General features: G+C 46.7%; 5 protein-coding genes and 1 long non-coding RNA gene across 11 annotated transcripts; 2 read left to right on the top strand and 4 right to left on the bottom strand.

Moving 5' to 3' along the window:
* Positions 1–36,997: 36,997 nt before the first annotated feature.
* Positions 36,998–38,341, top strand: LOC136491563 (acyl transferase 15-like). Its single transcript, XM_066487874.1, has one exon. The coding sequence runs from the start codon at positions 36,998–37,000 to the stop codon at positions 38,339–38,341; it is 1,344 nt and encodes a 447-aa protein (XP_066343971.1).
* Positions 38,342–38,556: 215 nt separating this feature from the next.
* On the bottom strand, positions 38,557–43,174 carry LOC136493560 (AP2-like ethylene-responsive transcription factor ANT). 6 transcript variants are annotated; one of them, XR_010768379.1, is made up of 5 exons: positions 43,025–43,174; positions 40,512–40,737; positions 40,306–40,394; positions 40,144–40,217; positions 38,557–40,037 (listed from the first exon to the last, which is right to left on the bottom strand). XR_010768379.1 is itself a non-coding variant. In XM_066489656.1 (5 exons), exons 1-5 carry the CDS (start codon positions 40,543–40,545, stop codon positions 39,667–39,669), a joined length of 279 nt encoding a protein of 92 aa, XP_066345753.1. In that variant the 5' UTR covers positions 40,546–41,561; the 3' UTR covers positions 38,557–39,666. The 6 variants fall into 6 exon arrangements, 2 of the variants coding, with proteins under 2 accessions (XP_066345753.1, XP_066345754.1); XM_066489656.1 differs by lacking the exon at positions 43,025–43,174 and having other exon boundaries at positions 38,557–39,674; positions 39,822–39,895; positions 40,512–41,561; XM_066489657.1 differs by lacking the exon at positions 43,025–43,174 and having other exon boundaries at positions 38,557–39,671; positions 39,822–39,895; positions 40,512–41,561.
* Positions 43,175–49,335: 6,161 nt separating this feature from the next.
* On the top strand, positions 49,336–50,679 carry LOC136491562 (acyl transferase 15-like). The gene has a single exon (XM_066487873.1). The coding sequence runs from the start codon at positions 49,336–49,338 to the stop codon at positions 50,677–50,679; it is 1,344 nt and encodes a 447-aa protein (XP_066343970.1).
* A 215-nt stretch (positions 50,680–50,894) lies between these two features.
* LOC136494733 (uncharacterized) lies at positions 50,895–52,796 on the bottom strand. The gene is made up of 3 exons (XR_010768687.1): positions 52,644–52,796; positions 52,482–52,555; positions 50,895–52,375 (listed from the first exon to the last, which is right to left on the bottom strand). It is a non-coding gene; the product is annotated as an uncharacterized lncRNA (long non-coding RNA).
* On the bottom strand, positions 52,797–58,298 carry LOC136491561 (uncharacterized). Its single transcript, XM_066487872.1, has 3 exons — positions 57,783–58,298; positions 52,992–53,075; positions 52,797–52,858 (listed from the first exon to the last, which is right to left on the bottom strand). The coding sequence occupies exons 1-3, from the start codon at positions 58,186–58,188 to the stop codon at positions 52,797–52,799; spliced, it is 552 nt and encodes a 183-aa protein (XP_066343969.1). The 5' UTR covers positions 58,189–58,298.
* A 4,244-nt stretch (positions 58,299–62,542) lies between these two features.
* Positions 62,543–64,415, bottom strand: LOC136491560 (uncharacterized). Its single transcript, XM_066487871.1, has 2 exons — positions 64,229–64,415; positions 62,543–62,994 (listed from the first exon to the last, which is right to left on the bottom strand). The coding sequence occupies exons 1-2, from the start codon at positions 64,413–64,415 to the stop codon at positions 62,543–62,545; spliced, it is 639 nt and encodes a 212-aa protein (XP_066343968.1).
* Positions 64,416–70,965: the final 6,550 nt, after the last annotated feature.

The following is a 70,965-nucleotide window of genomic DNA, read 5'->3' as shown; positions in this document are numbered from 1 at the left end:
GTTGAATGACTTGAATGACAAAGGGGAGAACTTTGGGAGAGAGATATGACAAAGTAAAGGGATCAATTAAAATTTGAGCACACAAGTAGGGGGAGAAAGTTCATAAACTTGATTGATGCATTTGAATGTGCATTTCATATGTTTGCTTGCATGGCACAAGTTTTTAAATTAAAATTCCATGCTTGTGTGGTGTATGCTAGTTATAGGTTTGAATGATGAAATGAGAAACTAGCATGCATAGGTGGTAGTTAGATATGCCTTGCTTTGTTTTCACAAGTGGCACTAGAACCTTGCATATAATGTTGATCTCACGAGTGTGGCAGAACCGCCTAATCTAATGCATCCTAGAAGTACTTGTCTTCCATTAGACACTAAGTACCCAAGAGAGGACACTAAACTATGTAGTTCCATCGAGCACACCCCAAGGGAGAACTCAAAAATACACATTTTTCCATCAGGATCATAAATGAGAGAATAAAGCTTACAACATTCTTAAGTCATTTCTTACATCACTTTATTATAGTACCAGAATATTACCTCAATTTATTATAACAGCAGAATATAACAATATTATCAGAGTTATAGAGGAAGCATGATTAACTCAATGACATGGTGGAGCATTAACATAGTGGACATTTTTATAAAAGAGATGCTAGCAGATTTTACATCTTTTCTTATAAACACCTTTCGTGAGGGTTATAAATAAACACTACGGTTGTAGCATGAAAGGAATCCTCTCTGAGCCCACCAGGAGGTTTCCACATACAAGAGTCAACTCTAAGTATCCTCCGATCACCTGCAACAGGGGAATAAAACCCTAAGTACTCGATTGTACTCAGTAAGACTTACCCGACAGGAGGAAAATAAAGACTCCAAGGATACGCAAGGCTATCTGGCTTGTGGGTTATTGCATATGTGGAAGCATTACTAAACGTGTGTCCTTATATTCAATTTTATTAGCAGTCATCATTAGTTCATTAACTAACCATTCTATGTAAGCACCTATGCTATAATTAAGCAGGTGGTAAGCAATCAGAACCATTTTATCACCTTTCAAGTTCTAGTTCTTACTATGGTGCTAGACCATAGCCAAGTCGTACCGTCTCATAGAAATGGCGATTCATGAATCAATCTATCCCAGCTGGGTACCTTGAAACACATGCCCCGCTTGCGCCCCAAGCATAAGCAAGACTAACCCATTCCACTCCTGTCACGAGGTATAGGTCCCCGTCCAAACTTGGACTCCAAGCCCCCACACTTGAGACCCCATCTTAGTATGGTGCTTAGACCTCCACCTTTCCCCGCCTCCAATCAGTCGGTCCGGAAAGAGCCGAAACCCACGACAAGAGCGTAACGAGCCTTCCCGCTCCCGTAAGCAAGTATGTGCTTAGGATAATAAGTCTATGACCTGACTACCATCCACAGCAACAGACGGTCCTCAATCGACATAGGCGGAATAAGTGTAATCCGAGCCTCGCTCGAATGCCTAACCAAGTCTAGATCCAAAGTACCATTCCATCCGGTCTCCAATTATCATCCACATATATATATATTCCATGTGATAGTAATATAATAACAACAATAATATCTTTCCTCTCTCGCGAGTGACAGGTAATCACTCGATTTCTACCTGATCCTACAGCATAGCAATCTACATGATCCTGATATACTAGTAGGACTCATAGGGTGTAACACCTCGGGTGTTTAAATATTAAAATCTGGCATGTCATCATATGCATTGCAAAGCATTTGGCATTTGGTGAAAACTTTGATATGCATACACTAATACAAGTTTATATTTATGTGGTATGTGTTGTAATGCATTGTTTGACTCAAGTTCAATGTTTGTTTGGATTTTGAATTTTTCGAGAAAACCCTGCTTTTCCACATTTAAATCCTACCCTGAAAATCCATTTCAAAATCTAAGCATATTTTGGGGTTGGGCCCAAAAGCAAAAGTGTAGAGCTTGGCAAGTTATACAAAGTTTGTTTTTGGAGTTTTTCAAGTTGTTTAGAAAATTTTTGAGTAAATCAAAAAGGCGTAATTCGGTAAATTTCCCTATTCAAATTCAAAAGTTCATTTCAAAATCTAGACTGAATTAGGAGATGGTTATAAAAGCAAAGTTGTAGAACTTTTTATTTTGAACAACTTTTATTTTTGGAGATTTTTGAGTTGTTATGAAAATTTGGGAGTAATTTGTGAATTTTGGCGAATGGCAAACTTGTAATTTCGATGAACAGTACTCACCGCTCACGCTACACCAGCGGCGACCTTCGGTTTGCTTCCAGGCGCGGTCGTGGCCGTCTTTGGCGTCGCGCTGGTGCGGTGAAGGCCACAGCGCAGCTTCCTTGCGCTTCTGAGCTGCTCTATTTAGCCCAGGCCGTCGTCGTTGGCCCCGTTCTCTTGCTCTGTTTTCCCGACGCCACCGCCATAGCTCCGGCGAGCCCGCACCGTCTCCCTAGTGCCGTGGTCGTCTTGGTAAAGGCCGTTCCAGTTCCGTCTTTCTCTTGCGCATCCACCCAGCCAACTATGGTCGGCTGATTTCGCTGGGAACTCACTGACCACGCCCTTCTTCCTCGCGGCCGGTAGAGTCCCCGTCGAGCGAGCGCCGTCGTGGCCAGTACTGTACGGTGAGCTTCTGATCTCGGGAAGCATTGTTTAAGCTTCTCCGTGATGCCGTGGTGCTTAATATCTTGTTGATTGCTCGTTTTGTCCACCACAGCCACTGGAACACCGCCGTCGCCATTGCTCGCACCGCTGTGATCGCTGTGAACGCCGCCCCGCTTCACCGTTGCTTCTCCGGCCTTAATTCTTGCTTGAACGTGTTCGTGGTGAGCTACTGGACCTTCCCATGCCCTCTGTTTCCCCGTTTTCGGCTTTGTTTCGCCGGCGTAGCACTGCCGTGCCACCGCATCCGCCATGGCCGACGTTGAGCTAGCATAGGACCGTTATCGGATCAAGTAGGGATGTCAATAGATGCGCCTGGTCTTGGTGAACGTTTCGGTACCTTGGCCATCGCCATTGGACTCACCGTCGGCGAGTTATCTCCGGTCAGAGCCGTCGCTGCCGTGGTCAACGTCGGAGGTTGAAGATGACATGTGGGACCCGTTGTCAGTGACTCAGCGTTCAAATGGATTTTTCTATTTTTAGATTTGAATGAATAGTGTCTGTTTTTGTTATTTTTGTGTAGATTTATTTAGAGCTCCAAAAATTATGAAAATTTTTGAGTGACTTCTTTGTGAGGCATAGTATTTAAGAAAAATATGAAATAATGTTTTTTTAGTAATTTTTAAATGTGATAAAAATTGCTCAATTTATTCATAAATGGATTTCCATGGTTTTTCTAGGCTTATTTATTTATCCAAAAATTATGAAATTTGTTTTGCCATTTAGTTAACATGTAATGAACATGTACAAAAATTTTGAGCTCAATCAGAATAAGTTGATTTATTTGATAATTTTGAATTAAATAATTAATTCATAAAAGCAAATAGTAACCTTTAATGATTTAGGTTTTTGTTTGGACTTTTGGATTGAGTGATGACCTCGGATCATTTGTTGTTAATGATCCATGGTAGTTGATATATGTGTTACGAAAAAGATTTAGTTTGTTTGACTTGCAACTGTACCGCGAAGGAAAGTTGTATTCAAATTCTTAATTTTGCATCCATCATCGAGCATCATATTTCGTATTCCGCATCATGTTAAACATGGCATTGTTATTACGTGTGGTGAACGAAGGTGAAAACGTGGTAGTTAATCAAGTTGTTGAGGAGGTTAATCCGTCTGTTGAGGTCGGATCGAATACTTGTGTAACGTCGCAGGAATCGGACTTTTCCGTCAACGAAGGCAAGCCCCGGATGCATACAACCCTACCTTGTATTTTATAAATTAATTTCGCTTTTGCTTTCTGTTACTGCATTAAGTGATTAGGAGTTAAGTAAAAGCCTAATTGGTGCATTACCACCCTTGTTATTCCATATTTACCATATTACCTGTTTTAAACTCGTATATGCCTAGTTTTGCTTAGCTATGCGTAGAACGATGAAAGTCGGGTGACTACCTGCCACCTGCTAGTTTTAAATGGAACATTGGTTAATTATGTTAGCATGTGATATGGGAATGTGGAGTAATAAATCTAGACCGGGCGGACTCGGTGTGTGTGAGCCACAGGACATGGAGGTCTTGTGAGCGGGTTCTTTCCGCCTGTGTCGATTAAGGCATGTCCGTTGTTGAATTGTATGAGGTGAGAATTTGTAGTACTAACCACATACTCCGGTAAGCCTGAACTTGGCAATTCTATTACGAGAATGGCTACTCGCGCACTGGGAGTGGAGAGATGGCGGGAATAGCGTGTACCCACATGGCCATGGGCTGGAATGGTGGAGTACTGTGTTCTCGGGTGGCGTGGACCCGTTCTTGTTTTAGAGGATCCGAGGGTAGGTTGGTATATGGAGGTCAGGGACCTGCATATGTCATGTGGTCTGGAATTCCCAGCTGGGTTTATAATCGGTTCGAATCATCGTTGCTCCTCGGTTATGGAGACTCAACTCACTTTTCATCATCGTAGAATTAATAACCGAAACTTGAATAAGGCTTGTAAAGGGGTTGGATATGAAGTTTCATGATCTCAGTGCGGATCGTGTCAGCTTTGTATATAATTCTTGAGAAGTTTTCTATATAAAGAATGTTGTTAAAAGAGCTTTTACGCAAAAGAACTTTGATCATTGTTAAAGCTATACCTTGAATCCCTGAGCCTGCATTACTGAGTTTATCAGTTAATATTTCGGATAAGTCTTGTTGAGTACTTTCGTACTCAGGGTTCGTTGACCCCTTGTTGCAGGTGAGCCTCATGGGCAGATCTGTTTTGGATCGTGCTGCATGACTATCGTTCATTCTGACGATGAGAAGTAAATGTGTGATCCTTGGGCAGGATGTTTATTTTGTGTGATATGTCTATATTAATTATGCCACTCCACTACTACTATGGTTTGTAATAATTATCGAACTTAGTTTATAAGGTTTGAAACAACTAGTTTGTAAACTATGTTATCGTAAGACTTCCGCTGTTTATACTCTGGTTTTGATATTTGAATAAGTGTTGTAATACTGCAATGACTCTATAACGTGATCCTGCTCGGAAATCGTGGATGATTCAGGGTTCCCCGAGGACACCCGACAGTCTTTTTAAGTTATTGGAAACATATGCATAAATGTCAAAGGTCGTCGGATAGTGACAGGTGCATGTGGGCCCTATAACTTAGGAGGTTCTGCCACAGAATGGTATCAGAGCGATCGTTACAAGGTTTTGTTGTATTGTTTTACAAAAAACTTCAAAATGATTTGGGATGACTAAATTTAACTTGGTAATTTAGTCCAAATTGCTTCTGACTTATCTTATTTCTTTCTCACCATTCCCTATTTGATTAAAAGGTTTTTGTGTGGTGGAGTAGTAATCATACTATGCCCTATATAAAAATAAATGTTGTTTATGTGCATTATAAACTTTGATGTTTTTGTTCGTAAGAACGATTCATGCATCAGGAATAATTCACTCGTTACTTCCTTCACCTCTTAGTCTGGAGTTAAGCAGTGAGTCTGGTTTGAGGAATGTAATCCATCTTAGCTACTTTCTGGATTTTGATCAATGGTCTTACTTGGATTAAATTGGCTACCTACAGTATGGCTCGTGCCAAGATGACGCCCCGTAAGTCCACCGGACCCAAAGGAGTTCCTCGTCACCAACTTGCCCCTAGAAATGATGGTGCTAGCAGTAGCAGTTCTAGGCCTGATCCCCAGGCAGAGATACAGAGGATTTCCGCAGAGTTAGCACAATCTACTAGAGATAGGGCTTTGGATGTTGTACAAATAGGAGAATTACAGGGTCAATTGAGGCAGCTCACCACCGCGCATAGGAACTGCGAAGGTATGTTAGTTCATACGGTGGAGGGAAGAAATGAAGCTTGGCACAGGGAAAATGTAGCTAGAGCTAGAACTCATGAGCTAGAATTCTTTGTAGAAGATTTAGAAGAACATAATACGTATCTACATGAGGAGGTTCATAGGCTTAGCAATCTACTAAATCCGAATCATGAGCCTCAAGCTGATGCCATGGACCCCGGTGTCATCCTTGCCGGTGATGATGAATCGGGAGAGGAAGAAGAAGAAGATCCTGAAGAATTAGTAATGATCGATGAAAGTGATGATGAAGGCGGTAATAATTCCGGAATGGATACCGAGCCTGAAGTTTGAAGAAATTGAGGAAAAGAGTAGAGTTGTATAATAGTAGCTCTAGTTAAGTTAAGTAGTTTTGTTCTTGTACTCGTGGGTTTGTTTGTACATTAGTAAACTCTTTGTAATGTGTCTAGAGTAAGCTTTGGTACAATTCAATAAAGACATGTGAATAAAGTTTGGTTTGTTATGAGCAGATGCGTCGTACGCGGGGTTCGTATATTCCTGGAACTTCACAAGATGAGGATGGTATTCCAGATCCGCCACCAGTTCCAACCAATTTAGCTGATGCTATAACCGCACTTGTCAATGTGACGGCTGAAAATTCTCGTTTGCTTCATGAGATGGCCCAGAGTAATCAGAATCAGATGTACGGAAACCGTGGACGCCACCATAACCGACAAGAGGCTACATATGTTGATTTCACAGACACAAGACCCCCAGTGTTCACCAAGGCAGATGAACCATTGGAGGCTGATGACTGGCTTCGAACCATGGAGCAGAAATTTGACCTTATCCCATGCACGGAGTATCAGAAACCTACGTTCGCCGCCCAACAACTTAGAGGAGCAGCAAGTGCTTGGTGGGCAAACTTAGTGGCTATGCAACCTGCTGGTATTCCAATAACTTGGGCTGAGTTCCGTACTGCCTTCAGAGCCCATTATATCCCTGAAGGAGTGATGGCTATGAAGCTAGATGAATTCCTTGCTTTGAAACAAGGAGATCAAACTGTGATGCAGTATGTGGGAAGATTTAATCATCTGTCCCAATATGCATCCAAACATGTCAATATTGATGCCAAGAAGAAGAGGTGGTTTATGAGAGGCCTGAATACCAAGTTGCAGACTATGATGACCACTTGCACCAATGTTACTTACCATGAGGCAGTAAATATTGCAATTGCTTCAGAATCAAAGTATCGGCAGCATAAGGAGCTCAAAAAGAAAAAGAGTGTGCCGTTTGGATCTTTTGGTGGAAATCAGAAGAGGCAGAGGGTGATTTATCATCCAGTACATCATAATCGTCCTCCTTATCGTCCGCCGCAGTTCCAAGCCGGGCAACAGTCAAATGTCCGTTCTGCTATAACCTATCCGAGTTCACAGTCAACCAATGCTCCTGGTGGCAATGCTCCAACATCCCAGGGTCACAACTATCCGTGTTACAATTGTGGAAGAACTGGTCATTTCTCCAGGGAATGTCCATATCCTAGGCAGGCTAATCAAATTATCAGAAGGCCCCTGCTAATCAACAACAGGGTTAGGCACCAAACAAGAACCCCAATCAGAATGCTCAATAGGGCAAAGATGAGAGGAAGACAGGACGGGTGTTCTATATTCAAGCTGGAGAAATTCCGGAAGGGGAGCCAGTGATGATGGGTATGTTTCCTGTTGCCAATCACCCTGCAGTTATACTTTTTGATTCTGGCGCATCGCATTCATTCATCAATAGAACATTTGTCGTGAAGCATGAAATTTCAATTGGGGCAACAAAGGAAAGTTTCTTTATACAGTCGCCCGGGGGACGTCTATGTACTAAGGAAATGGCATACCAGGTACCCGTAAACCTGGGTGGGCATATTTTTCCCACTACCATGATTATCCTTAAGGATCAGGATATAGATGTAATTTTGGGAATGAATTGGATGTATCAGCATAAGGCTGTTATAGATGTTTTGAATAGGACTTTAAGAGTAAATTTGCCTGATAGTAATTCTCAACTTCTTATCCAACTTCCAATCCTAAGAAGATCAGTGGGCAAGATTTGTGCAACTACTGTCAAAGAGATTAGAGATATTCCGGTAGTGTGTGAATTTCCGGATGTGTTTCCTGAAGATTTACCCGGTCTACCACCTAATAGGGATGTACAGTTTAATATAGAGTTACAACCTGGAATAGCTCTGATTTCTCGGAGAGCTTATAGGATGCCACCTAAGGAATTGGCCGAGTTGAAGACTCAGTTACAAGAATTGATTGAGAAAGGGTTTATCCAACCTAGTTCCTCACCTTGGGGATGTCCGGCAATTTTTGTGAAAAAGAAAGATGAGACTTTGAGGTTGTGTCGACTATCGTCCATTGAATGAAGTGACCATCAAGAATAAGTATCCATTACCTCGGATAGATCTACTTTTTGATCAATTGGCCGGAGCTAAAGTTTTCTCCAAGATAGATTTGAGGTCAGGATATCACCAAATCAAGATAAAGCCTGAAGATATTCCCAAAATGGCATTTACCACAAGATATGGATTATATGAATACTTGGTAATGTCTTTTGGTTTGACAAATGCTCCAGCTCATTTCATGTATCTAATGAACTCAGTATTCATGCCTGAGCTAGACAGGTTTGTAGTGGTGTTTATTGATGACATTTTAGTATATTCCAAGAATAAGAAAGAACATGCGGAACATCTCAGAATTGTTCTGACCCGTTTGAGAGAACATCAACTATATGCCAAGTTCAGCAAGTGTGATTTTTGGCTTAAGGAAGTGCAATTTCTTGGACATGTCTTATCAGCCGAAGGAGTTGCAGTTGATCCAAGCAAAGTGAAGGATGTGCTTGATTGGAAACCGCCAACCACAGTTCATCAAGTTCGGAGTTTTCTGGGTTTGGCGGGGTATTACCGCTGGTTTATTCCAGATTTCTCAAAAATATCAAAGTCCATAACTGAATTGTTGAAGAACCAAGTCAAGTTTGTCTGGTCATCAAATTGTGAGGAGGCTTTCCAGACTTTGAAGAGACTATTAACCACTGCACTAGTATTAGCCCAACCTAACATCGAGAAGCCGTTTGATGTTTATTGTGATGCTTCAGGTATTGGTATTGGATGTGTATTGATGCAAGAAGGTCGAGTCATTGCTTATGCATCCCGGCAACTTAAGCAACATGAAGAACACTATCCGACTCATGATTTGGAGTTAGCAGCTGTGGTTCATGCTCTGAAGATTTGGTGGCATTACCTGCTTGGTAATACATGTCATATGTATACAGACCACAAAAGCCTAAAGTATATCTTTACTCAGTCAGAGTTGAACATGCGACAGAGAAGATGGTTAGAACTGATTAAGGATTATGACTTGGAAGTACATTATCACCCCGGTAAAGCAAATGTAGTTGCAGATGCCCTCAGTCGCAAAGGTTATTGCAATTGTCTGACAGTGAGGACAATGGATTTGAATTTATGTCAAGAAATGGAGAAGTTGAATATAGAAGTAATTCAACAAGGAAGTTTGGCCAACATTGATGAGGACATCGCCACGCTGGACACATCGACGCCATGGTCTTCCCCAAGTTGCAATTCGTTTCCAACTCAGCTGCCACGTCGTCCTCGGATTCAGCAGACACGTCGTCACTGTTTCGGTCATAACTTCCTCATACGACATCGAAACGGGCCGTTCTTGGATGCGTTGGAAAGGGGACGACGACGCCGTCGTTTTGGATCTGGTCCCAGCTCCAGAAGGTCCGTGGATCATTCTGTGTGACCACGGCAAGGTGCTGCGTCACCTATTTGGGCCAACTTGGCCATGTATCGTGTCGGGCCTTAAGCCCAAGTTGTGGGCGCCCAACCCCTGGCCGTCCCCAACCCTAGGTCGAGTCTTAGACTATAAACACAGCCGCCGCCGCTGCTACACAATTGGGTTTTGTTTAGAGTTTAGTTTTCCATCGAGAAACTGAATCGTTCATTGTAACTGTGGTGACAAATCCTTTTGCAGTGATCCAGGGCCCCCGTTCTTGATCTCCTCCACTGTGTCGATTAGTCCTTTGGAACCGAGTTCTTGAACCCTCTATTGATATTCGCGTCATTCATATTTGCAATTTCAGATTGCGTGTTTTACCTTCTTGCTTGTGCTCTTCGATTCGCTTGCAGGAAAAGCCTTCTTGGCGAGGTCAATCAAGTTGTGCTTGGTTGATAACCAACGGAGCAGTGGTGTAACGGTTGCAGGGTTCGAATCGTGTCTGATTTGAAGCCGGATCGCCAACGTCGAGATCTCCACAAATCGAACTTACCGGCTACCTCTCGGAAGATCGGGCCTGTACTCATCAATTGGTATCAGATATTTCAGGTTTACCGCGAGGTATAATCTCGTTTGCCTTAGATTCATATTTGTTCATTACCTAGAGTCCACAAAAAGCCCAAAAATATTTCAATTTCCGCTGTCCTATCGCCCTTTGTGCCTTTGCAATTTCGTTTCAGATTCGTGTTGTTGAGTTTGTGTCCGTGGTCGAGTCTTGTTGCTGGTTTAGGATTGTGTTCGTGGTCGTAGTTCAATCGCCCGTTGCTGTGATTTTGTTTTCTGCCGCTATCCCATCCACCGTTCCCAAACAACAAGTCGAAGCCACCACATTACTCGCCTTGCCCCGCTAGCCGCCTTGTGTAACTTCTCGCCGCCGCGCAAACCCTAGATAGGTTGCTAGCCGCTCTTATTTTGCCTGCATCGCAGCCCTCCTTACATCATCAGGCGAATACCTACTACTGTGATCGGTGTTAGAGTTTAGGGACGTTTTGCCCTAACTGCCGCCGCCGTGTTGTGCCTCACGGAAAACATACCTTGAGATACCTTCGGTAAAACAGGCATAACTTTTCGCTCGTTTATCAGAAAAATCTGAAATTTTTTGTGCAGCTTCTTGACACCATTTGGACCCGACCCAAACTCGGCTTCGCCCTGTTTGGTTTCGTCAAAATTGCCAAAAAAATTCGGGAAAATAAAGAAAAAAAATTGTCAAGGTTTTTGCACGCTTTTCAGAGAACGTGCTGAATTTCTGTAGACCACATCCCACCTCAGTTGTAGGTGCCAATTTTTGTGGTTGCATCTTTTGTGATCCTTGTTCAGAGAAAAGTATAAAAAAAATAGTAAAAAAAAAATTTTTTTGATTCCTACTAGTGCCTTTTGGAAAAATCCGGGGAAAAATTCAGGAAAAAGGCGAAATCCGGGCTATTTGCTTGTTCCGTGAGTTCTTTCGATCGTCCTTTGTTTTCACCTTGTTGCGCTACGTCTCGACACGTCTTAGCCAGCACCTGTGATTTGTACTTTGGATCCAGATTGAACAATCGCTACTCTGCACTCGTTAATTGCTAATCCTTGTTGTCATATTGTGTGCCTACCCATAGCTCCACATATTCTTCTGTCAGCACAGGTTCATCTTGCAACTGTTACCCACGCTCAACAACAGATTGCTTCGCCACTTTGGTTTTGCTCCTGTTTGGCGTTGGTAAGAATACAGGCAAGACGGTGGTAAGCCGCTTGTGATTTTGCATTCCACTTTCACCACCATCACCACCACTTGTTTCCTTTTAGTTGATAGGGATAATACTTTGGTGTTGTCTTTTTCTATCTTCTAACCATGGCAGGAACTCCGACGGACTTCAATGAGTGCGTGTCCAAGGGCGAGCTTGCAACGTTCATGACTGAACAACGCAATCTTATGACCGAGCTGACGCGCAACGTGAATAATCTGGTCACCCGCATTGAACAGCTTGAGCAACGCCCTCCGCCTTATCGTGCTGATGATGAAGATGCGGATGCTTTTGGTGATGAAGATGCGTATGCTGACGGTGGTGCCCGTCGCCGCCTCAACTTCAATCGTCGCGGCATGGGAGGTAATAATCATGGTAATAATGATCCTTTTGCTAAAATTAAATTTAGTCTACCTCCTTTTGCTGGTAATGTTGATCCAGAGGCATATTTAGATTGGGAGCTTGCTGTTCAACAAAAATTTGATTCTCATAATGTTCCTCCTGAGCATAGAGTTAGACTTGCTACTAGTGAGTTTACTAATTTTGCTTTGTTCTGGTGGAGTGATCTTTGCAATGCTAATAATGCTGCTGCTGTGCCTCAAACTTGGAATGTTTTAAAGCAACGTATGAAATCTCGTTTTGTTCCTCCTTATTACCAACGTGATTTACGTTTGAAACTACAAACTTTAAAACAAGGTGATAAAGGAGTAGAAGCATACTATCAACAATTGCTTATTGGTTTAGCACGTTGTGGTATAAATGAAGATGATGATGATGCTAGTGCTAGATTTTTTGGTGGTTTAAACCATGATATACAGAACATACTTGATTACAAAGAATGGCGCAATTTTTCCCAATTGTATCATCTTGCTATTAAGGCCGAACGAGAAGTACAGGGACGCAAACAACACCAGCCTTTCAGGTCTAACAATGGGAGGAATTTTCAGCAGCGTTCCGAGCCGGAGACGCCCAAGCTTCCTGTTGCACCACAGCCATCTACACCTCCATTTTCTTCCGGGGTAAGTAAATTGTCTAATGTGCAGTTTCCACAGCTGAAGAAAGGTGGCACTCCGGGTGCTTCTACTAGCTCCTCCTCGTCCAGCTCTAAAATCATTTGCCACCGATGCAAAGGCATAGGACATGTCATGAAGGAATGCCCCAGTCGTCGCGCTTTCATTGCTACCGAGGATGGATATGTAAGTGCTAGTGATGTTGAAGATGATTTAGCCCTTGCTGCTAACATTGATGCAGATCCCATCGAGGGCGATCAAGACAAGGAGGCCATCACCATTGACTCCGTGGCTGCTGCCGCAGACTACCCTAGCCTTCTTGTGCAGCGTGTGTTGAGTACACATGTGGTACATGAAGAAGAGATGAAGATCCAACGCCACAATTTGTTCCACATGTATCTCATTGTGCAGGGTTGTCGTGTTCTCACTATCATTGATAGCGGGAGTTGCAACAACTTGGTGAGTTCAGATTTGGTTGACAAGCTTGGCTTGACCACACGACAACATTCGTATCCATATAAACTTCAATGGTTCAATAATAGTGCTAAGACTAAGGTATCTAAATCAGCACGCATTAGCTTTTTCACAGGCTCTTATCATGATACTGCTGATTTTGATGTTGTCCCTATGCAAGCTTGTTCTATTTTGTTAGGTCGCCCATGGGAATTTGATAATGATGCTTTACACCATGGTAGAACTAATACATACACTATCATACATAAGGACAAGAAAATTACATTGCTACCTTTGTCTCCTACGGATATTATTAAACATGCTAATGAGATAAAAAATAAACCTCCAACAGACATTGCTAAAAATAATGGGATTAAGTTAAAAGGAGGTGCTTTTCTTGCTACAACTCCTGCTACTGCTGAGTTATGTGATAATCCTGATGCACCATGTTATACTATGTTTTGTCAACCTTTTATGTCTGGTGCATTGCCTGCTGTCACTAACCTTTTGCAGGAGTTCGCTGATGATGGGATGGAGTCGAGGATGACTCCAATTCTACAAGGAGGGGATAATGAGGACATCGCCAAGATGGAGTCGAGGACGACTCCAATTCAAGAAGGGGAGGATGATGAGGACATCGCCACGCTGGACACATCGACGCCATGGTCTTCCCCAAGTTGCAATTCGTTTCCAACTCAGCTGCCACGTCGTCCTCGGATTCAGCAGACACGTCGTCACTGTTTCGGTCATAACTTCCTCATACGACATCGAAACGGGCCGTTCTTGGATGCGTTGGAAAGGGGACGACGACGCCGTCGTTTTGGATCTGGTCCCAGCTCCAGAAGGTCCGTGGATCATTCTGTGTGACCACGGCAAGGTGCTGCGTCACCTATTTGGGCCAACTTGGCCATGTATCGTGTCGGGCCTTAAGCCCAAGTTGTGGGCGCCCAACCCCTGGCCGTCCCCAACCCTAGGTCGAGTCTTAGACTATAAACACAGCCGCCGCCGCTGCTACACAATTGGGTTTTGTTTAGAGTTTAGTTTTCCATCGAGAAACTGAATCGTTCATTGTAACTGTGGTGACAAATCCTTTTGCAGTGATCCAGGGCCCCCGTTCTTGATCTCCTCCACTGTGTCGATTAGTCCTTTGGAACCGAGTTCTTGAACCCTCTATTGATATTCGCGTCATTCATATTTGCAATTTCAGATTGCGTGTTTTACCTTCTTGCTTGTGCTCTTCGATTCGCTTGCAGGAAAAGCCTTCTTGGCGAGGTCAATCAAGTTGTGCTTGGTTGATAACCAACGGAGCAGTGGTGTAACGGTTGCAGGGTTCGAATCGTGTCTGATTTGAAGCCGGATCGCCAACGTCGAGATCTCCACAAATCGAACTTACCGGCTACCTCTCGGAAGATCGGGCCTGTACTCATCAAACATAATTGTTGAAGCCACTATTCGAGATCAAGTTATTGCTGCTCAGAAGGAAAACAAGGGTATAGCCCATATCAAGGAAAGAGTCAAGAATGGAAAAGCGAAATGCTTTAGTATTGATAATGAAGATGTGTTATGGTTCAAGGATCGCCTGGTGGTACCAAACGTTCTTGAGTTGCGGCAGTCAATTCTAGATGAGGCATATACTACTAGGTTATCAATCCATCCGGGAAGCAACAAGATGTACCATGATTTGAAGCAAAGATTCTGGTGGACTAAAATGAAAATAGAAATTGCTAGGTATATAGCAAAGTGTGATACTTGTCAAAAGGTGAAAGCTATACATTTGAGGTCTGCTGGTGAATTACAACCATTGCCTATTCCATCTTGGAAGTGGGAGGACATAAGTATGGATTTTATTGTTGGTCTACCCAAGACATCAAAAGGATTTGACTCAGTATGGGTTATTATAGATCGACTCACTAAGTCAGCACATTTTCTTCCAGTTAAGACAATATATCCTATGATCCAATATGCCAAAATGTACTTAGCAAGAATCATGAGTCTCCATGGAATATCCAAGACTATTGTGTCAGATAGGGGTACACAGTTTGTCTCCAACTTTTGGAAACAATTGCATTCTTCATTGGGTACTAAACTTCTGTATAGTACAGCTTATCATCCATAGACTGATGGACAGACTGAAAGGGTTAATCAAGTACTTGAAGATATGTTAAGGTGTTGTGTCCTTAACTATTCCAATAAGTGGGACGAATGCTTACCTTTGGCCAAGTTCTCATACAACAATAGTTATCAGGAAAGCATTAGAATGGCTCCATTTGAAGCACTCTATGGTCGTAGATGCAGAACATCATTGAGTTGGTCTGAACCTGGAGAAAGAAGATTCTTTGGAGTTGACCTTGTGAAAGAAATAGAAGACAAGGTTAGGCAAATACAGAGTAATTTGAAGATAGCTCAATCCCGACAAAAGAGTTATGCGGATAGAAGACGGAGACCATTGGTATTTACCAAAGGAGATTTTGTATATCTGAAAGTATCACCAATGAAGGGAGTTACCCGTTTTGGTGTTAGAGGAAAGTTGGCACCTCGATACATTGGACCATATCAAATTTTAGAGAGGTATGGAAAAGTGGCATATCGCTTGCAATTACCTGAACATCTCACAGCTGTGCATGATGTGTTCCATGTTTCTCAATTGAAGAAGTGTCTCCGAATGCCTGAATAGAATGTTGAAGTTGAAGGAGTGGAACTAGAACCGGATTTAACTTATTCCGAATATCCTATCCGAGTGTTAGATCAGAAAGATTGTGTTACTCGAAGACGGACAATCAAGTTCTATAAAATACAATGGAATCAACATTCACAAGAGGAAGCTACTTGGGAATCAGAAGACTACTTGTTAGAAAAGTTTCCAGAATTTCTAGCGTCAATATAGAATAGAGTAATGTTAGTTGAGTTCGGTAGTACAAATTGTGTTTTGTAAAGGGACCTCAGCTGTTTTATGGACAGAGTTTGTATGTGTTCTCGCGACACATTTCCTTTTCCATTACTTACCCTATGGCTTTGAATCTCGGGGCGAGATTTCTTTTAGGGGGAAGGATTGTAACACCTCGGGTGTTTAAATATTAAAATCTGGCATGTCATCATATGCATTGCAAAGCATTTGGCATTTGGTGAAAACTTTGATATGCATACACTAATACAAGTTTATATTTATGTGGTATGTGTTGCAATGCATTGTTTGACTCAAGTTCAATGTTTGTTTGGATTTTGAATTTTTCGAGAAAACCCTGCTTTTCCACATTTAAATCCTACCCTGAAAATCCATTTCAAAATCTAAGCATATTTTGGGGTTGGGCAAAAAAAGCAAAAGTGTAGAGCTTGGCAAGTTATACAAAGTTTGTTTTTGGAGTTTTTCAAGTTGTTTAGAAAATTTTTGAGTAAATCAAAAAGGCGTAATTCGGTAAATTTCCCTATTCAAATTCAAAAGTTCATTTCAAAATCTAGACCGAATTAGGAGATGGTTATAAAAGCAAAGTTGTAGAACTTTTGATTTTGAACAACTTTTATTTTTGGAGATTTTTGAGTTGTTATGAAAATTTGGGAGTAATTTGTGAATTTTGGCGAATGACAAACCTGTAATTTCGATGAATAGTACTCACCGCTCACGCTACACCGGCGGCGACCTTCGGTTTGCTTCCAGGCGCGGTCGTGGCCGTCTTTGGCGTCGCGCTGGCGCGGTGAAGGCCACAGCGCAGCTTCCTTGCGCTTCTGAGCTGCTCTATTTAGCCCAGGCCGTCGCCGTTGGCCCCGTTCTCTTGCTCTGTTTTCCCGACGCCACCGCCATAGCTCCGGCGAGCCCGCACCGTCTCCCTAGTGCTGTGGTCGTCTTGGTAAAGGTCGTTCCAGTTCCGTCTTTCTCTTGCGCATCCACCCAGCCAACTGTGGTCAGCTGATTTCGCCGGGAACTCACTGACCACGCTCTTCTTCCTCGTGGCCGGCAGAGTCCCCATCGAGCGAGCGCCGTCGTGGCCAGTACTCTACGGTGAGCTTCTGATCTCGGGAAGCATTGTTTCATCTTCTCCGTGATGCCGTGGTGCTTAATATCTTGTTGATTGCTCCTTTTGTCCACCATAGCCACTGAACACCGCCGTCGCCATTGCTCGCACCGCTGTGATCGCTGTGAACGCCGCCCCGCTTCACCGTTGCTTCTCCGGCCTTAATTCTTGCTTGAACGTGTTCGTGGTGAGCTACTGGACCTTCCCATGCCCTCTGTTTCCCCGTTTTCAGCTTCGTTTCACCAGCGTAGCACTGCCATGCCACCGCATCCGCCATGGCCGACGTTGAGCTAGCATAGGACCGTTATCGGATCAAGTAGGGACGTCAATAGATGCGCCTAGTTTTGGTGAACGTTTTGGTACCTTGGCCATCGCCATTGGACTCACCGTCGGCGAGTTATCTCCGGTCAGAGCCGTCGCTGCCATGGTCAACGTCGGAGGTTGAAGATGACATGTGGGACCCGTTGTCAGTGACTCAGCGTTCAAATGGATTTTTCTATTTTCAGATTTGAATGAATAGTGTCTATTTTTGTTATTTTTGTGTAGATTTATTTATAGCTCCAAAAATTATGAAAATTTTTGAGTGACTTCTTTGTGAGGCATAGTATTTAAGAAAAATATGAAATAATGTTTTTCAGTAATTTTTAAATGTGATAAAAATTGCTCAATTTATTCATAAATGGATTTCCATGATTTTTCTAGGCTTATTTATTTATCCAAAAATTATGAAATTTGTTTTGCCACTTAGTTAACATGTAATGAACATGTACAAAAATTTTGAGCTCAATCAGAATAAGTTGATTTATTTCATAATTTTGAATTAAATAATTAATTCATAAAAGCAAATAGTAACCTTTAATGATTTAGGTTTTTGTTTGGACTTTTGGATTGAGTGATGACCTCGGATCATTTGTTGTTAATGATCCTTGGTAGTTGATATATGTGTTACAAAAAAGATTTAGTTTGTTTGACTTGCAACTGTACCGCGAAGGAAAGTTGTATTCAAATTATTAATTTTGCATCCATCATCGAGCATCATATTTCGTATTCCGCATCATGTTAAACATGGCATTATTATTACATGTAGTTTACGAAGGTGAAAACATGGTAGTTAATCAAGTTGTTGAGGAGGTTAATCCGTCTGTTGAGGTCGGATCGAATACTTGTGTAACGTCGCAGGAATCGGACTTTTCCGTCAACGAAGGCAAGCCCCGGATGCATACAACCCTACCTTGTATTTTATAAATTAATTTCGCTTTTGCTTTCTGTTACTGCATTAAGTGATTAGGAGTTAAGTAAAAGCCTAATTGGTGCATTACCACCCTTGTTATTCCATATTTACCATATTACCTGTTTTAAACTCGTATATGCCTAGTTTTGCTTAGCTATGCGTAGAACGATGAAAGTCGGGTGACTACCTGCCACCTGCTAGTTTTAAATGGAACATTGGTTAATTATGTTAGCATGTGATATGGGAATGTGGAGTAATAAATCTAGACCGGACGGACTCGGTGTGTGTGAGCCATAGGACATGGAGGTCTTGTGAGCAGGTTCTTTCCGCCTGTGTCGATTAAGGCACGTCCGTTGTTGAATTGTATGAGGTGAGAATTTGTAGTACTAACCACATACTCCGGTAAGCCTGAACTTGGCAATTCTATTACGAGAATGGCTACTCGCGCACTGGGAGTGAAGAGATGGCGGGAATAGCGTGTACCCCACGTGGCCATGGGCTGGAATGGTGGAGTACTGTGTTCTCGGGTGGCGCGGACCCGTTCTTGTTTTAGAGGATCCGAGGGTAGGTTGGTATATGGAGGTTAGGGACCTGCATATGTCGTGTGGTCTAGAATTCCCAGCTGGGTTTATAATCGGTTCGAATCGTCGTTGCTCCTCGGTTATGGAGACTCAACTCACTGTTCATCATCGTAGAATTAATAACCGAAACTTGAATAAGGCTTGTAAAGGGGTTGGATATGAAGTTTCATGATCTCAGTGCGGATCGTGTCAGCTTTGTATATAATTCTTGAGAAGTTTTCTATATAAAGAATGTTGTTAAAAGAGCTTTTACGCAAAAGAACTTTGATCATTGTTAAAGCTATACCTTGAATCCCTGAGCCTGCATTATTGAGTTTATCAGTTAATATTTCGGATAAGTCTTGTTGAGTACTTTCGTACTCAGGGTTCGTTGACCCCTTGTTGCAGGTGAGCCTCATGGGCAGATCTGTTTTGGATCGTGCTGCATGACTATCGTTCATTCTGACGATGAGAAGTAAATGTGTGATCCTTGGGCAGGATGTTTATTTTGTGTGATATGTCTATATTAATTATGCCACTCCACTACTACTATGGTTTGTAATAATTATCGAACTTAGTTTATAAGGTTTGAAACAACTGGTTTGTAAACTATGTTATCGTAAGACTTCCGCTGTTTATACTCTGGTTTTGATATTTGAATAAGTGTTGTAATACTGCAATGACTCTGTAACGTGATCCTGCTCGGAAATCATGGATGATTCGGGGTTCCCCGAGGACACCCGACAGTCTTTTTAAGTTATTGGAAACATATGCATAAATGTCAAAGGTCATCGGACAGTGACAGGTGCATGTGAGCCCTATAACTTAGGAGGTTCTGCCACATAGGGTAAGGATGTATATATGCAAGTTGTTTTCATCCAACTCCTTAAAACTTAATGCACAAGCATAAAATAAAGTGTGGAATAATAGATGTTATGCACCGGGGCTTACCTGGGCAAGATGTAATAACCTGGGTTTTTGGAGAAGCCAAAAATATGAACTTTTTAAAAATTTTCATGCAAATGTGTGAAGCATATAGATACTAGGTCAAACAAAGAACAATTTATAAATAAATTGTTGCATACATATAGTGTTGCTTGTAGGAGTTTGTTGGAGTTCCTTAGTTGGTTTAGGGTTTTGTGTTGGAGAGCACAAATCCGTAGCGAATCCTTTTGACTCCTTCTGGAATCTCTCATGAACCCTTGACCTAAATTCTATAATCAACCAACTATCTTTATCAACTCAATGCCCATGAATTGCCAACCCTTGACATGGACCCCCACTACCCCTAGTTGACCTCTAGTGGACCCCACTAGGAGGTGTACAAGTTGGCGTCACATGTATACAATATAGGAGCCTTGGTTTATTTAGAAAATAGGAAAGCCAATCTGGCCCAAGCACATGACCAGCCAGCCCAAGATGCGCGACCGGCCCAACCCTCCTCCTGGCCCCACACGTGCCTTTGGCCCAGACTTTGCACAGCAACCTGCTCGGCCTGCCTCCCCGAGCTGGCCCAGCTCGCACGCCATCCTCTTCTCCTGGCCACGTGGCCCAATTGTTAACTGGACCAGCCCAGCACTTCCTTCCCCTTCTTTCTGCACCGGCCCAGCCAGCGGTAGGAGCCCAACTAAGCCCCCCTCTCCTTGCCCAGCCGGCCCAAGCTGCCCCGAAGAAACCCTAGCAAGCAGCCGCTCCTAGCCACCACCACCAGACCGCGTGCGGGCGCCCGACACCGCCCCGTGTTCCACGCCGCACGATGCATGCCGCGTGCCCCTTCTCTGCACGGAAGCCGAGGATCGCCATCCATAGTGCCTGGAGCCCTAGCCGCTCGCCCTATAAAAACGCTGCAACCGGCCGCCCCTCTTCTTCTTCCTCCAAGCCGCCGCCGTCCCCTTCTTCCTCCTCCAGTGCGCCGCCGCTCTCCACAACCGTCGCCATGCCCACACCGAGTCACCATGGCCACGACCTCGCTCTCCACTGGAGCCACGCACCGCTGCTTTGAGCTCGCTGCGGAGGCACTCAACACGACGCACCGCGCCGCCGACGCCGGGCTCCGTCATCCTCGCTGCCGGTGGCCCCTCGTCGGTCCACTCTGCTACCGGGACTGCTCCACCGCGCGTACGTCTCTTCATCCACAAGCACCTCCAGCCGAGCCGTGTCCACCATGCCCTGCCAAGCCTCGCCTTCGGCCACCAATGATAGCCATAGTCACTCCGTCGACCATCACCGGCCACCGGCTCTCCTCCACCATGTGCTAAGCCAAGAACTGGTGGCCAGGGTCACCATGTCTGGCTGCAGTAGCACCAGCCGCGAGCTCCATCCTTGGCTGCCGCGGTCACCACCTCGCTGAGCACCTCTTCATCCCCGTCGAGAGGCACACCCCTGCGCATGCTCCAAGCCTCCGGACAGCAGCAGCCCTTCCTCGCTATGCACCACCGACCACTTCGCTGATGGACCGCAACATCTTCTCGGTGTTGACCGTCATCATCTTCTATGACCGGCCTTCAAGCCATGTAACTCTATGTGCAGGGAAGAAGCTGGCCCCTTGCGGCGTCTTTCATGAACCATGGCCGAGCTCTATCCAACAGCCACCACTGAGCCCCTCTTTCCAACCCTGACTTTGCTTACCGGCCATGGTGTTCCAACCATGGGACGCATGGACCGAGGCCACCTCCGGCCTTTGGACACAAGCACACACACGTGACTAACCCAAGCCAAATCGAACCACCGGAGTTCCAAGAACGCCGGTGTGGTTGCCGACTACCATTGAAGCATTTTCTAAAGCCATGCCTCATCCACCGTGAACCACGCCCAAATGAGTCAAGCCTTGATCACCGTCTCTGATGTTGCGATGGAGCTCTACTGCTCCTAGACATGCCTGCACTCACTAGCATGAGACCAGACTTAGCCAAACGGATCCATGGCGTAGGAGATGCCAGAAAGGACTTATCGCCTATAAAACCCGTCGTGGCCAAGCCATGCCACGGCGAAGAGTTACCATGACCTCCTCGTGAGCCCCAAAGCCATAATTGGACCATGTGGTATTGATCGCCACATCATGGACTATAGGATTCCCTTTTTGGTTGCCCTGTGCCCATGTTTCACCACTATTCCGGCTACCTCGAGTCACGAGAACATGCCGTCAAGATCTACCGGGACCCGCACTCAAGGCCTTTTAAAGTAGTCACATTGCACAACTCACGACCAAGGCCCTAGTATGCACCGCATGACCTAGCACCGTGCCGTCGTGGTATTGAGTCCGTTCCCGACATTCCAGCTGCCTCGTTAAGCGAGGGCGAGCCGTTGAGAAACCGTGTGATCCCTAGCATCGTACCGATGACAAGTGGAGTCTTTCCGACGTTCCGGTCGCCTTGCCTTGCAAGTGCGTGCCGTTGAGGAGATATCATAACCCCGTCTACTATGAGCTATAACCTATGGACCATGAACCCTAGTCGTATGTCTTATCGAGACCATGGAAAGCCCCATCTCGCATCTTTTTGTTTATGTATATCTACCTTGTTGAGCCCGATTCTTACGACCTATCTATCCATGACTGTCTTACAGGATCTATCCATCACCCAGCTATGGAATGTGCTACTCCACAGTCGTATTGAGTTGTTGCGTCTTTCGGTCATGTTTGGTTCTTATTGCTGGTTGTTGGTGTTGTTGCCTATGTGCCGAGCTTTCGAGCCGGCTAAGGGATCGTACCTCATTCGGACGTTACGATCGTGGGATTTGTCTCGCCATGACCGTGATGCCGAGTGTATCGTGGGATTTGTCTCGCCATGAACGTGATGCCGAGTGTAACTCGACCCCTCGCTTTTTAGTTGACTTCATAGTATCATGAGTGTTAGCTCCTGTCTTCGGCCCTAGAACATGGTCGTGATGGATTTGATGTCGATACTAACATCGATGTGGATATCACCCGCACGCTTTGAGTCCTCCATGACCAAGTCCTATGGGAGATGACCTGGGAGATAACAATCATGGAACGATGGATGCCAACTCGTTGGTGTAGCTTGTGGCTGTGAGTTTGCCTCGCCATGACCATGGAGCTACGCCTCTCTTTCGCTTTTGTTGCTTCTTCGTGCACAAGCCCTTGTATGCTTGTACCCTATTCGACCATCGCGTTTCTTTGATTCTCGTGGTGACAACCGCACCGCTACGAATCTAAGAGATGACTTAGTACCAGTGCACCCAGGTCGGGTACCCTATGAGTGGTTTGCGCACTTGTATCCTTTAGTAAGTCGCTCCTTACAATGCCCTGTCTTTCGTCGTGGTGCAAGTGTTGGAAGAAGTAGACCTCCGTTCTCTGCTGTTATTGCCCTATTAGCCCGCTCTATTCGATCCCTCCTTGTCCATGGCGATTGGATCAAAGACCGGACTATCTCTTTTTAGTTAGCAAAGCAATGGTTTATGTCGTACCTCGGACCCGGGCGTGTCGACCCGATCGGCCGTCTAAAACCATCTTTCCCGAAGATGTGTCTGAGAACATGACATGGATGTGCCTAGCTAACCCCCACTTCATATGTTTTGCTGAGCAACCCTCTTCTCGGCTCCCGACGTTATTGTGTCATGTGGATCAAGGGGAACCATTGATGTCCAATCTCTTTGCGCTACCACTTTCTACCATAGCGGGCGAGCCGAAGTACGTTGGAGCCAAGTCACAATAGTGTTAATCGCTCTTGTATGCTACTCGTGTCCAATTGTGACTTATGAGATAAGGCTATAAGAGCCGAACCCCATTGTTCTTCTTTCTTGGGGCCCGACTTCCAATCCCTATCAATTCAATGACACCGGATCGAAAGATCGTGAGCCATGGTGTTTGCTCTAGATAAGCTCTGGCTTAAACCGTTTATCGTAAAGCCATACTGGCTTGGCCATGACTTAAGCTTGTGCTCAGCATACCACCACTCGTGTTTCTTTGGCCCGAGGGAATCGGACAACCACCAAGAAGGCTAAGACGTGTATCTCTTATTGTCTCGCTAGTGTTATTGGATTTTCCCGCGTCTCGTCGTCTTTTCGAGTGTTGAGTGCTCTCTTGCCTTGCATGTCGCTTCGTGGAGTAGCTGACGATCAGACCAAGAGAACGTGGACAACGACAAGGACTGTGGAATGGAGTCAACGTAGGAGGAGGTGACCCCACTAATGGAACACCAACGAATGGAGAATTGTACCACTACTACCTCTACATCGCAGGTGTCATGGCAGCACCCTCTTTTAGAGAATCCTATTAGACATTGCATAATATCTAGAACTGCTAGCGCTTTATAATTATTCCCTTGCTAGTGCTTTGATGCATGCTACTACCTAAGCCATTATTACCCTGATGCAACCCACTCTACAATGTCACCCTGCTTTGCGCATTCGCTCACTTATATATGCTTACTTGCCTGCTTGCTTGTATATTATACCACTATACTTACTTTTAACTCCACTTCGCATTATATCTGGGATGTGATGCTGGTGGTGAACCCCTAGGAATGGTTTGGCTATGGGTGCCGGACTTGGTGGTGTGTGAGCGTGCTGCATGTGTCTTGGGTGCGTGGAGAGTGAGGGTTGTGTCGACCGAGCTGGAATAACAATGAGCCTGGGGCGAGTCTTGCCATGTGGTGCTACCTGGGCACTTGGATATGGAATACCTGTGGCGGATAAATGGTAATTGGAGGTGGCCTTGGGTGTGAACCTCGGAGAGGTGGAGCCTAGGGTAGAGGTGCTGTGGTGGCACGTAAAATGGAAACCCTGATGAAGACATTCTGGCTTGGTCAATCCCTAAGGACTTACAAGTACTCAGACTCACCGGGAATTCTTTATATCCCACTCGCCCTATATGGTGCAGGACGGTCGGACTACTTGGTAGAACGATGCCACTACTGCTAGGCGAACATGTGCAAGGAGGTACTGGGGCACGGAGGATTTCCCCCACACCCTTCCGAGACTTCATGGAGGCCTGTGGACCCGCTCTTAATCCGGAGCCCTGGCTCTATCTACTCACAGTATCAGCCATCCCAGACTAGACTTGGGATGTACCAGGGCTGAATGGTAGAGTGGCATTATTCTAGGCTAGCAAGCGACCGGAATTATGCCTAGGAGATACATGCTCCGAGGATGGCTAATCTTGTGGGTATGTAAAACCTCTGCAGAGTGTATTGGTTGATCGATCGATACATATGCCGACTTGTCGGCTATGGACCATTCCTGGGTTTCGCTTAAACTAGATAGGAGATGAGTCCTTCTTTCCTCCCTCCAAGGTTTGGGGTATTTTCCGGTCGTGAGCCTTGGGGCTACGGGCCGTTGAGACAAGGCCAAGAGGGAGTTGGCCTGTCGACCTGAGTGTGTGAGATGAGATATGGTGTGGTGGTGTGGAGATGGTTTGGGATAGATGGTTGGTGGATGGATATGGATGGTGTGGTGGTGAATGTGTTAAAAATTGGATATTATTATTATATTACTAATGTTATGTACCTCTCATGCGCTAAGGATGCAAACTACAGCCAAATATTAGGATCGCCAGATCCCTTGTTTATCTTTTCCACTAAAGCTCATCGGTGCTAACCATGGCCTGCACACATCTGGCGGTGTGCAGATTTCCTGCTTTTCAGAGATGCTGACTTTAGAAGGATTAGGAGGTCTCGTGCCTATGCTTAAGTTTGGTTCGGAGATGGAATCTATGCTGCACTACGCCAACTCTGATGATGCCCGTGAAGGAGGAGCCTTCACTCGATAGTCTTCCGCTAGATTAACTCTATAAAAGGTGTGTTCCCCAGTGATGTAATATCTTGTATTCTTGTAATCTTACGATGTATGTCTGTGACATCGACTGAAATATGATAATATGATGGAATCAGTTCTTGGTTTTATCATATTAAAATTCATTCTGTGGATTTTCCCTTCAAGAAAAATTGAGGATGTTTCACAAGATATAACAAGAGATTAGCATTCCATCATAGTGACACGATCATCAAGGCACCATCTTTTCTGCTACTTTGGTCGACTCTATGATCCATCATTGTTCCTATTATGATATACGTGGATACAATACAGAAACACAATTAATCAATGGTAACCACAACTTCTAACGAGCTAACTTTAATGACTAACGTACTAGTCTATATATCCACTTCGTCAAGTAAGGCTTCGCCTCCAGAAAAATGTTTTAGTTCTAAAATCTCAAGGTGTTTCGGCATTCTATTAATTAAACATATATTTTTGAACTAGGGCTGATTGAGCTACCTTAGCAAACTAATTATTATGGAGCTACAAAAATTACACTGAGCACCTAATAATGTTAGGAATTTACTGTGAAAGTTTCAGAGCCAACACTATCACCAATTTATCATAAAAATTCCTACAAGTTATTAATCAAAATAATACTAAGCATCTCAACTATTTTAATGCTCCTTAGCATCCTCACAAATATGTATGAACTAACTATACTCACAGGTAGATGATATTTTTAGGAACCCAACAAAATTAGTTTCACAATTTTTGGACATTTATATCATTTTATATTAATTATCAAAGTTCAGCTCAGAAATAAATATGAAAAGCTATTTCTATTTTCAACGAAAAAATAACCGAATCCGGCCCAACGCGGCCCACGTGAGGCGCAGCCCACGTGAGGATGCGACCCATGGCAAGGAGCCCACGTGCGCACTAACATATTAGCAAAAGCGCCCCTAGACTCTGAACAAAACAGCTAGCAGTCCATGTTACTATTCCTAGAGACAACACCTATGCAAAAAGACCCTTGCACTCACTCCTCTTTACAACGGCATGGTCCCTAGCCTCCCCCGCGCACTCTGGCACGGCGAGCGGTGGCACTGGCGACAGCGCCGACCACCTGGGACCCATGCTAACCTAGCTAAGAGGCCAAATCTCACCAAGGGGGTCGACGCGAGGCGATGGGCGACGGTTGCACGAGCCAAGATGCCGTAGAAGGACCTCTCCATGATGACGAGCACCCTGCGGCAATGGCTATAGTGTTCTGGTGAGCCGCAGCAACAACAAGGTAGTAGGGGTAGCGGGTGTGGAACGACAACTCACCAGTGATGTAACTGAGGTGCCGGCTCGGCCGGAGATGACCCGAGCGAGGCTGGCCACATACGCGCTGCAAGGTGAACGGCGGACCACAAAGGCACGGTCGTGTCAGCGGTGAGGAGGTGGCACTAGAGCTGTGACTAGCGTGCACACAACGCAGAGGGACTCAAGGCGGAGCTATTGGTGCAGCCAATTCAACGCGGGACTAAGTGGGGTGGATTGACCATGGCGCGGGCGGTGATGGGTCTTAACGGTGTGGGGGCAAGGCGAAGCTCCAAAATTGAGGCTTGGTTGAGTTGCAATCAAAGCAGGGTGGGGATGGATGGAGAGGGGACGTGAGGGCGGAGCGGTGGGCGCAGTAAATTAATGGAAGGCGTCCTCTCGCGTCTAGGCGCTCTGACGCGGCATAGCGGCGGCGGCAGCAGAGAGGTGGACAGAGGAGAAGCGAGTGGACAAGAGGTGGTGGGGACTCGGTTAGAGGCTCAGCATATGAGTGTTTGGCAGGACGCGATTGACATGACCAGGGCAGCCCATGGCCAAGCGCTAGCCGACGGTAACGCGTTCGCTGCCGACGTGGCCCGCACGCCGTAGTGCCATAAATGGCAAGATGACGGCAACATGGCATCGTGCGCGTTGCATCAAGGTGGGCCAGTGGCGCAGCGCGGTGCAGCGCGGCGCAGCGCAGCGGTAGGCATGCAGTGTGGCGATGCGATAGTAGCGGCAGTGGTGTCGACACAGCACGGGCGTGGAGGCAGCAGCAGCACCAGCGGTAGCCGCGGTGACAGGGGCGGTAGGGTGCAGAGCGGATCGGCGGCCTAGTGGTGTGGGCAGAGTGGACACGGGCGCGTGCATGGCACAACCGCACGGCGACGCGGGTCGGCCACGCGTGGTGACCACGCGCACGGCCCTAGACAGCACAAAGCTATGACATGCCCGAATTTTAAAGCGCTGATCACGACCAAACCATTGCTCCTAAACCTAAACCGGCTTTACTACACTAAAGATGGCATATGGAACTACCAAATCGAATCATAGCACTACACCACTCCTTAACCCAATCTCCCAAATAAATTGCTAAATATAGCAACGTCTAGCTGTCCACAAGCTTAGAAATTTTCTAAGCGTTTGAGCTAATCTTAATTTCATATTGCATTTCTAAGCTACTGACAATATTACTTAGCAATATTCTTTTTCAATGCCAAGTATTTTATTGTCATCTACAAAGTTTGTACTTCAACCTTTATTTACGCGTCACATATATGTTCTATAGCATTTTTGCTTAATAAAAATTGGTTTTTAAACCTACTTGATACACATGAGCTATTGAATCAACATTCATTTAAAATTTTTATTGGTTATTTTAAGCTACAGGAAATTTATCAACATCTTCTATCACATGCATTATTACATAAACATGATGCTCATGACATGATTTAGTAGTTGGTTTAGGGCGTAACACAGAGGGTGTTACAATGAGGTATCTAGTTCTTGTTTTTGCAAGTGGTATCTAACTAACAATGGTGCTAAGGATGGTATATTTGGTGCACTCCGATTGGTACCACACTTCAAAGGTCCATCTCTTATACCTTAGCATGATTTGGTAGACATTGCCCTCCCACATTTCCAATCCATACATATGTGCAAGCTTCAATCCAAACTCTTAGCACATATGTAGGGGGAGCTAATGCTACCAATTGGCGTTCATGAAACTTGTCCATATCCTTTTACACATGGAAAATATACTTGGGCAAGCAATACGAATTCAATTGAATTTCAATTCATATATTTATGAAAGGGTTGTCATCAATTAGCAAAAAGGGAGAGATTGAAAACTCTAATTTTGTTTTGGTGAATTGATGAAACCCTATGTGCTAACCTATTTGCTCTAGTGATCATGAGGTAGGTAGCACTATTCCAAGTGGTGGAGCAAATGAAGATCATGGTGATGGTGGTGATGGCCATGGTGATCAAGTGCTCGGCTTGGAAAAGAAGAAAGAGAAAAACAAAAAGCTCAAGGCAAAGGTGAAACTTGATAGGAGCTTTTTGGTTTGGTGATCGAGACACTTAGTGAGTGTGATCACATTTAGGATCGATAGCCATACTATTAAGAGGGGTGAAACTCATCGTGAAATGCGGTTATCAAAGTGCCACTAGATGTTCTAACTCATTGCGTATACATTTAGATTCTAGTGAGTGCTAACACCCTTGAAAATGTTTGTGAAAATATGCTAACACACGTGCACATGGTGATACACTTGGTGGTTAGCACATTTGATCAAGGGTGGCGAAGTTGGTGAAGTCGGGGAGCTCACTAGAGTTGACCAGACATAGGACCACACGCTGGACCTGCTCATCGGGTCAGTGTTGAAGAGGTGGTGTTGCTCTCGGCCTATGATCGGACGTAGGAGAGGGCAAGCGATCAGATGCTCAAGGGCTGAGTCGTATCGTTGCGGACGTACACTAACGCAGGGAGTTTAAACTTGGCGCGTAGCAGGAGAATTACCGGACGCTGGGCAGCGTCAGGTCGAGGTAGAGTGGACACATCTGGTCGAGAAAGTGCCACTTTAGATGCTCTCTAGAAGTGACCAAACTCCGCATTGATGGAGCGTTCGGTCATTCCATCTGTGCATTAGGTCGCCCAATTTGCTGGATTGGGCACGCGCGATTGGACTCCCCGCGGGTGCATTAGGTCGAGTGCCACTACTTCCGGTCTCAACTTGAGTGCTGGCACAATAGATTTCGACCGTTGGTGATCTGCAGCTCGTGTTTGATGGAGGGGGCACGTGGCATCATCGGGCGACTGGACGCTGGTGGCGTGTGTCCAGTCACTCTTGACTGGCATGTCCGGTCAACCCACAGTGAGCTGCCCTATGAGCCCAACGGCTCTATTTCATGGGGTCTCATATTTAAGCCCCATGGCCAGCTCAAGCTCACTCCCTTGGTCATTTGCATTGACATAGCAACCTTATGAGCTTAGCCAAAGCCCTCCCACTCATCTCCATTATAGATTCATCTTCTTTGTGAGATTGGGAGTGAATCCAAGTGCATTTCTTGAGTGATTGCATCTAGAGGCACTTGGTGATTGTGTTTCGCTGTGGGATTCACTTGTTTCTCTTGGTGGTTGCCGCCATGTAGATGGCTTGGTGCAGTGAGGATCGTCGACCAGAGGAAGGTGATTGTCTCTAGCTCCAATCGTGGTGATTGAGAGGGGTTCTTGACCTTTCCCCAGCGGAGAGCCAAATGGTGCTCTAGTGAATTGCTCGTGGCTTGTGTGATCCTTATCTTGTGTTGGTTGTGTGGCACCCGATTGCGGGTTAGGCATGTGAACCTGCATGTGAGTGAATTGCCACAACAGGGACTAGCTTGCCGGAAAGCAAGTTAACCTCAGTGAAAAATCATTGTGTCATCATTGTCTCTGAGGATTTCTTGGTATTCATTGTGATTGATTGTCATCTTCTTATGATTGGTTCATTCCTCGACACGTCGGTATAAATCACTATCCTTCACGTGTATTTACTTTTCTAGTGTAGCTAATCTCTTTAGTGTAATTAGTTTTAAGAGCTAGCTTGTGTCAGGTCTAGTGGTTAGTGAGGCTCTTTAGTTAGTCTTTGAGAGCTCACTAACTTAGCATTTCTTAGCATCGCTACAAGGAATATTCATCCCCAGCAATGGCGCAAGAAAGCTTGTTGGTATTTGCTAACGCAAACAGATAAAACCACAAGCGCACGGATACCGTTGTAGCTTTCACCCAGTAGTAATTTATGGTATCGTATTTATCCACAGGAAAGCAATTGTTAAAAAAGTTGATAGTTAACCATCATGTATCTACTAACTAGTATACCGACTAGACTAATGTGGGGGTAAGCCATGAAAGATAGAAGTGGTTGATAAATGACACACACACACGAGAACTCCATGATAAGATAGAAGAGTAGACAAAGCTTAGCTGGAAGGATAACGCGTGAGTTCAAGCTCCTATATACTTCTCTATTACTTACGGTTTCATTCTAGAGTAGACCAGAGGGATAACTAAGCAAAGGTCAAACATAGCGATCACACCAAAACACTTTGGGACATCAGAACACTAGCCACGGACAGGGATGAGAACGGCGCTAGGAAGCTCCGACTGCGGTCCTGCAAACACCAACCTGAACTTGGTGGAATACGTCGGCTGTCAGGGATGTCACCACGTGGGGCTACTACAGCTATCCGTGGGGTTGGGTGCCATCTCAGGTAACCTATAGACTAGACATCATGTCTAAGCTATCGATTACTACTCTAATCATGATTTATACCTAGAGCACTCGACGCGAGCAGAGATCCCATATTAAGGTGTAGAACAACTATATTTACCACACTTAGCTAAACACTAAGGCATGACTAGATAACCTAAGATAGACATTCAAATAATTAGAGAAGATAAATATACTAAATCTCGAGACTTATAAAGGAATGATTTAAAAATATACTAAACCTCTCAAGACCGCTTTGAAACTTGAGCATCTCTCCCTAACTCCCAACTAGCCTATACTACGCTTACATCTTGTAAAAAATAAGGAGAGCCCTTGTGGTGTGTATTGCAAGTGAGGAAGAGAAGTTCTATTTATAGGCTGCTAAGGGTAAAAACTATTTGTCGGTGATCGATATGGTACTAATCAAAAGCCGTCTTGACATGGTGCCCTGCTGATTAACGTGAGCACCTTCTGACCGCCGGCAATAGTTGCTGGGCTGGGGCCCACCTTGTCTCCCATGGAGCACCAGGCCACTGCCAAGCTGTTGGGCTTGCCGGCCTGCTACTTGCTGCTGTGTCCCCTGCGAACAAATGCAGTTTGCTGCTGTGCACATTTGCTTGAGTGCATGCACTGCATGCAAGGCCGATGGTGCATGTGTGGGGCTGCAGCTCGTGTATGCTGTTGTGTGTGTCATGTAATATATACACACATACACGTACTTTATTTCATATTTTCCTGAGATTCAAACAATATATGTCTGTTCATGGAAATCTTGTGTATTGTTATTTCCTCCATAAATTAGGCATGTCCTGCAAAATAATGAGATACACCAAAACTCTGAGAACTTGTTAATATAACCCTATATCTATCTTGGTTTGTTCATTTTAACCTTGTATACATGATAAGTTGACGGTTTATGATTAACGTTAACGACCATCAACATTGGCTTGCATTTTTAGTAGACTAGTGCAAGAATTGATTCGCCTCATAATTGTCTAATCACTTTGTTTAGTGTTATCATAGAAATTTTTATAAGCTATTCACCCCCTGTAGCTATTAGGACCTTTCATTTCCAATGTCAGAGCCTTGCGGGGATTTCTGGGCTTGGTGGGATATTACTGCAAATTTATTCACCATTTTGGCCTCATTGCAAAACCTCCGAATGATTTGCTTCGAAAGGACTCATTGTTCATTTGGACTTGTATTCATGACTCTCCTTTCAATGCTCTTAAGGCAGCCCTCTGCTCGGCCCCTGTGTTCGGTAATCCGAATTTCACTCAACCCTTCACCTTGGAGACAGATGCTTCTGGGACAGGCGTCGGTGCCGTATTACTTCACAATGGACATCCTTTGGCTTTCATCAGCAAATCTTTGGAGCCTAGCACACAAGGATTATCTGTTTACGAGAAGGAATATCTTGCGAATCTTATGGCAGTTGACCAATGGCGACACTACCTATTGCATTCAGAGTTTGTTATCCATACCGATCACAGCAGCTTCATACACCTCAATGAGCAATGCCTCCATACTCCATGGCAATAAAAGATGTTCTCTAAGCTGCTCGGTCTTCACTACAAGGTGTTGTACGTAAGGGCTCTGAGAATCAAGTGGCTGACGCCTTGTCTCGCTGCGATCATCCATTGCAGTTCTACATTGTTTCTTGACCAGTACATTCTTGGCTTCACCAGCTATGGAAGTGGTACCTGCCAAAGCTTTGTTGTCTCAACTGTTGGTAGATGGTACACCACGTCCACCTTTTCAATTGAAGGATGGAATCATATTTTACAAGGATCGCATCTGGTTGGGCAGTAACCATGATCTGAAGCGCAAACAACTAACCGCTCAACATGATAGCCCGATTGGCGGTCACTCCGGAGCTTTGGCACCTTTCCACAAGCTTCGGCCGCTGTTCTATTCGCTCGGAATGCGCACTGATGTGCTCAATCATGTCAAGTCTTATGTTGTTTGCGCTCAGGCCAAGGCGGATCGTGCTGGTTCCGAGTTTGCTACAGCCGCTTTCGGTTCCCTGCCAGTCCTAGGAGGTTGTTTCTCTTGATTTCGTCAAAGAGCTGCCGCTCTCAGGTTCTACTAATACTATCTTGGTTGTGGTTGATGAGTTTTCGAAGTTCGCCCACTTCCTTCCATTGCGGCACCCCTTTTCCGTGGCTTCTATCGCCCGGCTGTTCCTGGACAGTATCTTCAAGCTTCATGGGCTCCGAGTTGCCATTATATCTGACCGAGATCGTGTATTTACAAGCAAACTGGCAGTTGCTCTTCCAGCTCATAGGCACTGAATTGCGCATGGCACCACTTATCACCCGCAAACCGACGAACAGACCAAACGTGTAAAACAGTGCATGGAAACCTACTTGCGTTTCTTCATTCAAGCCTGTCCGCGCCGCTGGTCCCAATGGCTTTCTCTTGCAGAGTTCTGGTATAACACGAGTTCTCATTCAGCTCTGGGCGGACTCCATTGGAGGTACTCTATAGATTTCCCCCGTCATTTGGGTGTGGATCTTTCCGGTGCTGCCCCTGTCCCACAATTATCTGAATGGCTGCACGAGCGGGACTTAATGGATCAGTTGGTTCACCAACACCTTGTACGGGCTCAAGAGTGCATGAAGCGGCAGGCCGATAAGCATTGAGTGGAGCGTTAGTTTGCCGTCGGTGACATGGTTTTTCTGAAGTTACAGCCCTACGTGCAGTCCTCTATGGCTCACCGTGCGCATCATAAGCTGGCGTTCAAGTTTTTTGGTCCCTATCGTATCCTGGAGCATGTGGGCAAGGTGGATTATCGCCTTGAGCTACCTGATTCAACTACAATTCGTCCCGTCTTCATGTATCCCAATTGAAGTTGTCACCGGGCTCTCAATCAGTAAGTACTGTTAATCCTTCGGACCTGTTGGAGTTTCAAGTTCCTGTCTATATACTGCAATGCCGCTGGACCGATGGCGTCGGACCTGTCGAACAAGGGCTTGTCCAGTGGTCACATATGCTGGTGTCCCTTGCGACATGGCAGCTCTGGAGCAGCTCCGTCAACAATTTCCTCGCGGCATCAGGACTACCGCGCCGGCATTAGGTGGTGGTGAGCGGACGCCAACTGATGAAGCTAAACAAGAGGAGGCCCAGGCTGGACCAGCAAGGCCCAAGAGATCACTGAAGCCCAGTGCGCGAGTGTGCGGCCCGGAATGGGTGAACTATATATAAGTATGATGGCGTGACAGAGAGGCATGAACAATTGTAACCCAAAACTCTAAACTCTGAATGAACTCACCCTAGCTACTGCTCGTCTTCTTCCCCTTCTCCTAGCCTCTCTAGCTTTTCTCCCAAATTTCCCTCGGCTGTGGCTAACATACAAGAGCACAAGTCTCACATTCACCGTACCACTTTTCCGCACCATCAATGCCGGTGATCCATTTGAATTCATCTTTTTCCCCTGACCGACGAGGCTGGAATTATTTTGTTTATGACCGATGAGGCCGAACACCTGACTTCATTATGAGACTCGCAAGATGAGGCCAGATACATTTTGCTAGAGACCGACAAGGCTCTGGCACTTCCCCATTTTCATTTGTGCTTATGCATACTTGGCGACGACTCTTATTATATTTGGAGACGACAATGATGACCATCGGCATAGCTTAATTGGAGGTGTTCTTCGGCCCGACTGTGCAGATGTAATTAACTGGAGACCTCTAGAGGCCCCAGGAACCAGAAGCCACACAATTCTCTTATTGTCCGATGAAACTCGATGCAAATATATTAGTGGGAAACTGTACTTTGTTGTTCTTCAATGAATGAATAAAGTGTTATATGAACTGCATGCACCATGTTATGTGCGTTGCATCCAATCCAAACTACTTTGGCAACGGTAATGCTATGTCATGCGTCCGATGGACTGCACAAACATCGGACGACTTTTTCACCCCCGCCGCTTGCTCCCGCACGCATATATATTAAAAAAAACTTATCCCTTCGCTTCCTCCTCCCCATCCTTAACCTTCCACGCTCCTCATCCCCCAGCACAGTACGCCAACGTCAAACGTCCTCCCCTGCCTCAGCGTCCTCACCGAGAGCCCCTAATTCCCATAGATTCGGCGGCCCTCTCCCCCACCCTAGAAAATCCATGGAGCACATCCACTCGCCTCAGGCGAGATCCATGGAGGGTGGCGTGATGGTGTTGTAGGGAAGTGGGCGGCTCTCCGCCACCCCGGTGAGGTGCCCTCCCCACCCGGCGACGCCCTCTATCACCCCGGCAACCGACCTCCCTCCACCCCGGTGGCCATGGCTCTCCTGCCCCCCATCCCCCACCATCGCTGCTGAGCCAAGCCGGTGCCGTTAATGCTGGTGGTGGTGGTGCTTGTGCGCACTGCTAGTCCTGGTGCTGGGTAGTGCTCGCGCGCAGCTGCTCACCGCTGGCTCCCACCCCGTCGGCTAGAATCGACTGGCCTAGGCCTCTCTCCCCCTATGTTGCAAATGTACGTTTCAGTTGTTTTAGATGTTTCAAAGGCATGTTGCAATCATTTCATATGGATGTTGCAAAAGTAGATCAGGGGATGTTGCACATGTTGCATATGTTGCAAGTGTCAGAGGCATGTTGCAAGCATTTTTTAAACTGTTTCATCTGTTTCCAGACATATGTTGCAAGCATTTTGATCTAGATGCTGCATATGTTTTCACACATATGTTGCAATAGTATGTTCTAAAATGTTTCATCTGTTTCAGTCTTCTGTTGCAGCAAGTGTTTTCATGTTGCAAGTTGCAAGTGTTCTATCTAGATGTTGCATATGTTTTCACACATATGTTGCAAGTGTATGTTCCAAATGTTTCATCTGTTTCAGAAGTATGTTGCAAGTGTTTTATCCGGATGTTGCATATATTTCAGTGGTTATACACATATGTTGCAAACGTATGTTTTAATTGTTTGACCTTATTCATTATGTTGCAACAGGTGCTGCTCCCCATGCGCTCTGACTCGTGGGCAAGAACGCGTTGCACTAGGCGCCCTTCACCACCACGCACGCGCGCTGTGCTCCCTCCCTCTTTGTCGCATTAGAGCATGCGCGTTGTGCTCTCTCCCTCATATTGGGGCACGCGCGCTGTGATCCCTCTCTCTCTCCCATGGAGCTAGGGCCTCTCTCACATTAGGGTATGCGCGTTGTGTTCCCTCTATCTCTTTCTCGCATACAGCTGGGCGGGCAGGAGGATGCGTGGGGTGTAGTAGCATGAGGTGTGGGGCACAGCAGCAGGTGGAGGCGTGTGTTTCCAAAAAAAAAATAAAGCAAGAGGAGACGCAGGGCGCATCAGGCGTATCAGCATGCATGGTGTCCGAACACGTAGGTCCGTCCGGAGGTCTGGGCACTAGCATGGCCCCATTCGCAAAGCCACCAGTTTATGCCAGATGTCATGCTTGAGCAGTGAGAGATATCAGGCCACCAGTTTGGATATATAGCAGCTTAATTAAGCATAAAACCACAAGCTCAGACAGCAACTTAATTAAGCAGAAAACCACAAGAGGACAAGTGGAGAACTGGAGGCAACAGCTGCGCTGGGCGCCAACAGTAACCAGCTGGATGTGGATGGGAAGCACAACAAAGCAGCGGTGGTGCAGGGAGCAGTAGCTGCAATCTACAAAGCACAGCACTGGCAGGAGCGGAGAGCCAACAAGTTAGAAGATTACTTCTACAAAATGCAGAAGGAAATATGAGTCCATGGCAGAGGACAACAATCCAGAGTCCAAACAATGCGAGGACAAAACATTATTTAAAATACTGTTTAAACCGTATTTAAAATACAATGCAAGTGTGGACATGTTGACATCGAAATAAACATAAACCATGCAAGGTGCAATCCAGATATCTCTCGACTGCTATTTGTATTGCATTGCAGGCCGACGAATGATTTGTCCACTTTGGCGCCGATGAATGACTGAAGTGCATGTATATAAACCGATTAACGCAAGCTACCCCGGCCGTGTATTATCATTATTAACAACTCAGAACAATGAGCGGCATTGTGGTGACCAAGTCCTCTCCGGTGCTTGTCGTCCCGTCGTCGGACTCGTCACCGGCGGCGGGTGGCGACACGGACACCATCACTCTCTCGTCCTTCGACAAGTGGGTCGGTCCTTTCCCGGTCACGGCACTGTTCGCTTATGACCGTCCGATCCACAAGCCAGCAGAGACGGTAAAGAAGGCGCTGGCGCGGGCGCTGGCGTACTACCGGCCCCTCGCCGGCCGCCTCGTCACCGGAGCCGACGGCGAGTCCTGCCTCTCATGCATCGACAAGGGCGTCACGTTCGTGGCCGCGTCCGCTAGTTCTGCCATGGAGTTGGAGGCCCTGACCACGTCAGCGGCTCTGCTGAAGGACCTCGCCGTCTACTACCCCGGCGACCTCTGCCGCGACGCCGACCCCTTGGTGCTGCTGCAGGTGACGGAGTTCTCCTGCGGCGGGTTCGTCCTCGGGATCACGGCGAACCACATCGCCGCTGACGGCGCGGGGATAGCGCAGTTCCTGCAGGCCGTCGGCGAGCTGGCTCGCGGGGTGTCGCCGCCGTCCGTGGTGCCCGTCAGGCGCTGGGACGAGTCGCTCCCAGGCCTCCCTGCGTCGATGCTCTCCACGCAGAGGCCGACGATGGACCACAAGACCCAGGACGACCTAGTGCACCTCGACGTCACCGTTCCCTGGAGGCTGGTCCGGCGCATCAAGGCTGAGACCGGCGCCACGGTGGACCAAACCGTCATGGCAGTCCTCTGGCGGTGCCGCACCCGCGCGGCCATGTCGCCGTCATCCCAGGGAGACAGCGACCCGGAGTCACCCGCGCCGCTCATGTTCCTGTGCAATATGCGCGCGCACGCCGGCGCCAGGAACGGGTACTACGGGAACTGCTTCGCCGTGCAGATGGTCCCGGCCACGAAGGGCGCGGTTGCGACCAGCAGCATTGGCGACCTTGTCTGGCTCATCAGGCGCGCCAAGGAGAAGGCTCCGGACATACTGTCTGGCAGCTCCAGCACCGGCAGTGTCGACGGCGACGGCGACGAAGCAGCGACCGGTGGTGGCGTGGCAGGGGAGCAACCGCAGCCGCAGGTCTGGTGGTACAACGCGCTCGCCGTGGTGAGCTGGCGAAACCTGGGGTTCGAGGCGGTAGACCTCGGCGGCGGCGCTGGGCCGGCGCGCGTGATGCGGCTGTACGGTGAGCGGAACGTGGTGCCTAGCTGCGTGGTGTGCCCGCCGTGCACGCTAGGGAATAAGGACGACGGCGGGGTGAGCGTGTCGTCGATGTTCTTGAAGCCGGAGCACGTCGACGCGTTCCTCGGGGAGCTCGCGAGGCTGGCCACGTCAACGTGACTAAGCGGTGGACCCGGCGAGGTTGTGTTGCAACATGGAACTATAATCTATTGGACGCGTGAGTTTATGTATATGTATTTGCTTTTATTGCTTCGTGAGGATCCGTCCTCTAATCGTATGTATGTATGTATGTATATGTATGATTTTTTGGCAAAAAGTTTTTGATGCAAACGTCTTGTATTTATGCAATATATCTATTGGAGGAATAAACTCAACTCAATTTCCATTAATCTCAAGTGGGTTTATATAGAGAGTACATGGAGGGATACAAAGAGATAGGAAATAAAGAGACTAAAACTCCTAAAACTCTTGATATGCTAATACCCCTCCCTCCTCAGTTGGAACGCCGACACTAGCCTGGAGTTGAGACATTCAAACTGGAGCGAAATTCTATAAAAATAGAGGTAGGAAGACCCTCAGTGAACACATCCGCATATTGGGAGGTAGATGGCACATGAAGAACTCGGCTTTCCCCTGTAGAAACATTCACCCTGTTCGCTTGAGCTACTTTTCAGCCATGGAATAATGTTTTTCTCTCACAACATTTCAGCATAAGCATCAGCATAAGCTAAATTTTAACATAAACGAACAGGGTTATTGTCTCGGACAAAGTGTAAATCAATGTCAACATGTTTGGTGCGCTGATGTTGCACCGGATTGATTGAGAGATAGACTGCGCTAACGTTATCACAAAACACCACACAAGAACGCCGAGGATAGAAATGGAGCTCTTGGAGTAATTGCCGGAGCCATGATACTTCAGCCACAGCATTAGCAACGGCTCTATACTTGGCCTCGGCACTAGAACGAGACAGCGGTGGCTGGTGCTTCGAAGACCAAGAGACCAACTTATCGCCCAAAAAGACAGCATAACCTGAGGTGGAACGTCTAGTATCCGGACAACCAGCCCAGTCAGCATCCGAGTATGCAACTAGGTCACAAGTAGAAGAGCGAAGCAACTGCAGACCATAGTCCAAAGTGCCTTTGATGTAGCGAAGAATGCGCTTAATCAATGCTAGATGAGGCTCACGAGTATCATGCATATAAAGGCATATCTGCTGTACTGCATAGGAAATGTCCGGACGGATAAAAGTGAGGTATTGTAGAGCGCCGACAAGTGCACGGTAGTCTGTGGCGTCTGCCACAGGGGGGCCGTCAGCTGAGAGCTTGACAGTAGTATCGATTGGAGTGGAACATGGCTTGCAGTCATGCCGGCACGCACCAATAGCTCGATGAGACAACCAGCCACCTAAACCACCTTGGGCTCCTTCTGGCCTGTGCCCTCGGGGGCAGCCCTGGCTGCATCTCGCGCTCTGGGCCTGCAGTTAGACTGCTGCCCCCACATGACATATAGTAGTACAACATTCAGACTACAGAAAGGATTAGCACCAAATGCTTCTTGTACTTGAGGCACATTACTTTGTGGAAGCATTATTTGGACCTTCAAATGTACAGTCAAATAGAGAGAGATCTTTCTTACTGAAAATGCCAATAACCAGAGAGTTCCTTGATGATCCCGAACAGCCAATCTGAGAACTCCATCTTCCATGATGCCTGTACAAACATATATATTCAGATGGTTTCTTCATATGTTATTTTGTTTTCCCCACTAAAGGAAGATGTGCCAGCAAATTCAGCGCAAATGAAACGCAAAAATCGACGGTAGATGGAAGACATTGGAGAACACGGAGCGCTCCTGTCATCAGTAACCAGTTACCAGTTCAGAAGTGGCGGAAGACATCAAAGACAAAAGGATGTTACAACATATTGTCGGTAAAAATGTAAAATAAGCATACGCTCACATTCTCAAGTGCTGAACAAATTCTTGCTTTGTCATACTTTTCATCTTCTCAAGTTCATCACGATAATTTTCTACCTGCCAAACAGATGTAATGAAACCTATATTACATAAACCAGCATCAAAGATCCAGTTTTCGTGTATGGAAGTTCTGCATGACACTCACAGAGAAATTAATGTAGGTAGCTAGACCCCGATATTTCAGAGCAGCCAAATCATAAGCACGTGCAGCCATGTGTTCTGTGTCGTAACGACCTAATATGCAAGGGGGGGGAAATCACATGATATTTCTGGAACAAAACACAGATTGATAAAGTAATCATATCCAACAAGGTAATAAATGAACGAGAATGATGAAGAATGAATTGTTACCTAGATATACTGCGAATAGTCCCATTTCAGTCATGACAAACCCCAGAATGACATTTCAAAATGAACAGCAATCATAATGTCAGAAAGAGTTACAAACTTACAAGATGGTCCAATGTTTCACAGTTTTGCTGGGAGAACAAACCTTTGCTTCCATTCCTTGTGTGCCCATCCTTTTGTGCAGCTCTTGTCCGAGATGAAGGCCATAAATTTCCCATCCTTGGCTCGGCTATACAGAATCAAATACAAACATAACCTTCATCATTATTAGCACGGTGCAAAGAACAAATATTAATTATTTGCTCTTAAACACGAATCAAATTGTTTTCTTCATAATAAGAGTAGGTTCGAGAATCATACGAAGAACTCAAGGGGCCCCTAGGCTTTAATCATGTGGAGTGGAACAAACTAATTACTGAACTATTCTACCAGTAAGATTAAGATGCATTAAAATGATTTGGCTACAGAATAACAAGAATAATGGAGCACGATGAAAGTACAATGCAGCCACATTAATAATGGAGAGCATATACTCCAAAGGAACCATGAGTGAAATAACTTTCACAGTCTCAGAACAGAAAAATACTAATACTACCAAATCACCAATGTTATGGAGCAGGAGACACCACTGGAAAACTGGACTTTGCCGAGTGCCTGAGACATTGCCGAGTGCTTTTTATCGGGGCACTCAGCAAAACAATATTTTGCCGAGTGCCGCACTCGGCAAAATAAAGCACTCGGCAAAGGTGGCTTCGCCGAGTGCCAAGCACTCGGTAAAGCCTGGCTCTCGGCTAAACTGGGCTTTGCCGAGTACCGCCGCACTCGGCAAAGATCCCACTCGGCAAAAGGTGGCCGGCCCGTGACGGCGGCCACCTGCCGTCAGATTTTGCCGAGTGCCTAACGGCTGACACTCGGCAATTTTTTTTTATTTTTAAAAACTTATTTTGCCGAGTGCCAGCCTCAGGCACCCGGCAATTTTTTTTAAAAAAACATATTTTGCCGAGTGCCAGCCCATGGCACTCGGCAATTTTTTTTTATTTTTAAAAAAATATTTTGCCAAGTGCTAGAGATAGGCACTCGGCAAATTTTTTTTATTTTTTAAAACTTATTTTGCCGAAGCCATACCTAGGCACTCGGCAAATTTTTTTTTATTTTTTAAAACTTATTTGCCGAGTGCCCACCCAGCCACCGCCGCGCCCTCACCACCCGCCCGATCCCCCGCGCCCCACCCCAGCCGCCGCCGCGCCCTCGCCAGCGAATCCCCGGCCGCGACGAGCCCCGCCCTCGCGCCCGCGTGCGCCCGCACCCACCGCAGGCCGAGCCCGCGCCCGCGATCTCTGCCGGCCTCACACGCGACCGCGCCCGTCGCCGGCCGCGCCCCGCCGCACCCACCCCCGTCGCGGCCGCGCCCCGCACCCGGCAGCTCCCCGTGGCCCGGCCCCCCTCGCCTCGGCTGCCCAGAGGTGGATTGGCTGGGCCGGCCAGCCATTTTCGGCAGCGGCGGCCGTGTCCCGGCCGTCCCTTCCCTAGCCGCGCCGCCCGTAGGAGCAGGGGAGGTAGGAGGAGCAGGGGAGGAGGGAGAGAAGGGAAGGGGAGAAGAGGAGGAAGAAGGGAGAAGGGAGTAGGAGAAGGAAGAAGGAAAGAAGGAGGGGGAGACGAAGGGAGGAGGACGCAAGGAGAAGGGAGGTGGAGAGGAGAAGGGAGGAGGAGCCCCGGCCACTGTCCACGCCTCATTAGCGGCGGTGCCGTGCCCTCGGCGCCCCGCTCCCGACTCCGCCCACCGTCGACGAGCACACTAGGTTCGCCCTTCCCTTTCTATTCAAATCGTGCAATGGATGTTGGCCATCGAGCCCTTGTTAGTAGTAATAGTTGTTGTATGTGGTTTTCGGCCATCGAGCCGTTGTTTGTGGATGTTGGCCTTCGTGCCGATCTTTTTTGCAGGTTTTTGAAACCTCCCCGTGCAGGGGAGGTTCTGCCGAAATTTTCAATTGTCACTAATGTATTGCCTTTTTATGCAGGAGGAGGCCCCGGCGAAGGGACCTCGGTGACCCCGATTGTCTTCATCAGCGTTGCGGGTCTGCCTGCACCGCGTCGCGGCGCCACTGCACCGACTCGCCACAGCCCCGCTAGCCTGACCTCATCGGCACCCTAGGTATAACCCCTCTATCTGTATCATGGTCTTAGGTCGCTGATCCCAGTTAGGCGTCTCCCGTCCGAAAGAGATACGGTCAGAGTTGCAAGGCAGGAAGCACGGGCGGTTGTGGATTGCAGACGGCGCCGACTCCTCGAGCTCTGCACCCTCTCTCTCCGACGTGAGGGCACGGAGCACGGCCAGAAGCCTTCCCATACGTGCATAGCCTACTCCAACACTGTCGCGGGTCGACGAACTTCAGGTAATTCCGGTTTCACTCGTCATACATTGAACATTACACACATTGATTAGATTTGCAATACTGAAACATGTGATTGAAACACTGCAGGCCGAGCTGGCAGAGACAAGGGAGACACAAGCGCACCTGACCGCAGAGCTGGAGGCCACGAAGAAGCAGATGGCGGACATGTATCAGATCATGCAAACCATCGGGCAAGCATCGGGTGTCCAAGTGCAGTTGCCAGCTCCAGCTCCGGTTCGACACTTCACTCCTGTGAGTATGAAAGTTTAATGTGTTCGTGCCGTTGAGCACGGACAGGGATGAGAACGGCGCTAGGAAGCTCCGACTGCGGTCCTGCAAACACCAACCTGAACTTGGTGGAATACGTCGGCTGTCAGGGATGTCACCACGTGGGGCTACTACAGCTATCCGTGGGGTTGGGTGCCATCTCAGGTAACCTATAGACTAGACATCATGTCTAAGCTATCGATTACTACTCTAATCATGATTTATACCTAGAGCACTCGACGCGAGCAGAGATCCCATATTAAGGTGTAGAACAACTATATTTACCACACTTAGCTAAACACTAAGGCATGACTAGATAACCTAAGATAGACATTCAAATAATTAGAGAAGATAAATATACTAAATCTCGAGACTTATAAAGGAATGATTTAAAAATATACTAAACCTCTCAAGACCGCTTTGAAACTTGAGCATCTCTCCCTAACTCCCAACTAGCCTATACTACGCTTACATCTTGTAAAAAATAAGGAGAGCCCTTGTGGTGTGTATTGCAAGTGAGGAAGAGAAGTTCTATTTATAGGCTGCTAAGGGTAAAAACTATTTGTCGGTGATCGATATGGTACTAATCAAAAGCCGTCTTGACATGGTGCCCTGCTGATTAACGTGAGCACCTTCTGACCGCCGGCAATAGTTGCTGGGCTGGGGCCCACCTTGTCTCCCATGGAGCACCAGGCCACTGCCAAGCTGTTGGGCTTGCCGGCCTGCTACTTGCTGCTGTGTCCCCTGCGAACAAATGCAGTTTGCTGCTGTGCACATTTGCTTGAGTGCATGCACTGCATGCAAGGCCGATGGTGCATGTGTGGGGCTGCAGCTCGTGTATGCTGTTGTGTGTGTCATGTAATATATACACACATACACGTACTTTATTTCATATTTTCCTGAGATTCAAACAATATATGTCTGTTCATGGAAATCTTGTGTATTGTTATTTCCTCCATAAATTAGGCATGTCCTGCAAAATAATGAGATACACCAAAACTCTGAGAACTTGTTAATATAACCCTATATCTATCTTGGTTTGTTCATTTTAACCTTGTATACATGATAAGTTGACGGTTTATGATTAACGTTAACGACCATCAACATTGGCTTGCATTTTTAGTAGACTAGTGCAAGAATTGATTCGCCTCATAATTGTCTAATCACTTTGTTTAGTGTTATCATAGAAATTTTTATAAGCTATTCACCCCCTGTAGCTATTAGGACCTTTCATTTCCAATGTCAGAGCCTTGCGGGGATTTCTGGGCTTGGTGGGATATTACTGCAAATTTATTCACCATTTTGGCCTCATTGCAAAACCTCCGAATGATTTGCTTCGAAAGGACTCATTGTTCATTTGGACTTGTATTCATGACTCTCCTTTCAATGCTCTTAAGGCAGCCCTCTGCTCGGCCCCTGTGTTCGGTAATCCGAATTTCACTCAACCCTTCACCTTGGAGACAGATGCTTCTGGGACAGGCGTCGGTGCCGTATTACTTCACAATGGACATCCTTTGGCTTTCATCAGCAAATCTTTGGAGCCTAGCACACAAGGATTATCTGTTTACGAGAAGGAATATCTTGCGAATCTTATGGCAGTTGACCAATGGCGACACTACCTATTGCATTCAGAGTTTGTTATCCATACCGATCACAGCAGCTTCATACACCTCAATGAGCAATGCCTCCATACTCCATGGCAATAAAAGATGTTCTCTAAGCTGCTCGGTCTTCACTACAAGGTGTTGTACGTAAGGGCTCTGAGAATCAAGTGGCTGACGCCTTGTCTCGCTGCGATCATCCATTGCAGTTCTACATTGTTTCTTGACCAGTACATTCTTGGCTTCACCAGCTATGGAAGTGGTACCTGCCAAAGCTTTGTTGTCTCAACTGTTGGTAGATGGTACACCACGTCCACCTTTTCAATTGAAGGATGGAATCATATTTTACAAGGATCGCATCTGGTTGGGCAGTAACCATGATCTGAAGCGCAAACAACTAACCGCTCAACATGATAGCCCGATTGGCGGTCACTCCGGAGCTTTGGCACCTTTCCACAAGCTTCGGCCGCTGTTCTATTCGCTCGGAATGCGCACTGATGTGCTCAATCATGTCAAGTCTTATGTTGTTTGCGCTCAGGCCAAGGCGGATCGTGCTGGTTCCGAGTTTGCTACAGCCGCTTTCGGTTCCCTGCCAGTCCTAGGAGGTTGTTTCTCTTGATTTCGTCAAAGAGCTGCCGCTCTCAGGTTCTACTAATACTATCTTGGTTGTGGTTGATGAGTTTTCGAAGTTCGCCCACTTCCTTCCATTGCGGCACCCCTTTTCCGTGGCTTCTATCGCCCGGCTGTTCCTGGACAGTATCTTCAAGCTTCATGGGCTCCGAGTTGCCATTATATCTGACCGAGATCGTGTATTTACAAGCAAACTGGCAGTTGCTCTTCCAGCTCATAGGCACTGAATTGCGCATGGCACCACTTATCACCCGCAAACCGACGAACAGACCAAACGTGTAAAACAGTGCATGGAAACCTACTTGCGTTTCTTCATTCAAGCCTGTCCGCGCCGCTGGTCCCAATGGCTTTCTCTTGCAGAGTTCTGGTATAACACGAGTTCTCATTCAGCTCTGGGCGGACTCCATTGGAGGTACTCTATAGATTTCCCCCGTCATTTGGGTGTGGATCTTTCCGGTGCTGCCCCTGTCCCACAATTATCTGAATGGCTGCACGAGCGGGACTTAATGGATCAGTTGGTTCACCAACACCTTGTACGGGCTCAAGAGTGCATGAAGCGGCAGGCCGATAAGCATTGAGTGGAGCGTTAGTTTGCCGTCGGTGACATGGTTTTTCTGAAGTTACAGCCCTACGTGCAGTCCTCTATGGCTCACCGTGCGCATCATAAGCTGGCGTTCAAGTTTTTTGGTCCCTATCGTATCCTGGAGCATGTGGGCAAGGTGGATTATCGCCTTGAGCTACCTGATTCAACTACAATTCGTCCCGTCTTCATGTATCCCAATTGAAGTTGTCACCGGGCTCTCAATCAGTAAGTACTGTTAATCCTTCGGACCTGTTGGAGTTTCAAGTTCCTGTCTATATACTGCAATGCCGCTGGACCGATGGCGTCGGACCTGTCGAACAAGGGCTTGTCCAGTGGTCACATATGCTGGTGTCCCTTGCGACATGGCAGCTCTGGAGCAGCTCCGTCAACAATTTCCTCGCGGCATCAGGACTACCGCGCCGGCATTAGGTGGTGGTGAGCGGACGCCAACTGATGAAGCTAAACAAGAGGAGGCCCAGGCTGGACCAGCAAGGCCCAAGAGATCACTGAAGCCCAGTGCGCGAGTGTGCGGCCCGGAATGGGTGAACTATATATAAGTATGATGGCGTGACAGAGAGGCATGAACAATTGTAACCCAAAACTCTAAACTCTGAATGAACTCACCCTAGCTACTGCTCGTCTTCTTCCCCTTCTCCTAGCCTCTCTAGCTTTTCTCCCAAATTTCCCTCGGCTGTGGCTAACATACAAGAGCACAAGTCTCACATTCACCGTACCACTTTTCCGCACCATCAATGCCGGTGATCCATTTGAATTCATCTTTTTCCCCTGACCGACGAGGCTGGAATTATTTTGTTTATGACCGATGAGGCCGAACACCTGACTTCATTATGAGACTCGCAAGATGAGGCCAGATACATTTTGCTAGAGACCGACAAGGCTCTGGCACTTCCCCATTTTCATTTGTGCTTATGCATACTTGGCGACGACTCTTATTATATTTGGAGACGACAATGATGACCATCGGCATAGCTTAATTGGAGGTGTTCTTCGGCCCGACTGTGCAGATGTAATTAACTGGAGACCTCTAGAGGCCCCAGGAACCAGAAGCCACACAATTCTCTTATTGTCCGATGAAACTCGATGCAAATATATTAGTGGGAAACTGTACTTTGTTGTTCTTCAATGAATGAATAAAGTGTTATATGAACTGCATGCACCATGTTATGTGCGTTGCATCCAATCCAAACTACTTTGGCAACGGTAATGCTATGTCATGCGTCCGATGGACTGCACAAACATCGGACGACTTTTTCACCCCCGCCGCTTGCTCCCGCACGCATATATATTAAAAAAAACTTATCCCTTCGCTTCCTCCTCCCCATCCTTAACCTTCCACGCTCCTCATCCCCCAGCACAGTACGCCAACGTCAAACGTCCTCCCCTGCCTCAGCGTCCTCACCGAGAGCCCCTAATTCCCATAGATTCGGCGGCCCTCTCCCCCACCCTAGAAAATCCATGGAGCACATCCACTCGCCTCAGGCGAGATCCATGGAGGGTGGCGTGATGGTGTTGTAGGGAAGTGGGCGGCTCTCCGCCACCCCGGTGAGGTGCCCTCCCCACCCGGCGACGCCCTCTATCACCCCGGCAACCGACCTCCCTCCACCCCGGTGGCCATGGCTCTCCTGCCCCCCATCCCCCACCATCGCTGCTGAGCCAAGCCGGTGCCGTTAATGCTGGTGGTGGTGGTGCTTGTGCGCACTGCTAGTCCTGGTGCTGGGTAGTGCTCGCGCGCAGCTGCTCACCGCTGGCTCCCACCCCGTCGGCTAGAATCGACTGGCCTAGGCCTCTCTCCCCCTATGTTGCAAATGTACGTTTCAGTTGTTTTAGATGTTTCAAAGGCATGTTGCAATCATTTCATATGGATGTTGCAAAAGTAGATCAGGGGATGTTGCACATGTTGCATATGTTGCAAGTGTCAGAGGCATGTTGCAAGCATTTTTTAAACTGTTTCATCTGTTTCCAGACATATGTTGCAAGCATTTTGATCTAGATGCTGCATATGTTTTCACACATATGTTGCAATAGTATGTTCTAAAATGTTTCATCTGTTTCAGTCTTCTGTTGCAGCAAGTGTTTTCATGTTGCAAGTTGCAAGTGTTCTATCTAGATGTTGCATATGTTTTCACACATATGTTGCAAGTGTATGTTCCAAATGTTTCATCTGTTTCAGAAGTATGTTGCAAGTGTTTTATCCGGATGTTGCATATATTTCAGTGGTTATACACATATGTTGCAAACGTATGTTTTAATTGTTTGACCTTATTCATTATGTTGCAACAGGTGCTGCTCCCCATGCGCTCTGACTCGTGGGCAAGAACGCGTTGCACTAGGCGCCCTTCACCACCACGCACGCGCGCTGTGCTCCCTCCCTCTTTGTCGCATTAGAGCATGCGCGTTGTGCTCTCTCCCTCATATTGGGGCACGCGCGCTGTGATCCCTCTCTCTCTCCCATGGAGCTAGGGCCTCTCTCACATTAGGGTATGCGCGTTGTGTTCCCTCTATCTCTTTCTCGCATACAGCTGGGCGGGCAGGAGGATGCGTGGGGTGTAGTAGCATGAGGTGTGGGGCACAGCAGCAGGTGGAGGCGTGTGTTTCCAAAAAAAAAATAAAGCAAGAGGAGACGCAGGGCGCATCAGGCGTATCAGCATGCATGGTGTCCGAACACGTAGGTCCGTCCGGAGGTCTGGGCACTAGCATGGCCCCATTCGCAAAGCCACCAGTTTATGCCAGATGTCATGCTTGAGCAGTGAGAGATATCAGGCCACCAGTTTGGATATATAGCAGCTTAATTAAGCATAAAACCACAAGCTCAGACAGCAACTTAATTAAGCAGAAAACCACAAGAGGACAAGTGGAGAACTGGAGGCAACAGCTGCGCTGGGCGCCAACAGTAACCAGCTGGATGTGGATGGGAAGCACAACAAAGCAGCGGTGGTGCAGGGAGCAGTAGCTGCAATCTACAAAGCACAGCACTGGCAGGAGCGGAGAGCCAACAAGTTAGAAGATTACTTCTACAAAATGCAGAAGGAAATATGAGTCCATGGCAGAGGACAACAATCCAGAGTCCAAACAATGCGAGGACAAAACATTATTTAAAATACTGTTTAAACCGTATTTAAAATACAATGCAAGTGTGGACATGTTGACATCGAAATAAACATAAACCATGCAAGGTGCAATCCAGATATCTCTCGACTGCTATTTGTATTGCATTGCAGGCCGACGAATGATTTGTCCACTTTGGCGCCGATGAATGACTGAAGTGCATGTATATAAACCGATTAACGCAAGCTACCCCGGCCGTGTATTATCATTATTAACAACTCAGAACAATGAGCGGCATTGTGGTGACCAAGTCCTCTCCGGTGCTTGTCGTCCCGTCGTCGGACTCGTCACCGGCGGCGGGTGGCGACACGGACACCATCACTCTCTCGTCCTTCGACAAGTGGGTCGGTCCTTTCCCGGTCACGGCACTGTTCGCTTATGACCGTCCGATCCACAAGCCAGCAGAGACGGTAAAGAAGGCGCTGGCGCGGGCGCTGGCGTACTACCGGCCCCTCGCCGGCCGCCTCGTCACCGGAGCCGACGGCGAGTCCTGCCTCTCATGCATCGACAAGGGCGTCACGTTCGTGGCCGCGTCCGCTAGTTCTGCCATGGAGTTGGAGGCCCTGACCACGTCAGCGGCTCTGCTGAAGGACCTCGCCGTCTACTACCCCGGCGACCTCTGCCGCGACGCCGACCCCTTGGTGCTGCTGCAGGTGACGGAGTTCTCCTGCGGCGGGTTCGTCCTCGGGATCACGGCGAACCACATCGCCGCTGACGGCGCGGGGATAGCGCAGTTCCTGCAGGCCGTCGGCGAGCTGGCTCGCGGGGTGTCGCCGCCGTCCGTGGTGCCCGTCAGGCGCTGGGACGAGTCGCTCCCAGGCCTCCCTGCGTCGATGCTCTCCACGCAGAGGCCGACGATGGACCACAAGACCCAGGACGACCTAGTGCACCTCGACGTCACCGTTCCCTGGAGGCTGGTCCGGCGCATCAAGGCTGAGACCGGCGCCACGGTGGACCAAACCGTCATGGCAGTCCTCTGGCGGTGCCGCACCCGCGCGGCCATGTCGCCGTCATCCCAGGGAGACAGCGACCCGGAGTCACCCGCGCCGCTCATGTTCCTGTGCAATATGCGCGCGCACGCCGGCGCCAGGAACGGGTACTACGGGAACTGCTTCGCCGTGCAGATGGTCCCGGCCACGAAGGGCGCGGTTGCGACCAGCAGCATTGGCGACCTTGTCTGGCTCATCAGGCGCGCCAAGGAGAAGGCTCCGGACATACTGTCTGGCAGCTCCAGCACCGGCAGTGTCGACGGCGACGGCGACGAAGCAGCGACCGGTGGTGGCGTGGCAGGGGAGCAACCGCAGCCGCAGGTCTGGTGGTACAACGCGCTCGCCGTGGTGAGCTGGCGAAACCTGGGGTTCGAGGCGGTAGACCTCGGCGGCGGCGCTGGGCCGGCGCGCGTGATGCGGCTGTACGGTGAGCGGAACGTGGTGCCTAGCTGCGTGGTGTGCCCGCCGTGCACGCTAGGGAATAAGGACGACGGCGGGGTGAGCGTGTCGTCGATGTTCTTGAAGCCGGAGCACGTCGACGCGTTCCTCGGGGAGCTCGCGAGGCTGGCCACGTCAACGTGACTAAGCGGTGGACCCGGCGAGGTTGTGTTGCAACATGGAACTATAATCTATTGGACGCGTGAGTTTATGTATATGTATTTGCTTTTATTGCTTCGTGAGGATCCGTCCTCTAATCGTATGTATGTATGTATGTATATGTATGATTTTTTGGCAAAAAGTTTTTGATGCAAACGTCTTGTATTTATGCAATATATCTATTGGAGGAATAAACTCAACTCAATTTCCATTAATCTCAAGTGGGTTTATATAGAGAGTACATGGAGGGATACAAAGAGATAGGAAATAAAGAGACTAAAACTCCTAAAACTCTTGATATGCTAATACCCCTCCCTCCTCAGTTGGAACGCCGACACTAGCCTGGAGTTGAGACATTCAAACTGGAGCGAAATTCTATAAAAATAGAGGTAGGAAGACCCTCAGTGAACACATCCGCATATTGGGAGGTAGATGGCACATGAAGAACTCGGCTTTCCCCTGTAGAAACATTCACCCTGTTCGCTTGAGCTACTTTTCAGCCATGGAATAATGTTTTTCTCTCACAACATTTCAGCATAAGCATCAGCATAAGCTAAATTTTAACATAAACGAACAGGGTTATTGTCTCGGACAAAGTGTAAATCAATGTCAACATGTTTGGTGCGCTGATGTTGCACCGGATTGATTGAGAGATAGACTGCGCTAACGTTATCACAAAACACCACACAAGAACGCCGAGGATAGAAATGGAGCTCTTGGAGTAATTGCCGGAGCCATGATACTTCAGCCACAGCATTAGCAACGGCTCTATACTTGGCCTCGGCACTAGAACGAGACAGCGGTGGCTGGTGCTTCGAAGACCAAGAGACCAACTTATCGCCCAAAAAGACAGCATAACCTGAGGTGGAACGTCTAGTATCCGGACAACCAGCCCAGTCAGCATCCGAGTATGCAACTAGGTCACAAGTAGAAGAGCGAAGCAACTGCAGACCATAGTCCAAAGTGCCTTTGATGTAGCGAAGAATGCGCTTAATCAATGCTAGATGAGGCTCACGAGTATCATGCATATAAAGGCATATCTGCTGTACTGCATAGGAAATGTCCGGACGGATAAAAGTGAGGTATTGTAGAGCGCCGACAAGTGCACGGTAGTCTGTGGCGTCTGCCACAGGGGGGCCGTCAGCTGAGAGCTTGACAGTAGTATCGATTGGAGTGGAACATGGCTTGCAGTCATGCCGGCACGCACCAATAGCTCGATGAGACAACCAGCCACCTAAACCACCTTGGGCTCCTTCTGGCCTGTGCCCTCGGGGGCAGCCCTGGCTGCATCTCGCGCTCTGGGCCTGCAGTTAGACTGCTGCCCCCACATGACATATAGTAGTACAACATTCAGACTACAGAAAGGATTAGCACCAAATGCTTCTTGTACTTGAGGCACATTACTTTGTGGAAGCATTATTTGGACCTTCAAATGTACAGTCAAATAGAGAGAGATCTTTCTTACTGAAAATGCCAATAACCAGAGAGTTCCTTGATGATCCCGAACAGCCAATCTGAGAACTCCATCTTCCATGATGCCTGTACAAACATATATATTCAGATGGTTTCTTCATATGTTATTTTGTTTTCCCCACTAAAGGAAGATGTGCCAGCAAATTCAGCGCAAATGAAACGCAAAAATCGACGGTAGATGGAAGACATTGGAGAACACGGAGCGCTCCTGTCATCAGTAACCAGTTACCAGTTCAGAAGTGGCGGAAGACATCAAAGACAAAAGGATGTTACAACATATTGTCGGTAAAAATGTAAAATAAGCATACGCTCACATTCTCAAGTGCTGAACAAATTCTTGCTTTGTCATACTTTTCATCTTCTCAAGTTCATCACGATAATTTTCTACCTGCCAAACAGATGTAATGAAACCTATATTACATAAACCAGCATCAAAGATCCAGTTTTCGTGTATGGAAGTTCTGCATGACACTCACAGAGAAATTAATGTAGGTAGCTAGACCCCGATATTTCAGAGCAGCCAAATCATAAGCACGTGCAGCCATGTGTTCTGTGTCGTAACGACCTAATATGCAAGGGGGGGGAAATCACATGATATTTCTGGAACAAAACACAGATTGATAAAGTAATCATATCCAACAAGGTAATAAATGAACGAGAATGATGAAGAATGAATTGTTACCTAGATATACTGCGAATAGTCCCATTTCAGTCATGACAAACCCCAGAATGACATTTCAAAATGAACAGCAATCATAATGTCAGAAAGAGTTACAAACTTACAAGATGGTCCAATGTTTCACAGTTTTGCTGGGAGAACAAACCTTTGCTTCCATTCCTTGTGTGCCCATCCTTTTGTGCAGCTCTTGTCCGAGATGAAGGCCATAAATTTCCCATCCTTGGCTCGGCTATACAGAATCAAATACAAACATAACCTTCATCATTATTAGCACGGTGCAAAGAACAAATATTAATTATTTGCTCTTAAACACGAATCAAATTGTTTTCTTCATAATAAGAGTAGGTTCGAGAATCATACGAAGAACTCAAGGGGCCCCTAGGCTTTAATCATGTGGAGTGGAACAAACTAATTACTGAACTATTCTACCAGTAAGATTAAGATGCATTAAAATGATTTGGCTACAGAATAACAAGAATAATGGAGCACGATGAAAGTACAATGCAGCCACATTAATAATGGAGAGCATATACTCCAAAGGAACCATGAGTGAAATAACTTTCACAGTCTCAGAACAGAAAAATACTAATACTACCAAATCACCAATGTTATGGAGCAGGAGACACCACTGGAAAACTGGACTTTGCCGAGTGCCTGAGACATTGCCGAGTGCTTTTTATCGGGGCACTCAGCAAAACAATATTTTGCCGAGTGCCGCACTCGGCAAAATAAAGCACTCGGCAAAGGTGGCTTCGCCGAGTGCCAAGCACTCGGTAAAGCCTGGCTCTCGGCTAAACTGGGCTTTGCCGAGTACCGCCGCACTCGGCAAAGATCCCACTCGGCAAAAGGTGGCCGGCCCGTGACGGCGGCCACCTGCCGTCAGATTTTGCCGAGTGCCTAACGGCTGACACTCGGCAATTTTTTTTTATTTTTAAAAACTTATTTTGCCGAGTGCCAGCCTCAGGCACCCGGCAATTTTTTTTAAAAAAACATATTTTGCCGAGTGCCAGCCCATGGCACTCGGCAATTTTTTTTTATTTTTAAAAAAATATTTTGCCAAGTGCTAGAGATAGGCACTCGGCAAATTTTTTTTATTTTTTAAAACTTATTTTGCCGAAGCCATACCTAGGCACTCGGCAAATTTTTTTTTATTTTTTAAAACTTATTTTGCCGAGTGCCCACCCCAGCCACCGCCGCGCCCTCACCACCCGCCCGATCCCCCGCGCCCACCCCAGCCGCCGCCGCGCCCTCGCCAGCGAATCCCCGCCGCCGACGAGCCCCGCCTCGCGCCCGCGTGCGCCCGCACCCACCGCAGGCCGAGCCCGCGCCCGCGCTCTCTGCCGGCCTCACACGCGACCGCGCCCGTCGCCGGCCGCGCCCCGCCGCACCCACCCCCGTCGCCGGCCGCGCCCCGCCCCGGCAGCTCCCCGTGGCCCGGCCCCCCTCGCCTCGGCTGCCCAGAGGTGGATGGCTGGTGCCGGCCAGCCATTTTCGGCAGCGGCGGCCGGTCCCGGCCGTCCCTTCCTAGCCGCGCCGCCCGTAGGAGCAGGGGAGGTAGGAGGAGCAGGGGAGGAGGGAGAGAAGGGAAGGGAGAAGAGGAGGAAGAAGGGAGAAGGGAGTAGGAAGAAGGAAGAAGGAAGAAGGAGGGGGAGAGAAGGGAGGAGGAAGAAGGAGAAGGGAGGTGGAGAGGAGAAGGGAGGAGGAGCCCCGGCCACTGTCCACGCCTCATTAGCGGCGGTGCCGTGCCCTCGGCGCCCCGCTCCCGACTCCGCCCACCGTCGACGAGCACACTAGGTTCGCCCTTCCCTTTCTATTCAAATCGTGCAATGGATGTTGGCCATCGAGCCCTTGTTAGTAGTAATAGTTGTTGTATGTGGTTTTCGGCCATCGAGCCGTTGTTTGTGGATGTTGGCCTTCGTGCCGATCTTTTTTGCAGGTTTTTGAAACCTCCCCGTGCAGGGGAGGTTCTGCCGAAATTTTCAATTGTCACTAATGTATTGCCTTTTTATGCAGGAGGAGGCCCCGGCGAAGGGACCTCGGTGACCCCGATTGTCTTCATCAGCGTTGCGGGTCTGCCTGCACCGCGTCGCGGCGCCACTGCACCGACTCGCCACAGCCCCGCTAGCCTGACCTCATCGGCACCCTAGGTATAACCCCTCTATCTGTATCATGGTCTTAGGTCGCTGATCCCAGTTAGGCGTCTCCCGTCCGAAAGAGATACGGTCAGAGTTGCAAGGCAGGAAGCACGGGCGGTTGTGGATTGCAGACGGCGCCGACTCCTCGAGCTCTGCACCCTCTCTCTCCGACGTGAGGGCACGGAGCACGGCCAGAAGCCTTCCCATACGTGCATAGCCTACTCCAACACTGTCGCGGGTCGACGAACTTCAGGTAATTCCGGTTTCACTCGTCATACATTGAACATTACACACATTGATTAGATTTGCAATACTGAAACATGTGATTGAAACACTGCAGGCCGAGCTGGCAGAGACAAGGGAGACACAAGCGCACCTGACCGCAGAGCTGGAGGCCACGAAGAAGCAGATGGCGGACATGTATCAGATCATGCAAACCATCGGGCAAGCATCGGGTGTCCAAGTGCAGTTGCCAGCTCCAGCTCCGGTTCGACACTTCACTCCTGTGAGTATGAAAGTTTAATGTGTTCGTGCCGTTGAGATTGTCGGCCTTCGTGCCGTTGTGATTTTCGGCTTCGTGCCGTTGGGATTGTCGGCCTTCGTGCCGTTGGGATTGTCGGCCTTTGTGTCGTTGTTTCTTGCAGGTTGGAAACCTCCCCGTGTAGGGGAGGTGCTGCCAAAATTTTCAATTTTAAGTCTAACACATGCAATCTCTTCTCTTTTGTGCAGCCTTGGGTCGGCGGGTTCAAACAATCCCGCTACCGTGTCACCGGCGGCTGATCGCGTCAACCCTTCGCCGTAGTCCGGTCCTTCACCGCAGTCCGGGGGGCCACACCTGCAGTCTCCGTCGCCGCAGTAGGGATGTTGAACTTGTAATAATAAACTTGTGATGTTGAACTTTGATGCATTTGTGATGGATTTTCGATGGATTTATTAAATATGCGTGTGCTTGTGATATATAATGCATGTTGGTGATATAGATGTGATGATTGATGTGTATATATATATATATATATATATATATATATATATTGTCTGTTACAATGGAATGTAAAAAAAAATTGTAATTCTCGGGGTCTTTGCCGAGTGCCATGGGCAAGGCACTCGGCAAAGATTTTTCAAAAAAATATATATATAATTTCTTTGCCGAGTGCCTTGCCGCGGCACTCGACAAAGTATTTTTTTTAAAAAAAATTTAGAAATTCTTTGCCGAGTGCCTAAACAGGGGCACTCGGCAAAGAAATTATTTAAAAAAAATAAAAAACTTTGCCGAGTGCCTGGGCAGGGGCACTCGGCAAAGTACTTTTTTAAAAAAATAAAAAAAAAACTTTGCCGAGTGCCTGGGCTGGGGCACTCGGCAAAGTAATTTTAAAAAAAAAAATAAAAAAAAATTGCCGAGTGCTGGGTCGGGCACTCGGCAAAATAACCGTTAACGGCCGGCGCCGCAACGGCCGAAAATATTTTGCCGAGTGCCGCCCCAAGCACTCGGCAAATTTTTTTTTATTTTGCCGAGTGCCCAGATAAAAAGCACTCGGCAAAGACCCTTTGCCGAGAAAATTTTTGCCGAGCGGACTTTGCCGAGTGCTACACTCGGCAAAGCCTTTGCCGAGTGCAAAGGGCTCTTTGCCGAGTGTAAAAACACTCGGCAAAGCCGCGGCCTCCAGTAGTGAGACAACATCAATATGCACAGAAGAGTTGCTGGCATAACATACTTATGAGATATATATACCATATGACATCTCTACTTGGTGAGTGCCTCTCTTCTCCAAACTTAAGCATTATTGTGAATTGAGATTTGCAGTAATGTTTTGCCGTAGATACACCCTCTGAATTGTTGACTCATCTTGTTTCTGTAAACAGCTGCTCTGGAAAAGGGAGTTTTGATATAGAACAAGAATGAAGAGAACTTGTGGGATGCTGCACTGTTCCAGGTCATACAAGGTTTAGTGCTGTACATTACATTTTGAAATGAAATGACACCCTCTGTTCATGTTATATAACATTTTACAAGATGTTACCATGTTTACATCCAGATGATTTAGGGGATGCTCTTTGGTAATGTGGCGATCTGGAGAATATTTGTTTAGAGGACAATGCAATGCTATACTATACGGTACTCCCATTAATACGTACTGGGAGGTAATACCTCAAACAAATCTGGATGATTGACTTTTAGATCGAGTTGATTAATTAACCTAGGAAAAGAAGAAAATGTCCTCAAATCCCTCATCACAGGACAGAAGTAAAGTTGCAAATCTGTTGACATTCATAGATTATTTAGTTGGTTTGATGTCATGTAAAAAAGCTTATTTGACAGAGTATAATTAGCCTTGTAATTTCATATATATTCTTCAAGCTAGGTTGTCTAGATGCTGGATGTCATTCGGCAGGATGATAGTAAGGAGTGTAATATGCTAATATTATGCATCATGGATGCTGATACCTCATTAAACCTTATCCACAGGGGTGATGTTTTAGGCCTGCTCTTATCACATTATTGAATTTGCAGCCATTTTTCCAGTTTACAAAGGGTTCAAAGCCATGTCTTGAATCTTGATATGAGGCTCTATATGCTGTCACCTAATTAACAGGCACTGAAAAACCGAAGAAGCTGCAAATGCAAATTCTTTGTAGCAGCTATATACTGTCACCTAATTAATAGGCTCTATATACTGTCACCTAACTAATTACTAGTCGAACAAATCAAATGCAAATTCTTTGCAGCAGAGTAGCAGCTTACCTGACGCCCTTATAACGGGGAGCCATCTGCCTAAGCTTGCAGAGCACCGGCTGCTGCTTACCTCCCTCGAGGTCGCCGCTGCCCAGCTGCCCCACGCACTGGGCACCAACATTTCTGAAGTGCCCCTGCACCGATGCAGCGGCGGCGGCCATGTCCATCTTGAGCTGCTGTTGGTGCTGTAGAGCCGCAGCGATGGTGCTTCTCGAGATAAGGGACCCGGCCGGGCCCGGGCTAAAGCTGACCATGGATGAGGCCGACGACGATGCCGCGTCGACTTCTTGGCCCTGCTGCTGGTGGTGGCTATGGTAGGTGGGCGTTGTTTGCCCGCCGTCCAAGAAGTCCACCAGCTTCGGCGGGTACAACGACAGCTCCGCCGAAGACGAAGAAGCTGGCTCATGGGGCACCTCCTCCATGGCCGTGTAGCGCGAGGAGGAGAGCGACAAGCTTAACCATGAACTGTCCATCATGGCGTCAACAATGGGAGGATCAGAAGCCAGGGCGGCGGTGGGGAGGGACTGGACGCTAGCTGTCACCAAATAGATCTTAGATTCAGAGATTTGGGAGAGGGCAGCTCGGCCCTTTGGCCAGATCTAGATTTGGGAGAAGGCAATAGGGTTGTCTTTTACAATAGCATTGCCGTGATTTTATAGATAGAGGGTCTCTTACTATACCACACGTTTTTTACTGTAATTATAAAAGTGTCGCTATAAGTCGTTATAGCGAACTTTATATCGATAGATGTCATTAGTCCGTGTATGTGGTATCGGTATAAATCTATACCGACCGACACATCTATACCGACCGATAGTTAGTTGCTAATATTTATAGCGACCGATGTTCTGTTACTATTTATACCGACCAATGATTTGATGGTATATAATTTTTTACTGATCAATAATCCAATGCTATGAACTAACATGATTACATAATTAATTTAAATTTAACATGACATGATTATATAATTAATTTTACATCAACCATATAATCTCAGGCTTACTCAACATCCATATAATTTCACATCACAAAACAATAACATAGCTGGATAAACATGTCTTAAGTTTTCATTGAAGCCATTTATAGTTGTACCATGTTTACAAAAGGAGAAACAACATACACTGCCCTTAATTAGAAGCTAGATCAAATGGCATCCAACAAGCTATACACGTTGCAATCTACAAAATATCTCATCTTACTCAAATACAAAATAACATCACTAAGCATGAGACAGATCTGCTTGGTGTTGATCCAGCATCACAGAAATCTCTAGGGCCTCCCACCTGAATAAAGTGAAAGTGAAATTTGTTAATAAAACTGATTAACAATTATATATTTCATCTCAACTTTAAGTTCATGTGCTATAGTATCATTGTTCATGTATTATGGTAATACATGTCCAGAACTCTAGATAATTGGATATTGGTTAGTAACTAGTAGCTAGATGTGAAATTGACACATAATCTCATTGAGTATGGTGTAAATACATTTGATCATCCACTTCAACAGGGTGAAGATCACTTCTAATACCTAGAGCTTGAAGGTCGAAGCGAGAATTCAGATTATCCTTAGACTTCCCATCAGTGCCCATGAATGTATTAAGTAAGCTTTCTCTCACATTTTTCCCTATATGCATGAAATCAAAATTATGACGCAACATCAAATCTTTCCAATATGGAAGTAAGAACCAAATAGATCTCCTTTTGTAAATTACTAAGGGCTCCCCTTCCTTTCGTCTCTTCCTGGTTGGTTTCTTTCCAGATGGATCCTTGCTAAAACTATTACTAAGATCTTTAGTGCACTCCAAAATTTGCTCTCCAGAAAGTGGTTCAGGTGCTGGGCTAAACTCAGTTGTACTACCAAATTTATTAGCATCAAACATAAATGGGTGATTTTTATGCAAGAATCTTCTATGACCCATATAGCAAGTCTTGCTACTATTACCAAGTCTAAGTGAATCTGTAAAGAAGTGACAGTCTGGACATGCAGCTTCACCAGATGTGACAGATCCAGACACATATCCTAGACCTAGGAAATCAGTAATAGTCCACAATACTGCTGCCCGCAACTGAAAATACTCGCCCCTTGAAGCATCATAAGTTCTAACACCATGTTCAAACATATCTAACAAGTCATAAATAAGTGGCTGACAATAGAGATCCATATCACTACTAGGAGCATTTCTAACAGGAATCAAATAAGATAGGATGAAATTTGATTGCTTCATGCACATTGAAGGTGGAAAGTTCAAGGGAATATATATACCAGGCCAAACACTATAGCTAACATTCATAGTTCTAAATGGATTAAAACCATCTGTGGCGAATGCTAGACGTATGTTTCGGCTATCTGCAACAAACTGTGGATGGTCTTTATCAAAGGCCTCCCATAGAGGTGAATCTACAGGATGCCTTAGTAGACCATCCTTTTTTGGTCTTCATCGTGCCATCTTGTTAGCCTTGCTGTTTTCGAGGACAAAAATAACTTTTTGAGTTGTTTCTTTACAGGAAAGTAACGGAGAACCTTCCTAGGAACCTTATGAATACGTTTCCCATCTAAACTCTTCCTTTCTGATTTCCATCGGTAAAAACCTTACATTTTGGACACGAATTCAGGTTCACATTTCCCCTTCCAATAGAGAATGCAATTATTTTCACATACATGAATACTATTCTAACAAATTCCAATGGATTTCACCAATTTCTTAGCTTCATGAAATGTTCTAGGTAGTGCTGAACCCTCAGGAAGTGCATCATTAAGTAGATCTAAAAGCATATTAATAGATCTATCAGACCATCCTCCAAGGAGTTTGATATGGAGCAATCTAATTAGGAACCTTAGTTGTGTATATTTCTTACAATTTGTGTACAACTCCTTGTTATTTTCTGCTACCAACTTCTCAAGGGCAACTAGTTCAGGACAAGGCTCTAGAGTAGAACCATTGTCCTCAAAATCTCCTCTATCATCCAAACCAGCAGCTAAGTCTCTAAGAAAATCAGATATATCATCATCCTCACTAGAATCCTCTATAAACTCAGCATCATCATGATTCACATGATTCATTGAAGAGCTACCTTCTCCATGTAAGGTCCATGTTCTATACCCTTTTAGAAACCCATCACATATCAAGTGCTCATGAACTTCACTTGCCTCTTTCCAAAATGAGTTAACACACTTTCTACAAGGACATAATATCTTGCTGCCTACCGCTGAATTCTTAAAGGCAAAAGCTAAGAAACTGTTCACCCCTTGCAAATATGTCTTGTGCCTATATGAAAATTTTAGATTAAATTTCTTTTTACCTCAAAATAGCATTCTCCGTAGTTGTGAAGTTATTATCTTTTAGCTAGCATTATCATCAATCCTTGTTTTATCCATCATCAACCTTTATGCAAGAGATCCAGCAGCTTATAGTATTAAATAAAAAAAATATATCACAAGCATTGAAATAGTTGCATACTTTGACAATATTGAAAAAACAGATGAATAGCTAGAGAAAGGGAATCCTACCGATGGAAACAAGGAGAGCTGCTGCCACAATATCGTTCGAACGTCTTCTCGAGGTGCGCAAGTAGAACTACCTGTTGTCCAGCAGCAGCAACACCACGCTCAACACCTGCGCCCACACAATGAAAGTTGCTGAACAAGTTAAAATCATAGAACACGTATATATATATCATCTACCCTAACACAGCAGTTTAGTTCTGGAATTGTGAGCTGAAATTACTGAAGGCTTGGTCCACAGCACGTTACCCCAGCAAGCAACCAACACCATAGCACAAGCAGACTAAAAAGTGAGTTCCGACCAATGGAGAAGCTGCCCTTGCACGCCGCCAAGCAATGCCCAAGAAAGTAAAAACATTCACGCATTTAGCTAAAACTAATTCACTCAGAACAAAAAATGAATCTTTAAGGCTGCTGAGACTAAAATGTGAAGAAAATTACCGAGTCACAAACCTTTCTTAAGAACTCAAAGTCGCCGGCTGCTGAGACTGAAGTCCAGCACCACACAGGGTAGGAGACTGTGGCCCCCTGGTGTGGCCCTCCTGGCGGCGTGTCCCTCCAGCTGGGCATGGCGGCGCGGCCCCCCTCCTGGCCGCAGAACCTGGGAGCGACGTCGATCCCTACATGGGCGGCGTGGGCCCCCTACAGCGGCGTGGTGCCTGGGCGCGGCCCCTGCTGGGATCCCCTAGAGCGGCGGCGCTGTAGCACTGGAGCGGCAGCGACGGGAGAGGATCGTGCCCCGGGAGGCGATTTGGGATCGAAGGAATGGGGCGGGGCGGTGTTTTGTTTCACGGAAGGAAGGGGGGCGGCGTGGTGTTTTGTTTCATGGAAGGGGATAAGGGAGCGCGAGCCAGGAAAAAGTGGCGCCTACGAATTTTTGTTACGCGCGCACTAGGGTTTCGGAGATTGGGTACCCAAATTTTGGGCATGAATCGACAGCCTGTAGCGCGCTAGATTTTACCTCTAAATATACCGACCAACTGTCTGACTTTATTACTGACCTATACCGACTTATGGTTCGACGCTATCTATAGCGACCGATGTATAGCCGCTGAAGGCACCTTTACCGATTGATGCTTCGTTGGAATTCTTTACCGACCAATGTTGCATCGCTAAAAACCTAGTTTTAGCGACCGATGTCTAACGCTAATTCTGGTGTGTGGTACAGTGCTCTACCTGCTCCAGTATATTCTAACCACTAAAGTGGATGGTGAGCATATTCCTAAAACAAGCCTTGGAAGCCAAGGAAAAGTAAATTGCAGGAAAAGTAACATACAAGTGCTTAAACACACTAGGCTTATCTATCAATTATCCCTTTAAACCTTATGCCGAGCACTGGAGGTGATTTTGTTGTGGCCCAATCCTCTCCCTCATCTCTTGAAACTTGGACTTGCCCAGTGACTTGGTGAGGATATCAGCCAGCTGATCAGTGGTAGCAATGTGGCTGGCCTTGATGCTCCCGTCCTCCAAGCAGTCTCTGATGAAGTGGTACTTGATGCGGATGTGCTTGCTTCTCTTATGGAAAGCTGAATTCTTTGTTAGAGCTTGATCAGACTTGCTGTCCACCTTCAGCTCAACCATATCAACCTTCCTGCCAAGGAGCTCTGCCAGCATCCTTGACACATAGGGGGTGTTTGGATGAGAGCCTGGATATTTGTTGCCTGGCCTGGAGGGAGCCTGGAAGTTGCCTGTGCAGCGTTTGCTTGGAGCCCTGGTCTTCAGGCTGGACCAGGCAGCCAGCGCGCTAGCCCAGACGACCGAAAATGGCTGCCTGGCTGCGGAGAGAAGTTGTCTGGTATCACATTCACTTTAATCATCATGCTTTATATTTATATATAGTAATATATTTATACAATTAAACATAATACTAACTGAAACAAAATAGTACTTTTTGCTTTAACGAATCAAGTGGACACCTTCTTCCGCGTGAAATTTATTACATAAACAGAATGGAACTATAGAAGTATACTTGTCTTTTTGTCCTCTCTAATAAAACAATACAGAGATCTGCCATCCGAAATAATAATTTTGAATTAATTTTTTAATAAATAAAAAATAATCCTCACATTATTTTTTTCAAATCCAGATTAAGATTTCTTATATTGATTACTTATTTTTTATGTATCCTCACATTATTTAATCAAAAGTATTAAAATCATATATTATACTAAAAGACATAATTTATCAATATATTTCCTATTTAATCTTATTAAACATGATTATCTAATATTAAACACGTGACAACAATTTACTAAATTATATATTTTGGTTAATCAGATTATAAAAATACATGTTAACTATACAGAGATAAATAAAAAACACATTAATTTAAGCATATTATAAATTAAGAAAACTCACTTATCTGTTTTTATTTTGTCACCGTATGTTTATTTGTGTATATTTGAGGTATTATTAATTAAGAAAATGAATTAATTACCTCTTCAGCAGAGAAGAAAACACATGATCTCTATTCATTAGCTTTCTCAGGCCAGGCATCTAACCAAACGAATAACTCTCAATTTGCCTGGCCAGGCAGATTCTCTCAGAATTCCAGGCAACTCTCAGGCAACACTTTTCTCCAGGCAAGTCATCCAGGCTTCCAACCAAACATGCCCATAGTGCCTGAGTTGCTACATTAGTGGTGGCAATGTACTCCGCTTCATAGCTTGAGAGGGACACCACCTTTTGCTTGAGGGACTGCTAGCTGACCAAGCAATCATCGAGGAAGACCATGGTCCCGGTTGTGCTCTTGTCGGTGTCCACGTCGCCGACAAGGTCGCTGTCACAGTAGCCGACGAAGCGCGCTGTGTCTGGGGCCCTGCCGTAGTGAAGACCGTAGTCGACGGTGCCCGCCACGTAGCGTAGGATGCCCTTAACGGCCTATAAATGCTCCATCGTCGGTCGCTCCATGAACCGACTCACATACCCAATGGCAAACGCAAGGTCTGGCCAGGTATGGACCAGGTAGCACAAGCTCCCGATCAGCTGCCGATAGTGGGTTGGATCGACCTCCTCCGCCGTTCTGTCCCGACTCAGCTTGAGCTTCTCCTCCATCGGTGTAGGCCGGATTGCAGCCTGTCATGCTGCCGAGCTCGAGAATGCGCTTGGCGTAGTGGGTTTGGCGGAGGGCGATCGCGGTGGCATCCTGGCGCATTTCGACACCGAGGTAGAAGCAGAGGAGGCCGAGGTCGCTCATGTCGCATGCCTTCTTCAAATGCCCCTTGAACACCTCTACTAAAGTGGATACTGAACATATTCTTAAAACAAAGATTTGGTAGCCAAGGAAAAGTAAATTACAGAAAAAGTAAAATACAAGTGCTTTAACACTAGGCTTATCTATCACTAACACCTAGCAGGCACTAGTTCCTTCCCTCATGGCCCGCTGCCGCTGCGAAGAAGGGCGTCGCTAGCTATAGGGTTTCTCTCATGACGCGATGCTGCTGCGAAGAAGGGTGTCGCTAGCTATAGGGTTTCTCTTGTGACGCGACACCGCCGCCAGCGATCTCTCTTCCTTGGATTTGTTTGAATTTGTTTGTTCCTTATCTACCGTTGTTTCCAAAGCAAAACGGGGGGAGTCTACTTTGTACCTCCTTGCGTAATAAACGATTTATACTAAAAAAAAAGGTAGAGGCACAGCTGGACGTAATAATGCAAGAGCACCAGTCAAGTATGGACGTAATTAATTTCGTAGAGTCATTGATATGAATGCTGTCTCTCTGGGCCACGGTAAAGGCAAGGCTTGCTTAGGAACCGTTTGGCTGGGCTCCTGCCGGCTCCGGCTTTGGCACTGTAGCATGGTAGAGCTCGAATTTCTGGCTCCAGCTGCTGCGACCGCATCTGTGAGTGAGGAGGAGAGAAGAGAGAAAAAAGGCTTTGGTGAACAGTAAAATACGTATAGATGAACAACAATTTCGGCGCAGGAGCCGGAGCCGCCCGCAGCCCGCCAAACGGGTCCTTAGTTTAATTTAAGCCTTGTTTAGTTGGACCCCAAAATCCAAAAAGTTGCTATAGTACCTGTCGTATCGAATGTTTGTGGCTCGTGCATGGAGCATTAAATGTAGACGAAAAGAAAAACTAATTGCACAGTTTGGTGGAAAATTACGAGACGAACGTTTTAAGCCTAATTAGTCAATGTTTGGACACTATTTACCAAATAAAAACAAAAGTGCTACGGTAACCCCAAAATCCAAATTTCGCGAACTAAACCAAAAATACTGTTCTTTCGAAGTATGGTCTCTGAGCTACGCTGCCGCTAGTGTGCAGCGTTGTACTAGTATACTGTAGATAGATGGAGAGCACAACACCTGCCAGCAAGCAAGAAGAAACAGTTCATCCATCCGATCAACTGTGCTAGGAATAGTCCTAGTCGCTGCAACGGGCAGCTTTTCCTGCTTCTGGTTAAAATGTACAGTACCAAGTTCGTTCATATCCGTATCGTATTTCTGGCTAAAATGTACAGTACCAAGTGCGACGCTGGTGGATGTGGAACCGATCGATCGAGAACCGGCCGCGGAAGCTTGGTGACTGCGTCTTAATCCGTATCGTATTTCTGGCTAAAATGTACAGTACCAAGTTCGTTCATATTTCTGATGGGTAATCTCAATCCTCAACCATGCCGCCATGCCGGGCAATTGTGTTCCCTCAAGACTGAAACTGAAAGCATTCTTTTTTTTTTACAAACGTAGATCTTGCACTCGGTGCTTGATGTATCCATGCTGATACTACAAGTCAAAGTAGTATATGTACATCGTCGACCAGCGAAAATACACAATGGGGACGCATGCATGCATGCAGCAGACAAGACAAAGCAAAGCAACGGGGACTGAGCTTGATCAGAGAGCTCATCATGGACAACACACAACAGCTACTGACATGGGAAACGATCGATGTGTTAGCAGAATGTGGAATCGCAGTGGATACAAGCACCCCGGAGTACACTGTTCAGCGTTCGCAGGCGGGCAGGCAGGAGTACTAACAGCTTGTTTAGTTCCCCAAAGTTGGATATTTGGGTTAATGTTGCACTTTCGTTTTTATTTGGCAATTAGTGTTCAAACATGGACTAATTAGGCTCAAAACGTTCGTCTCGCAATTTCCCACCAAACTGTGCAATTATTATTTTTCGTCTACATTTAATGCTCCATGCACGGGCCACAAACATTCGATGTGATAGGTACTGTAGCACTTTTTGGGATTTTGGGCTGGAACTAAACACGCGCTAAAAATTGCCACCAACGGTACTATGCAATGGACAGGACACGGTAGGTAGTACTGCAGACTTTCCAAAAGGAGCGATCTTTGTGTTGGAACCGGTGACCACCGAGTTCTCGATCTTAGAGCTGACTTATAGTCGGTCCGGTTCGTTACCACGAACCTGCGCTCCCACAGGGTCTTAGGTCCACCGGAGCTGATAATATATAAGGCATTTGGGCCTTCCCAACCCAAAAGACTAGCCTGATAGGTGGAGATTCTTCCGTCTTATATGTTGTGCTCCCACACCATCGCTCCATGATGTGGGACTAAACCCCAACAATCTCCCCCTTAGTCACACATCGGGGTGCCCCCGCCATATGTGACGCTCGAGATTTTTTTTGTCGGGTTTAACTTTTTCTGACCTCGGGTACCGGCTCTGTTACCAATTATTAGAACCGGTGGTGACCACCGAGTTCTCGATCTTGGAGCTGGCTTACAGCCGGCCCGGCTCGTTACCACGAGCAGGATCCCACAAGGTTCCAGATCCACCGGAGCTGACAACATATAAGGCCTTTGGGCCTTCCCAACCCAAAAGACTAGCCTGATAGGTGGGGATTCTCCCGTCTTATATGTTGTGCTCCCTCACCATCGCTACACGATGTGGGACTAAACCCCAGTAGACTTGGGACCTGTGGGAGCGCAGACTCGTGGTAACGAGTCGGGCCGGCTGCAAGCCAGCTCCAAAATCGAGAACTCGGTAGTCACCACCGATTCCAACAATTGGTAACAGAGCCGATACCCGAGGTCAGAAAAAGCTAAATCCGATAAAAAAATCTCGAGCATGACATATGGCGGGGGCACCCTGATGTGTGACTAAGGAAAAGATTGTTGGGATTTAGTCCTACATCGTGTAGCGATGGTGGAAGAGCATAACATATAAGACGGGAGAACCCTCACCTATCAAGCTAGTCTTTTGGGTTGAAAAGACCCAAGACCTTATATATTGTCAGCTCTGGTAGAGCAGGGACCTGTGGGAGCGCAGGCTCGTGGTAACGAGCCGAGCCGGCTGTAAGCCAGCTTCAAGATCGTGAACTCGGTGGTCACCACCAGTTCCAACAATTGGTATCAGAGCCCATTGTAAAAAAAGCTAAACCCGATAAAAAATCTCGAGCGTCACATATGGCAGGGGCACCCCGATGTGTTACTAAGGTGGAGATTATTGGGGTTTAGTCCCACATCATGTAGCGATGGTGAGGGAGCACAACATACAAGGTGGGAGAACCCCCACCTATGAGGCTAGTCTTTTGGGTTGAGTAAGGCCCAATGCCTTATATGTTGTAGCTCCGGTGGACCTGCGACCTACAGGAGCGCAGGCTTGTGGTAACGAGTCGGGCCGGCTGTAAGCCAGCTCCAAGATCATGAACTCGGTGGTCACCACTGGTTCCAACAATTGGTATCAGAGCCGGTATCCATGGTCAGAAAAGCTAAACCCGATAAAAAAAATCTCGAGCGTCACATATGGCGGGGGCACCCCGATGTGTGACTAAGGAGAAGATTGTTGGGGTTTAGTCCCACATCGTGTAGCGATGGTGGGAGAGCACAACATATAAGGTGGAAGAACCCTCACCTATCAGGCTAGTCTTTTGGGTTGAGTAAGGCCCAAAGGCCTTATATGTTGTCAGCTCCGGTAGACCTGGGACCTGTGGGAGCGCAGGCTCGTGGTAACGAGCCGAGCCGGCTGCAAGCCAGCTCCAAGATCAAGAACTCGGTGGTCACCACCGGTTCCAATAATTGATATCTGAGCCGGTACCCATGGTCAGAAATGCTAAACCCAATAAAAAAATCTCGAGCGTCATATATGGCGGGGGCACCCCGATGTGTGACTAAGGGGGAGATTATTGGGGTTTAGTCCCACATCGTGTAGCGATGGTAGGAGAGCACAACATATAAGATGGGAGAACCCTCACCTATCAGGCTAGTCTTTTGGATTGAGTTAGGCCCAAATGCCTTATATGTTGTGAGCTCCAGTACACCTGGGACCTGTGGGAGCGCAGGCTCATGGTAACGAGCCAGGCCGGCTGTAAGCTAGCTCCAAGATCGTGAACTCGGTGGTCGCCACCGGTTCCAACAATTGGTATCAGAGCCCATGGTAAAAAAAGCTAAACCCGATAAAAAATCTCGAGCGTCACATATGGCGGGGGCACCCCGATGTGTGACTAAGGGGGAGATTGTTGGGGTTTAGTCCCACATCATGTAGCGATGGTGGGGGAGCACACCATATAAGGTGGGAGAACCCTCACCTATCAGGCTAGTCTTTTGGGTTGAGTAAGGCCTAAGGCCTTATATGTTGTAGCTTCGGTGGATCTGGGACCTGTGGGAGCGCAGGCTCATGGTAACGAGCCGGGCCGGCTGTAAGCTAGCTCCAAGATCGTGAACTCGGTGGTCACCACCGGTTCCAACACTTTGACTCTCGTCTGGAGACCGGAACAGGCAGATACATGTGTAGTACTACCTACGGTTCAGGCTGCGGTGACCGTGGGACTATTTTTGTGGGAGATAGACGACCGGTTTCGAAATTCATTTGTCGGCGCCGTGGCCTGTTCTGTTCATTTGCCCGGCCAGTAATCATCGGATAACAGCGCGGGGCTGGGGCGGCCGTTCCATCTCCTGGCTTCCTACCTTCTCGGCGCGCGCGGAGTAGTCACTCGTTTCACTGATCTTCGCCTTTTTCCTTCTTGTTTCATCCAGTGCATGAACAGATAGTGATACGTGTCTATTACTGTTTGAGGCCTATCACTACCGACTGGTGGCTTAAACCGGCAGTAATATGTCACTGCCGGTTCGTGGCTTGAGCCGGTAGTGAAGAGATCTACACTGCTGGGTTTTCACGGATCCCAATCATTTTTGGATTTTCAAGTAAAGAACTGACAGTGAAAGGTAATCACCGCAGGTTTCAGAGTAACCGGAAGTGATGGGCATGCAAACTTGGTGTCATAGGGTGGTGCTGGATGGATTATGAATGATGGAGTGATCTATACACCACAGTGATGACAAGCACTAGCTACAAGCTGGCCGATAGCTGAAGATGGCGGCAGAAGGGAAAGGAGTGCACATTGCATCGAAGGACTAAACACGCAACTACAGGAGGGTCCTGTGGGATTGAGGAAAAACAATTGTTGACCTGGCCTTGGTTTAGTAAAAAGCGCAATTGTAAGCCAACGATGTAGTTTTCCAACGATAACATTTATGATAATACGGGGGCGACTGCCGAATGATCATCATATAAAATTGAGTGATTCGAAGTTGGCAGCACCAATGCACCCTATAAGCATTTAACTACTGGAAAGGAAATCCAAATTCAAATACACTATTTACACATAGAGGTTGCAGAGTCTGGAGTTACAACGCGTGGATTAAGTTTGAATCGGCTAACATGCCAAGCATGGCGCCTTGCCAAAATTAGAAGTGGACTCCAATTATGTTGGTTCAGCGACAGGATTTTAATACCATAGGCCTGCAACTTATTGCATGCTAGCAGCGAAACATGGGGGGGGGGGGGGGGGGGGGGACTGAACCAAAATTGTGGGCGAGGTAGGAAACATCCGCGAGGAGCATAGCAGACATATCTTCCACTACTGGAGACGGCCTCTTTGCCGAGGGCGGTCCTCGGCAAAGAGCTCTTGGGGAATTTTAAGTCGGCGAAGAGGGTCTTTGCCGATGGCCCTTTATCGGGCACTTGGCAAAGCCTTTGCCGAGGGTTGGACCGGCACTCGGCAAAGAAAAGCAGCCGTCACGGCGCCGACGCCTGGGACGGAGTCTTTGCCGAGGGCCGTCTCCGGGGGCCCTCGGCAAAGAATTATTCTTTTTTTTGAAAAATCTTTGCCGAGGGCTTCCCCGTAGGCCCTCGGCAAAGAAATTTTAATTTTTTTTAAAAAGTCTTTGCCGAGGGCCTCTAACCATGGCCCTTGGCAAATAAATGTTCTAGAATTTTTCCAATGAATCTTTGCTGAGGGCAATGGGATGACCCTCGTCAAAGGACCCTTCTTTGCCGAGGGCCTTGGTCATTGCCCTCGGCAAAGAGCCAAAAATTTAATTTTTTTTGTTTTTTGCATTCCATCGACACAAGCATTTCATATACATACATACACACATACATACACACACACACACACACACACACACACACATATATATATATATATATATATATATATATATATATATATATATATATATATAGAACTACTATCCTGTAGCTGGCTACAAAATAACTTATTCTGTAGCCACTTTGAGTTACGATAATTACTATGTTAATTTACGAGATTATAGTAACTCATTACAAAGTAGTTTACTATAACGTTATGGTAAATATCCCCATATGTTATAGTAACCCAACTATCGTAAATATGTATTGACATTATGGTAAATTAGTATATAAAATTATGGTAAATGGAGGTGGCTACAGAATAACTTATTTTGTAGCCGGCTACTGAATAGCCTCTCCCTATAGAACCCATTTTCTCACAATATATCACAACCATAATTGTGAACCATAA

Source organism: Miscanthus floridulus, chromosome 11 (genome assembly GCF_019320115.1).
Source record: "Miscanthus floridulus cultivar M001 chromosome 11, ASM1932011v1, whole genome shotgun sequence".
Lineage (NCBI taxonomy): Eukaryota > Viridiplantae > Streptophyta > Magnoliopsida > Poales > Poaceae > Miscanthus > Miscanthus floridulus.
Note: the sequence above shows the minus strand (reverse complement) of the source record. Positions and strands in the feature narration are given on the sequence as shown.

Bases quoted from the DNA above. Each gene is read 5' to 3' on its own strand.
- LOC136491563 (XM_066487874.1), top strand. From the start codon at position 36,998: ATGAGCGGCATTGTGGTGACCAAGTCCTCTCCGGTGCTTGTCGTCCCG.
- LOC136493560 (XM_066489656.1), bottom strand. From the start codon at position 40,545: ATGACTGAAATGGGACTATTCGCAGTATATCTAG. The intron at 40,395-40,511 runs GTAACAATTCAT...CTTGCATATTAG, and splicing joins ACTATTCGCAGTATATCTAG to GTCGTTACGACACAGAACAC. The intron at 39,896-40,143 runs GTGAGCGTATGC...ATGTTTGTACAG, and splicing joins TTTGTTCAGCACTTGAGAAT to GCATCATGGAAGATGGAGTT.
- LOC136491562 (XM_066487873.1), top strand. From the start codon at position 49,336: ATGAGCGGCATTGTGGTGACCAAGTCCTCTCCGGTGCTTGTCGTCCCG.
- LOC136491561 (XM_066487872.1), bottom strand. From the start codon at position 58,188: ATGATGGACAGTTCATGGTTAAGCTTGTCGCTCTCCTCCTCGCGCTAC. The intron at 53,076-57,782 runs GTAAGCAGCAGC...GATTCTGTATAG, and splicing joins CAGCGGCGACCTCGAGGGAG to CCGAGCCAAGGATGGGAAAT. The intron at 52,859-52,991 runs GTTTGTTCTCCC...GACTATTCGCAG, and splicing joins CACAAGGAATGGAAGCAAAG to TATATCTAGGTAACAATTCA.
- LOC136491560 (XM_066487871.1), bottom strand. From the start codon at position 64,415: ATGAGCGACCTCGGCCTCCTCTGCTTCTACCTCGGTGTCGAAATGCGC. The intron at 62,995-64,228 runs GTCGATCCAACC...TTCTCTCCGCAG, and splicing joins GGGACAGAACGGCGGAGGAG to CCAGGCAGCCATTTTCGGTC.